This window comes from Nannobrachium achirus (assembly GCF_963921795.1).
Source record: "Nannobrachium achirus genome assembly, chromosome: 12".
Taxonomy (NCBI): Eukaryota; Metazoa; Chordata; class Actinopteri; order Myctophiformes; family Myctophidae; genus Nannobrachium; species Nannobrachium achirus.
This window is the reverse complement of record NC_137832.1, coordinates 5,735,317-5,807,405: the sequence shown is the minus strand read 5'-3', so window position 1 is coordinate 5,807,405 and position 72,089 is coordinate 5,735,317. Positions and strand designations below refer to the sequence as shown.

General features: G+C 42.7%; 2 protein-coding genes across 3 annotated transcripts in view; both read right to left on the bottom strand.

Moving 5' to 3' along the window:
* Nucleotides 1–20,628: 20,628 nt before the first annotated feature.
* Nucleotides 20,629–46,040, bottom strand: LOC308295970 (coagulation factor VII-like). Of its 2 annotated transcripts, none has more exons than XM_080739073.1 (10): nucleotides 45,914–46,040; nucleotides 41,870–42,033; nucleotides 40,784–40,808; nucleotides 40,414–40,527; nucleotides 39,114–39,251; nucleotides 38,268–38,416; nucleotides 37,237–37,357; nucleotides 34,768–34,985; nucleotides 24,843–25,000; nucleotides 20,629–21,610 (listed from the first exon to the last, which is right to left on the bottom strand). In XM_080739073.1, the coding sequence occupies exons 1-10, from the start codon at nucleotides 45,969–45,971 to the stop codon at nucleotides 21,373–21,375; spliced, it is 1,383 nt and encodes a 460-aa protein (XP_080595199.1). In that variant the 5' UTR covers nucleotides 45,972–46,040; the 3' UTR covers nucleotides 20,629–21,372. The 2 variants fall into 2 exon arrangements, with proteins under 2 accessions (XP_080595199.1, XP_080595200.1); XM_080739074.1 differs by having other exon boundaries at nucleotides 38,307–38,416; nucleotides 45,914–46,038.
* Nucleotides 46,041–65,093: 19,053 nt separating this feature from the next.
* Nucleotides 65,094–72,089, bottom strand: part of LOC308296055 (H-2 class II histocompatibility antigen, E-S beta chain-like) — a 10,084-nt gene continuing 3,088 nt past the window's right edge. Inside the window, exons 4-6 of the mRNA XM_080739172.1 lie at nucleotides 71,825–71,892; nucleotides 70,876–70,989; nucleotides 65,094–65,454 (exon numbers count right to left, since the gene is read on the bottom strand). Of these exons, the coding sequence (XP_080595298.1) occupies nucleotides 65,417–65,454; nucleotides 70,876–70,989; nucleotides 71,825–71,892 (220 nt within the window). The 3' untranslated portion in view covers nucleotides 65,094–65,416. The remainder of the gene's footprint in view (nucleotides 65,455–70,875; nucleotides 70,990–71,824; nucleotides 71,893–72,089) is intronic.

Below are 72,089 nucleotides of genomic sequence, written 5' to 3'. Positions count from 1 at the left end.
CTGGTTTCTAAGTTTCTTGCATTGAGCAGTAAGATGCTCAATGTGGGTTTTGAGGCCGTGGTTGAATTTCTTACTGAGCTTTTTGCAGCACTTTCGTTTTTCATCGTATTTTTTGTCTCTGAGTTTAGCTGATTCTGCAATATCTGAGTTATACCATGGCTCTTGGCGGGCTTTAACCCTGGTGGTATTCAAGGGGGCCACGTCGTCTAGAGCATTGGTCAATTTGGTTTTAAAACCACACCATGCTTCTTCGACATCTGTACACTGCAGCTCTGGGGAAAAGTCTACACCCGCTAGTTTGAGATTAAAAGCCTCACTGGAGTAGTTCTTCAGGCTTCTAGCAACGACAGTTCTGTGGCCACTAGCCTTGGGTTTGTGTATTTTTCGGGTAGAGTAGATCATATAATGTAGATCATATAATGATCACTAGTTTGATCAACTTATAATGATCAACTGGTTTGATCACATTGTTAGAGATAATCAAATCAAATCAAATCAAATCACATTTATTTATAAAGCACGTTTAAAAACAACTTCCACTGTACCAAAGTGCTATACAGGCATTTCATCATCACAGCAACAATAATACGATAATAATAATAATAACACAACAATAACACAACACTAATAAACATCTAGAGGCCCAGAAAACAGTTCAATTACAGTTGGATTAATATTTGTGAATTGTGTCTAATTAATTAAACTGAACAGTCAAAGCACTTTTTAAAAAGCGCTTCACACAGCACTAAATGACAACATAGAAATTATCCTAGAAAAACTAGAATGACAAAAGAGAATATCATAAAAGAAAACAATAATCCCCATGCATTTGTATTTAATATTTCTGCAAATAATTTAAAATTGATGAGGATTGCAGGGAAGTTGTCCTAGGCTGTACTTTTGATTTTAGCCTGGGGGAAGCCTTCCTCACTAAGCAGCTGAAGTAGAAGCCATTAATTAATCAGATGGGTAACTGTCAGCTTGTGTGTGTGTGTGTGTGTGTGTGTGTGTGTGTGTGTGTGTGTGTGTGTGTGTGTGTGTGTGTGTGTGCGTGCGTGCGTGCGTGCGTGCGTGCGTGCGTGTGTGGCTGAACCACTGAAGCTTCTGACAGGAAACCTGAATTTCACTTCCTGATTCACTCAGCAGTCAATCAGAATTATTCTTCAGAGAGAAAGAGACATTATTTTAACACTTGCATTGTTTTCACAATTTCTAAGACGTATTTATTGAAATCTCTTCAAGCTACAATACATCCACAAAACCCCAGCTTCAACAGCCAATCAGAGTTATTCTTGTATTAAACATCACCAGTTACCTGGGAGAAATGTTGATTAACCTGACAGACTGTACATTTCTTTTTTTCTTTTTACTTTTTTTGTAAGCATGTTTATCATGACAATAAGACACCTTTACTGATTTCAATGTCTAGATCAGAGGTTTTTAGCGTTTTTTTTTAGACCAAGGGCCTTCAGCTGAGAGAGATGAAGCAGGAACCCCTTAGCTGAGAGAAAGAGATGAAGCTGGGACCCCACTACATATTGTACAATGATGTCATGTTGCAGATTTCATAGATAGATTCATAGACTTGTTTGACAGCAACTGTCATCAGTGTTTTGTCAATGAATGATTTTAATTTGTGTGATGGATTCATGTTCAGACATTAAATGTCTGAATGGTGTACTTGTAGATGTACAAGCTCACGCTGTTCAGCGTCGCTGATAAAATGCTGTTCATGTTCATTAAACATCAATCCAAGCCTCATTACATCTGACTGCTGAAACCATCATGTCTTTAAAACACTCTGGTCATGTGAGATGTGTGAGATGTGTGTGTGTGTGTGTGTGTGTGTGTGTGTGTGTGTGTGTGTGTGTGTGTGTGTGTGTGTGTGTGTGTGTGTGTGTGTGTGTGTGTGTGGTTGAAGCTTCTTACTGGAAAGTCCCCAAACTTTAATTTCACTTCCTTTATTAGTTTACTTTTATTATCACATTGTTATAAAAAAATAGAACAATATATATCAAGGAAACACAATACTGTGCAAGGAGAGGAAGAAGCCATCAAGCTTATTTGGAATCCTTTCCTTAGTGGAAGAGGTCATTAATTAAACTGATTAAAAGTTCAATAAGAACAATACAATAATACAAGTTATCTAGCAATAAAAACAGAAACTGCACAAAAGAGATACAAAAACACATTAGGTGATTGGTTTAGCCCTTTTTATTTCTCTTTCTAATGGCTTATTTGTAAAGCCTCTATTTGTTTTCTTGTTTAAATGTGTTTTCTTAGTTTGTTTCTTTGTTTTAACCCTTACAGCACTTTGGTCGACCTTTGGCTCGTTGTAATGTGCTTTATAAATAAAGTTTGAGTTGAGCTGAGACTTAAACCACCCTCTGGTATAAAAGGTAGACTCTTACTGCCACCTACTGGACTCCTTCATTTAATTGTGGGCTCGCCTGGAAGGCGAGCACACGTATGTTATCTTCATTATTTATATACTATACTAGTCAGTATCTCCTCAAAACTTTGGCGCGATTCATCTCTTAAACGCTTACACCTTTCAACACCATTCAAATTTTTATGTGTTCAGCTTACTGAGGACACGTGTGCTTGTATTCTTGGTTTTGAAATGTTTTGTAGTATAAATATAAAAAAATAAAAATGTTTAACTTTAAGCACCCAATGCATTTCCAATGGGTTTAGTGAGTGGGGACAGAGTGGAGAGACGGATAATAGACCCATGTTTATGTTAAGGCGCTGTGGCTGCAGTGTTCACACTTCAGATATGCTATCTATATCATTGCGTTCACACAGGTCTGCTCTCTGATTTGATCCAAATATCTAAGCTTTGTGATGTATATATTCTGAGTTAAAACTACAAATATCTATAAATGTCCCTCTCCACTCTACTGATTGAGACAGCTGTGATTAAAGGCCTGTCTGTCATTGGCTGTTCTGTGGTGCTGCAAAGTAACCAAGTACATTTACTCAAGTATATACAAGTACTTGCACCTACAGTACAATTTTGAGGTACTTTTACTCTACTTTCCATTTTTGTTACATATACTCTACTATAAATACAGCATTTGACAGCCTCAGTTACTTGTTACTTTGCAGATTTTATTATTAATAAAAAACATAGATGGACCACTTAATACTGCTATGAAGTTGATCTACAATGTGCACACGCACGCACGCACGCACGCTCACACACACACACACACACACACACACACACACACACACACACACACACACACACACACACACACACACACCAACTGTTACTGTGTTACTGTGGAGACGTTTGCTTGTATTTGTCTTTGAGACATGTTTTGTAGTGTTTTAGAAATGTATTTAAAAAGAATAAGGTTTTAGGATCCCGGGCAATGGGATTTACAGTATATATCCTTGAACCCGCAGGGACAATCAGCCGTATTAGTGGTTGTTGTTGGTTTTCAGGGAGATATCACAACCAATGCATTTTCAAATCAGATCCACAAACACAATAAAAGTCATGCTCCACTCCTCAGTCTGGAGTGGCCACATAGAAGAACGCCTTGGTTATAGACATAGTGGAGGACAGATGTGATCTGGGATTGTTAACCTACAGTATATGCACTCAATATACACCTCTAGAACACATAGAATTTGTACAGTAAGGTTCAGTAGAGTACAGTAAAGGTACAGTAAGGTTCAGTAGAGTACAGTAAAGGTACAGTAAGGTTCAGTAGAGTACAGTAAAGTACAGTAAGGTACAGTAAAGTACAATAAAGTACAGTAAAGTACAATAAAGTACAGTAAGGTACAGTGGAGTACAGTAAAGTACAGTAGAGTACAGTAAAGTACAGTATAGTAAGGTACTGTAGAGTACAGTACAGTAAGGTAAGGTACAGCATGGTACAGTAGAGTACAGTATAGTATAGTACAGTAAGGTACATTACAGTAAGGTACAGTAGAGTACAGTAAAGTACAGTACAGTAAGGTACAGTACAGTAAGGTACAGTAGAGTACAGTAAAGTACAGTAAGGTACAGTACAGTAGAGTACAGTAAAGTACAGTAAGTTACAGTAGAGTACAGTAAAGTACAGTAAGGTACAGTAAAGTACAAAACAATACAGTAAGGTACAGTAGAGTACAGTAAAGTACAGTAGAGTACAGTAAAGTACAGTAGAGTACAGTAAAGTACAATAAAGTACAGTAAAGTAGAATAAAGTACAGTACGGTACAGTGGAGTACATTAAAGTACAGTAGAGTACAGTAAAGTACAGTAGAGTACAGTAAAGTACAGTACAGTAGAGTACAGTACAGTAAGGTACAGTACGGTACAGTAGAGTACAGTACAGTATAGTACAGTAAGGTACAGTACAGTACAGTAAGGTACAGTACAGTAAGGTACAGTAAAGTACAGTAAAGTACAGTAAGTTACAGTAGAGTACAGTAAAGTACAGTAAGGTACAGTAAGGTTCAGTAGAGTACAGTAAAGGTACAGTAAGGTTCAGTAGAGTACAGTAAAGGTACAGTAAGGTTCAGTAGAGTACAGTAAAGTACAGTAAGGTACAGTAAAGTACAATAAAGTACAGTAAAGTACAATAAAGTACAGTAAGGTACAGTGGAGTACAGTAAAGTACAGTAGAGTACAGTAAAGTACAGTATAGTAAGGTACTGTAGAGTACAGTACAGTAAGGTAAGGTACAGTATGGCACAGTAGAGTACAGTATAGTATAGTACAGTAAGGTACATTACAGTAAGGTACAGTAGAGTACAGTAAAGTACAGTACAGTAAGGTACAGTACAGTAAGGTACAGTAGAGTACAGTAAAGTACAGTAAGGTACAGTACAGTAGAGTACAGTAAAGTACAGTAAGTTACAGTAGAGTACAGTAAAGTACAGTAAGGTACAGTAAAGTACAAAACAATACAGTAAGGTACAGTAGAGTACAGTAAAGTACAGTAGAGTACAGTAAAGTACAGTAGAGTACAGTAAAGTACAATAAAGTACAGTAAAGTAGAATAAAGTACAGTACGGTACAGTGGAGTACATTAAAGTACAGTAGAGTACAGTAAAGTACAGTAGAGTACAGTAAAGTACAGTACAGTAGAGTACAGTACAGTAAGGTACAGTACGGTACAGTAGAGTACAGTACAGTATAGTACAGTAAGGTACAGTACAGTACAGTAAGGTACAGTACAGTAAGGTACAGTAAAGTACAGTAAAGTACAGTAAGTTACAGTAGAGTACAGTAAAGTACAGTAAGGTACAGTACAGTAGAGTACAGTAAAGTACAGTAAGTTACAGTACAGTACAGTACAGTACAGTACAGTACAGTATAGTTGATAAAAGTTTAACTGTTTAACCTTACAGTACCTTAAAGTATCCTATTTGTTGGGTTGGAAGCGAGCCCACACTGTTTCGAAGGAACAGTATTTCCAGTGTCAATTTAAAAACGTAAATAATAATAATAATAATCTGAGATAAGTGTAAATACAGCAGTACTGACTCCACTGTGAGGGTCCATGTCTCATACAACAGTACTGACTCCACTTTGAGGGTCCAGTACACCCTGAGGAAGTACAGGTCTACATTCTTTGAGGTTAGACATTCCTTAGTAATTAACTTCACAACACAATAGTACACACACACACACGCACGCACACACACACACACACACACACACACACACACACACACACACACACACACACACACACACACACACAAATGTGCCACATACACACACACACACACACGTGCGCGCACATGCATGCACGTGTCATGTAGCAGACTGCAGAGTGCTTCAGCCTGATATGGCCTCAATAGTCTAGTATCTCCCTCGGTCCATAGGGATGTCCCTTTGGATCAATGGATAAGATATTGGACTTGCACATGGGAGACCTGGGTTAAAATCCCGGGCGTTATACACCATCATATGTCCATCACATTGTGACTTGTTGTGAACTTGTAGATCTGCTATTTTCCCAGTATATTTGAAACAGTGATTAACTGGTTAATTTATGATGTACTCTTTTCCTTTGGTAGAAGTAAAGTATGTATTATAGTAAAGTATAAAGTAAAGAATTTATTAAGTAAAGTATGTATTGTAGTAAAGTATAAAGTAAAGTATTTATGTTAGTAAAGTATAAAGTAAATTAAAGTATTTATTATAGTAAAGTATAAAATAAAGTATTTATTGTAGTAAAGTATAAAGTAAAGTATTTATTGTAGTAAAGTATAAAGTAAAGTATTTATTGTAGTAAAGTATAAAGTAGAGTATTTATTGTAAAGTATAAAGTAAAGTATTTATTGTAAAGTATAAAGTTAAGTATGTATTGTAGTAAAGTATAAAGTAAAGTATTTATTATAGTAAAGTATAAAATAAAGTATTTATGGTAGGAAAGTATAAAGAAAAGTATTTCTGTATGAATGTACTTCAGTGCACTTCAGTACTCAGGTAAAAGTACTTTACTTACAGACAGTGAACCAGGCATTGTGTTGATGTCATTGTTTTTTTTGTTTTTTCTTTCCTCTGGTGGTCAGTCTAGACATTGCATCATGTTCTCCATCACAGCTCTGTTATGCTGAGATCAAATACAATAAAATAAACTGCATTTAAAATGGTGAGAAGATCACAACTGTTGATTCTCATCTGGGACATCTAGAAAGGGTTTTCTTTTATCTAGAAAGGTTTTTCTTTTATCTAGAAAGGTTTTTTCTTTTATCTAGAACGGTTTTTATTTTATCTAGAAGGGTACATTTTTCTTAAAAGACAAAGATATTTTAGATAGCCATAGAGCACAGAAAAGATGAGTGTTAAAATGTTTTCATTTAATACTTCTTTCTAATGTTTTAGTGATTTTAACGATTTTGATGGGCATGCATGAATGCAAGTGGCTAAATATGTATTTGTAGACAGAATAAGCCCATTCCCAAGATGCACCGCCAGGGGCGTCACACCAAATTCTGGGCCCTGGGTACAGGGATTCACTGCGGGCCCCCCATGAATGTTAACTATTGAAAAATAGCAGATATACAAGCTCACAGCGCGCTGCAAGCTTGTAGATCTGCTATTTTTGAAAAATCGTGAAAATGTGTGCCAAGAAACCTATGTTTCCATGTCAGTGATGCTCAAACTTTTTCATGTGAAGGACCCCCCCACCCCCCCCCCCCCCCCCCCCCCCCCCCCCCCCCCCCCCCCCCCCCCCCCCCCACACCCCCCCCCCCCCCCCCCCATCTCAAAATATTTAGTTCCAGGGACCCCCCAGAAGCAAATTTTGAGTTACAAATGTTCACTTAAAAAAAAAATACATATATTCAAAGATTTGCGCACATTTTCACGACTATTTTTCAATAGATAAAGTATAGGGCCCCTCCACCTTGGGCCCTGGTAACTCACTCCCACTTTCCTACCCCTTGTGACGCCCCTGTGCACCGCCATCGTTCATGGGCAGATGTGACTCATGGTGGCTGGTAGTGTCACTGTAAATAGTAACACAGAAATTGCTGGCTTATTGTGTCTAACGCTGACACTATCCTCCTTTTAAAAACGCTGATCTACAAGTTCACAGCGCATCGCTCGTAGAACGTAGATCGACTATTTGTGCTCTAAAAAAGAAATAAAAACATGATAGAAATGGGTCGGCGACCTTCGGGGTCACCACAGCGGCCAAATCAAGTTGGGCTCCCATCAACTCTCTAAAGCTAAATCATTAGAGCAAGCCCCGGGCTACATCTGTGCAACATTTGGTGCTTTTAGACTGATTAGTCACGAAAAAACCCCAAGGCCTCCGACTATGAAATAGGACCCCAAGGCCTCCGACTATGAAATACCCCAAGGCCTCCGACTGGAGGACGATCTGCCAAAGGTTTTGACTTGAGGTTTGACTTCTCCCTGAGACAGATGAGATGTATTTTTATACTTGTGATGATATTAAATGTTTGTGATGCTACTTCATGTGTTGATGAATTGAATACCAAGAACCCCAAAGGAAACAATGGGGGCCAATTTACTAAAATACATTTTTTTTGTTGTAGGAATGCGACGAATACAAAATAGTACAACATGGAGACTCAAGTCTCCATGGCGTAAACAAATGTAATCAACCAACAAACTCGTTTCCTACAGAGGATCGCCGCAATGGTCAATTTCAACACACTGAAGACCATAGCTGGTGCAATAATCCAGCCCCTCTTTGACTACGGAGTCCACGTATGGTATCGTGACGCCCCACAAGCCCTAAAAACTAAACTCCAAACAGCTTAACCTTCCCTATCAGACTCACCTCACCGCTACTCACCAGTTAAGAGTGGGGTGGCTCAGAGTAGATGACAGAGTACAGCAACTTGCAATGGGCCTGTGGCCAGTTGCACCACCAGAACGTAAGTTCTGCCCTAAGTTAGGGAGTAAAGTCCTTACTAGAGGCTTAGTAACTACTAGTTAGTTTGTAACTAAGTGAGTTACTAACAGGTGTTGCACCACAACTTCTTAAGGCATAACGTAACTAGTAATGCGTAGACTGTTCCTAAAGTAATGTCGCATAAAATGACGTCATAGCTCCCGAATCCAATGAAAGCGAACTGTTTCTAGTAAGGAAATAAAGCTTGTATCGTCTTTTGTCAACAGAGACCTCCGTCTCTCCACTGGCATGTGCAGTACAGTACACAAGTCACTGATATGCGCGCACAGGGCGAGCGCATCCCTGCGCAGCGCACTGCCCTGCAAACGGATTGTATCCCCCGCTGTGAAGTAACAGAGCAACGCATATTTGGAGACACAGGGGAAGAGAGCGCACCGTTCAATTCGCTGTTGTGCTGTATGCAGTGGTTGAAAAGTACTCAAATGAATTAAAAAAGTATCAATCCTGCAATATAGAAATACTCTATTAACCCTTAAGTTCTGTTCGGGTCATTTTGACCCGGTTTACATTTTCATTTGGAAAAAAAAGGTAGAAGTTTATTTTTGTTCCACCTGAAACTCACTGGCCTTAAAGATTCTTCTGAGATGAACATGTAAAAAAAATATTTTTGCACTACACCCATGCTACACCCCCCTCATATTTTTTGAACCTTAAGTGCTGTTCGGGTCATTTTGACCCGGAAGCACAGATATACACAGTATTAATCCAAAACACAGACACACAGTCACCCCCACGTCTAACACCCCCCTTCCGAAGCCCCATTCTGATTTTATTTTTTTCCTATAAGCATGAGCAATATTGCCCAGTATTAAATAAAGTAGTTTTTTTTTACATGAATTTTAGCTAAATCAGTAAAAAACGCCTAGCTCTTTCAGTGTTTAATGTGATATAGCAAAGCAGAAATGCAAACATTTACCATATATATCATATGAATTGTTTGGTATTGAGTCAAAGTCAATGTATCATGATGATTTGTTAAGTTAAAATTTATATTAGTGTTGTTTTTTTTAAACCAAATATCCCCCGGGTCAAAATGACCCGAACAGAACGAAGGTGTAGTGAATCTGAACAGAACTTAAGGGTTAAAGGGATATTCCACTTTCAACAGGGAAACAGTGGTAACAGTGGAAGGGTTCCTCTCCCCACACACACCCATTGTAACTACAAACTTCATTTTAACCATGATAGATTCATTAAAAACACCCATTATTTTTTATGGTGACTCATGATACCACCCTAATACGTGAGCAGGCCGTGTTTTATCCATAACTGTTTTCATGTATTTTTAATAATTATTTGGGAAAATGGAAAAAATGAAATACCGAAAATAATTATTAAAAATAAATGAAAAAAGTTATTGAAAAAACACGGCCTGCTCACATATTAGGAGGGTAGTATGAGTCACCAGATAAAATAATGGGTGTTTTTAACTCTCCTACTGCCAGATTATTTATTTATTTATTGGATCTGGCGCCATCAAAAAGCGGCTTACCTTTGCGACGTTATAGTAGATAGACAGACAGACATTTATTTATTTATTTTTATTTTTTTTGGTTGTGCAATAGTGCACTTTGGTCTGCCAGGCAGCAGAGGGCGGCGTCATGCGAGAATGAATGTGAATTGTCCTGCTATGTGTTGCCGTACATTCAGAGCAGTCACTGGCTACAGCAGCAAGAGCCGTTGGCCGCCGCGTCCACGTCCATGGACGCGGCCGTGGACGCGTCCATGGACGCGGACGCGAAAAAAACGTCCGTGGACGCGAGGCCGCGTCCACGGACGCAAACGGCCGGCCGTCCCGGCCGTGGACGCGGCCGTGGACGAGGCCGTGGACGCAGACGGCCGGGGACGCGGCCGTGGACGAGGCCGCGGACGTGGACGCAAACGGCCGGCCGTGGACGAGTCCATGGACGAGGCCGCGGAAAAAAGGCAGCGAAAAAAAAAAAAAAAGTGTCTATTGTATGTATTTTTTGATGGAGAATTCAAATATGACCTTCTTTTTTGCATAGGACAACTCTAACCTGCATCAATTGGTATTTTATAATTGCCAATTGTACCCTATCCATCTGAAAAACAAATTGGATGTCTATTGTATGTATTTTTTGATGGAGAATTCAAATATTACCTTCTTTTTGGGATAGGACAACTCTAACCTGCATCAATTGGTATTTTATAATTGCCAATTGTACCCTATCCATCTCAAAAACAAATTGGATGTCTATTGTATGTATTTTTTGATGGGGAATTCAAATGTTACCTTCTTTTTTAGATAGGACAACTCTAACCTGCATCAATTGGTGCATCAACCTACTATCTATCTATCTATCTATCTATCTATCCATCTATCCATCTATCCATCTATCCATCTATCTATCCATCTATTTATTTATACTTCACCTTTAGTCCAGAAGAGAGTTCAGCATCAGGAACTTGCACACATGTAACTGTGTCATGACTGTGTCATGGAGCTAAAACAGGGCTATGTTAAATACTCAAAATGACTCTGATGGACCAATCAGGGTGGTGGTGGGGGGAGGGATCAACAATAGACAGAAACTGGATAATGCTTTGTTAACTGTCCCACCTAAGTCCCTGCTAGTCTGAACAAACATCACCTTCCCTCTCATAACACTACTACTACTACATTTATATAAAGCTGCTCTTGCATTTGAATTCAAGTCTGACACAAGTTAAGGTTAACTTAGGTAGTATTTCATTTTGCTGGCTTTTAGGGTCTGTGTGTGAGTGTGTAGGCTCACAAATTATTATAATTGTCATTAAGTGACTCTATCTATCTATCTATCTATCTATCTATCTATCTATCTATCTATCTATCTATCTATCTATCCATCTATCTATCTATCCATCTATCCATCTATTTATTTATACTTACTGTTTACATTTTCTATAAATATTTATTTCTATATAAAACTCAGTTGTGTGGAGTTATTGTGTGCCTTTTCTTGTAGCTAAAGAGTCCATTTGTTCACTAGACATTAAGTCAAGGTTACTATTTTGAGTTGAAGCTAAGTGTTTTATTGCTTTGTGGTTTAACATGATTTAAAAGGCAAATTCATTGTTATGGTTACTTTAGAAGACTGCTTTTGCATTCATGAGTTAAAAAGAGAGCCAAGCTAATTCAAAGAGTTAAGTTAAAGGAACACAAAACATGACCTAACTCGCTGCCATTGGACAGACAGTTACAACATAGGCCTACCCTTATCTTTCACAGAACAGACAATTATCATTTGTTTTATCTATTTGAGACTATGTAGCTGCTCTATGGGAAATAGAGCATTATATCAGCCTATTCAATTGATAATGACCAATGGGTGCCAGTTTCTAAGTAGTTAACCATATTAACATAACAATATATGTGGCCTAGACATGGATATTGCCCAATCAACTCGTAATCTACAGAAATGTCCACCACATCACACAGTATAAAACTTAGTAGGCTCAGTGGATTCACCTATGTTAAATCATGTCAGGTTAGTTTGGTTCAACGTTCAAGTATAATAATTTATGAGACAAAAATGTAAACAGCACAAATGTACAATCACATCTCGGCTAGAATGATAACATAAAGTCCTGACTACTCCTTGTTATTGTGGTCCTAAATACTACAATGATTAGTTTGGATGCATTGCTTCTATCATGTCCAATTAAAAATAAATACATTACATACATACAGAAATCTGCCTTCTCCTGTATTGTATTAGTGACATTCATTATAAATAGTAAAATAACAGGACAGAGCAAAAAAGGCCTCTGTTGTGTCTTTATGTGTTGCTTTATCTGATCACATGCAATCATACACTCACACTGCACAGCAATATATAAACTTTATTACAGGCTCAAGGCCCACAGGGTAAGAAGACAATACATTACAAAGATAATAATTTAAAAAAAAAACAACAGAGAGTACATTCACAAAGCCCCACCGGAGCTAAAGAGGCACTCATGCCAGTGTCCTCTAACGGTAGACGTGTACCTGACAGAGCTTTCCCCACATTGGTTACAGATATAAGGTTTCTCTCCGGTGTGAATTTGTTGGTGTATTTTGATATGTTCCAGTCTAGGAAAGCTCTTTCCACACTGGTCACAGCAATAAGGTTTCTTTCCAGTGTGATTTTCTGGTGTGCTTTGAGATGATGCATATCACTGAACCTTTTCTCACACTGGACACAGCAGTATATGGCTTCTCACCAGTGTGGATTTTCAGGTGTCTTTTCAGAGCCGTCTTCAGAGTGAACCTTTTCCCACATTGGTGACAGCAGTAAGGTCTCTCTCAAGTGTGAATCTTCTTGTGTTGTACGAGGCTAGATTTTACAGTGAAACGTTTGCCACAGTGTTCACAGCAGTAAGGCTTTTCTTCGGTGTGAAATCTCTGGTGTACTTTCAGAGCAGCCATTAAACTGAACTTTTCCCCACATTGGACACAGCTGTATGGTTTCTCTCCTGTGTGAATTCGTTCATGTATTTTGAGATAAGACAATCGAGTAAAGCTTTTCCCACACTGGTCACAGCAATAGGGCTTCTCTCTAGTGTGAATTCTCTGGTGTTCTTTTAAAATCCCCTTTTGAACAAATCTTTTCCCACACTGGTCACAACAATAAGGTTTCTCTCCAGTATGTGAACGCTTATGATCTTTTAATTGTCCAGACCGAGCAAAATACTTCCCACATTGTTCACAGCTGAATGGCTTCACTCCGGTATGAATTCTCTGGTCTACTTTGAGATAATAAATTGAGCTGAAGGCTTTTTCCACATTGGTCACAACAGCACTGTCTTGGTTTAACTGAGGACAGCACAGGACAGGGAGAGAAAACACACACCTGATAAGAGCCAGATTCACACATTGATCAGCATTTAAGTAACATCATCATTATTATTATTGAGTCTGAAAAGAACAATACAATGTGATAGATCTTTACACATCTGACCCATAACATTATTAGCAATTCACATGGTTACTATAATAGGTGAGTCTTCTAGCTTTTTAAAAATGTAATATTTCATTAATTCTTTCTCTTACTAAGTGGAACATCCCACTTCTTAATTGTATATTATTTGGAAAGGGTTAGCAAAATGTTTGCCATAAATTCAATGCTGAGTTGCATTTGTTTTCCTACATTTTCCCCTTCAATGTATTATTACAATGTATTTACTATTTCTTACTTAGGTCTACTTAACTTTGTATTTTTACATTATTATATTGATCAACATTAACACATAGTGTGTGTTAGGTTAGGTTAGTTGCAGAGTGTCCACAACTGTCCAGAATACACTGTACATAATAGACTCCAGACTTCAAGTGAAGATGAAATCTCTAGACGGCACCAGCGGCAATTCTGATGAACGGGTGGAACCCAAAGACCATCAAGATCTCTGTAAGTCACAGACTGAGTAAGTCTCCAGATAAACTCACACACATCAAAGTGTTTAAACATTACTTTTATCATTCATGACATAATATCATGTTACTGTTACCTACATGCCTTTATATGGGGAGAACCAAGCAACTTTGACCCAGTTATGATTTTGCTTTTAATAGAAAGGAATCCCTTACATTGTTGTATGTTAAATTACTTTCTGATCTGTTTGTGTTCATTATAACAGCCACAGGAAAGATACATTGTTTCAGATTGTTCCAGAGACTGATGACAGACCCTGGATGTAGCTCTGTCAGGTACACGTCTACCATTAGTGGACACTGGCATGAGTGGCATGAGTGCCTCTTTAGCTCCGGTGGGGCTTTGTGAATGTACTCTCTGTTGTTGTTTTTTTAAATTATTATCTTTGTAATGTATTGTCTTCTTACCCTGTGGGCCTTGAGCCTGTAATAAAGTTTATATATTGCTGTGCAGTGTGAGTGTCTGATTGCATGTGATCAGATAAAGACACAACAGAGGCCTTTTTTGCTCTGTCCTGTTATTTTACTATTTATAATGAATGTCACCAAAAAAAAAAATACATACAATAGACATCCAATTTGTTTTTCAGATGGATAGGGTACAATGGATAGGGTACAATTGGCAATTATAAAATACCAATTGATGCAGGCCGGCCGTTTGCGTCCGTGGACGCGGCCTCGCGTCCACGGACGTTTTTTTCGCGTCCGCGTCCATGGACGCGTCCACGGCCGCGTCCATGGACGTGGACGCGGCGGCCAGCGGCTGTCTCTCGGCTACAGAGCCTCCGGGCCAGAGGAAATCAACAAGGAAGTGAATCGTTCTCCGTTGATCTAACGCATAATGGATTTTTTACACCATCACAGCGGAAAATGTGTTTACAGTAAACGGCCGCGCGACCCCTCATCAGCTTACAGTCATCAGACGAACGAACCGAACGAGCGCCGTATTGGCATCGAGGTTCTGTAAAAAATGGGGCGAGCGTTATCGTTCAAAGCGTGGGGAGAGTTAATGAATCTATCATGGTTAAAATGAAGTTTGAAGTTACAATGTGTGTGTGTGGGGAGAGGCCTTGGGCCTGGAGGGCCTGGTAACATTTACATCAAATATCTAAATATTGAATCAAGCAAATTAAAAAATGTTCAGGGTGTTCATAAAAGCCTGATTAGACGATACAATGACCAAAAGTTTTTTGAAAGTGAAATATCCCTTTAATAGCAGACACATCGTGAGCTTGTAGATCGGCTATTTTCAAATGGCCGAAATATAGACCTATATAGGGCTTAATATATGTTTTAAACAGATGGGTCGTTTGACTCGTTTCATTGTTGAATTAATTAAATAGCCGATATAATGCTGTCTGCCACGTTAGTAGTGAAGTTGCTCTACTCCCATAGAGATAGGTTACTTAGTAAAGACTTAGTGCTGCCAAGGGGTGGTGTAAATATTTAGTTGTTACTTAGAGATACGTAAGAACTAATTTGTGTGGTGCAACACCTGACATTTTAGTAATGCGTAAGTCTTGACTTAGAAGCCATTTACGTTACAACTAGGCTACGTTATAACTTAGTAACAGCTGGTGCAACCCCGCCCTGGTGTACAAGATACACTACACCACTATGATACCCAAGTACCTGTCAAAATACTTTATAAACGTTAAGGATGTCCATAATTACAACACCAGAGGCAGCACCACAGATCACTTTCAACCCAGAGTCAAAACCAACAAAGGGTCAAACTCTTTTTTCTGCTATACCACCAAAATGTGGAAAGCCTTACCGAAGGCCATAAAGGAGTGTGGATCACTAGCATCCTTTAAAATTGCCCTGAAAAACCACTTACAGGCAGCAGCCGTTCGCAACTGCATGGTAAAAATAAACTAACCTACCCCAACCATAGACATAGAAAGGTAGACGCCTCCTTCGGCTAGGGGGCGTATGCATTGAGCAACTAAGGGAATCTTCGTCGCTTCCGTGTTCATTGCTTCCGCGTGCGTCACACATACGGAAGTCGGTAAGCCAATCAGAGGCAGGTGGGGGCTGGTCTTTACTTATGCAGCCTATAAGAACAGCTGAGCAGCGCAACATCAGAACTGGCTCTGTTGAATTGAATTGTGGTCCTTGGATGAGTCACGGAAAATACACGCTGTGATTGGCCAGTTGTCACTTTGACTGACAGCGTTCCCTTAGTTTTATCAGGAAGTCCGGACTATAACTTTTGCACATTGCTCCAATTAACTGCAGAGGCGAACGAGGCATCTAGCTCTTTATATCTGTGACCCCAACCCTACCCTCCCCTGCCCCTTCTTTGTATATACTTACTGTTTGTTTAGACTTACTGATTTCCTTTTTTTTTTGTTCTCTCATTTTATTTTTCTTTACATATCTACTGCATAGTACTGTGTTCTATTTGTCTGTCATTCAATGTTATATGAGATACTTTAATGGTTTCCTGTGGAATAAGCTTAGTCTTTTCATGTAACTCCTTTTAGTAGACCTTGCACCAGTGAACTGTACCGTCATGAAACTGTACCTTTTCCTATGCAAACTTCTAATAAAGTCTTCAATCAATCAATCAATCCATCAATACCTTCTTTGTATTTACCTACTGTATGTTTTTATACTTTTTTTTATTTCCCCCTTTTTTTCCTGACTATATCTACTGCATAGTACTGTGTTCTATTCGTCTGTCATTCAATGTTATATGAGATACTTCAGTGGTTTCCTATGGAATTAAGCTTAGTCTTTTCTAGGATCTCCTTTTAGTAGACCTTGTACCAGTGAACTGTACCTTTTCCTATGCAAACTGACAATAAAGTCTTCAATCTTCAATCAATCAAAGCTAGACCAGAATGCCCTGCGTGAATCTCTACTTCTGTGCCATACCAGCCCCTGGACAAGCGCAATGTAGGGGTAAATGAGGTATAAAGCCTATTTGATATCACTATAAGCCCTATTCATGGCCCGCCCACTCAGCAAATTTCTCAGCAACTTCCTGGTGCTGACGTCAGTTTAGAAGGGTAAAATACCACAGAAATAGCTGGACTTAAAGCCAACAAATCATTATTTCGAACGGCAAAGTAAATTATAACGCTTTGTTACCTGTTATTTTATACTGTACTATTCAGAAATTGCATTAAATTTGTGATTTCTTTGTTAACTCTATGGGCTTTAGCAGGGTTTTACCCTTCAAAGCGTGACTTCAGCACCGGGGGGATGCTGAGTGGGCGGGCCGTGAATAGGGCTTATATCAAACTTCATGGAAATGACCTGTAGAGTTGTAGTTGCAAGTTGTTGCCACCGGAGGCTGCAAAACACTCTATAGCTGAATTCCAATCGAAGGGTTCGCACTTTGAAGTGCGCATTTGAAGGGCTATGACGTCACTGGGCCACGCCTAGTGCTGTCCCATTTAGTAGACCGCGTTAACCTAGGGTAACCTTCCCTTGGAATGTGCACTACTCCACAATGCAACACGCCTCCACGATTCAACCCGGATCAAAACAAAAACAACAGTGTCTGCTGTCCATCGCATTAAACTTTTATCCACAAAAGAGCTCTCTAACTTCTTGTTTGGTGCCACAGAGTTTAATTGTAAGGTGTTTTAGGTATAGTATTTAGTTGTATAAACTTCATAATTAATCATGACAGAGCCTATTTAAAAATATGATCGGCGTTGTCGGAAGGTTCTGAGAACCGCAGTGTCTCGTCTCGGGGCGGGCAGCTCTACGCATCGAATCCCTCTGAAGGCAACTTGTTCTCGGCTCCACGGCTCTGGAACATGACTGACAGATTTGTTGTTGTGGCTTAATTAACAGGCAATCCATCAAATTGTTTTCTTAATATGATTAGATATGAAAGAAACTGCCTCTGTATAATGCTTGTTTGAATGTTTTGTTTTCAATGTTTTCAAGTAACATGACGAACTCATGTTATATAGTTTATACCATTCATTGCATATTCTACTGAGCATACCGTTATTAATTCAGATTGTCCAGTGTATTGTATATGTGCGTTATGTTATTTCCAATTAAATAAACAATCTAACTACCACTGAGTTCCCGTGGCAAAGAACTTCGAGCATCAGTTACAGTGTGAATTGTAATAGAGCGTGTTAATAAACTGTTATTTGATTTCATGATCTTGTGCTTCAGAACAATCTCATCATACAGTTATGTGACTGGCAGACCTCAGACCTTTAATTATGACAAAACCAAAAACAGAAGTTTCTTTAATATCTAATCAACAGAAAACTATTTGAAACGGGTTGTCTGAAAGTTGTAGCCACAATAAATCATATCACAATCATTTATAGGTCTATAGCCAGTGTTTCCCAAACTTTTTAGCCTGTACGTGACCCAAAAAAGAAATGAGTTTGCCCTGGATCCAAACTAGTGAAAACAGCAGATCTACAAGCTCACAACGCGTCGCTTTGCACCGCGTTGTGAGCTTGTAGAGCAGGTAAGCAACAGGACATGCAACGCTCATCCCAAGCCGAAGATCGAATGCCTTGGACGGATGACATGACTCTCACTGCCCGCCTCGGTTCGAGTGATGCTGGTTCTCAATTCTCCTCGAACGTCAAAATAGCTGTGAATTATTAGGTGACCCCCCAAAAAGTTCAAAATATCCTAAAATGTCTTAAAAGTTAATTCCGCCTCACAAAAAAATAAGTTTGGACGTTTAAGAAGGTAAAATACGTAGTTTAAAAGCACCGCGGAGGAAAAAATGGCGGAGGAATGATTTTTGCAACCGGAAGTTCTCGGCTATGGACTTGGTAGTGCTGTCCCATTCCACAGGCACTGTGGAGTGCACTTCACAGGACAAGCCCTACACATGGCACGGCCAAGTGACGTCATAGCCCTTCAAATGCGCACTTCAAAGTGCGAACCCTTCGGATTGGAATTCAGCTATTATATTCAGAAAATACTTCCTGTTCTGTAAGCTTCACCTCCACTTCCGGGTTGGTTTGGATGCTGACAGACACAAGCAGGTATGAAAACACAACACATACTGGAATGCAGAACAATCATTTATTGTTGATTATTTCCATAATACATACTTGTTATTGTCCTGACCAAAGAGAATGCAGTCAAGTGTAGTCTTGTGAATCCACTATAGGCCCAAACCAAGTCTGTTGCTAATGCTAACCATGACATAACATAACATAGGCTACTTGTGGCAGTAAATGGCATAATATTGTGCTTTACTGATGCTTCAGCTGGGGTTCCCAAACCTTTAGGCTGGATTTAGACTGCAGTCAAATTCAGCCTAAATCTGGTTTCTCAAATCTGATCTTTTGGCCCGACTTTTCACACTGCATTTGCAAGGTTCCAGATCTGATCTGTGTGTTCAGAGTGATTTTAACAACTTCAACCCAAAGCCACCCTGCGTCGACATATCTGCGTTGGTTACCGTGGTAACGACGAAAGCGCCATGACTTTTCCCTCTTTATGTGTATCTCAATTTTTAAATGTTCCTCTGACAGCTGATTGGACCGTAAGCTTGTCAACCCATTTTCTGCCATGCTGTGAGATGTCTTCATATAATGCCTTACTTGTTCCTGTACATTCCCCCAAAGTGAATTTCTCTGTCTGACCACTGAATGCTGCTCACCATTTCGCACTGATCTTTAGGTTGTGTTGGTAGTTTCTGAGTATTTTGCTTTGTTTAACAATGATAGTGAGATACTTATTGCACTAACTAGCATTGACCGCTATGGTCTCTTTGGACTCTGGATCTCCGTGGACACTGTACTATTTTGATAGTTGTGCCCTAAGACACTTTATGTATAGATATATTTATATATTATTTGCCCCCCCTCTCTTGATGCACCTTCTCTTTACTGTTACAGTACTGTTCTTGTTTCTTCCTACCTTTTCCTACTTCTCTGTAACTTTGTAAATAACTGTATACTGCTGTGCTACCAATGGGCAACTGAGTTTCCCCCTTGGGATAATAACGGTATCTATCTATCAGTAGTGTAAAACCTATGCAGGAATGTTTTATTTTCATTACACCTGCTGTGCGCTCCTGTAAATCAAAATGCAACGCACGCTCTCTGTAATGACATCAGTGGCTCTCAGCTGGTTGCGCTGCCAGCAAGTGATGTTTTGGACAGTTTGATGTGACTTGACTCGGTGCGTTCAGACTGAGACACATCTTTAGAAATCAGATCTGAAACCACCTCTGGATGTGGTTTGTAAAAATGGGATTTCATGTGACCTGCATGTGACCTTTCTGCATTTAGACTCATTTAAGCAAATCGGATTCCAGTCTTGATGTGACACAGATCTGATTCAGTCTGGATTTGGCTGGCAGTGTAAATCAGGCCTTCTTGTTGCTTCTAGATCAGTGCTTCTAGAGCAGTGTTAAGTGCTTCTAGAGCAGTGGTTCCCAAAGCCTGAGACCAAAAAGAGAAACTAGAGGTTTTCCTGGGACTCAAACTAGTGACAATAGTCGTCTATTTTCACTGCATCCCACTGGCATGGCAGAGCAGGTCTGGGGATCTTTAGTATAATGTGATAGATTGGTAGCCTCAAATATTATGTGTCATTTTGGGGGTTTGAGAACCACAGCACAAATCACACTAAGAATATTGTGTTGTCTGATAGGTATTTTGTTATGGTTCATATCATCTTTTTATCAATACATATTGATGACCACCGGACCCTAAGGCACAGCCCGTGACTGTGCCATGTCATGTACAGCATTTACAAGGCCAGACTTCTGTCTGGTAGAACTGAGGCCTTATCTACTGCCATGGAGCCTGTAACTAAAACAATAAGAATTGTTTTGGTATTCTAAGGGACAACATGCAAACGTTGACCAACATAACATTATTCAACCCATTATTCTACATTGTGTAGTTGTGTAGACTTCTTGTAAATGAATTAATGCAGATTTAATTTAACTAGTAAGACGCCTCAGGGCGACAAGCACACAGTGATGTGGACATCAGGGATCTCCATATATGGGCATAAAAGGGATTTGTTCCCCCTGGCATCACAGGGATCTCTCTAACAGGGCATCATTAATATTGATGTCATCAGGGAACTCCATATATGGGCGTAAAAGGGATTCTGTTAGTGTGACATCACAGTGACATCAGAGCATGATGTCAGAGCAGCAATGTATAGTGGTTCCCCTGACATCACAGTGACATCAGAGCATGATGTCAGAGTGACAAACCCATAGAACTGTAAACATGTGTACACGTCTACACGGACAAGCTGTGACGGTTCTCATAGTAAAATAATAATTGAACTCACGAGAGCGTAACGATTTAAGAGAGTTAAAGATCTATAAGCCTTAAGGGACCCCCTCAAGGACCCCTGGTGGTCCCTGGACCACTGTTTGAAAACCACTGAATTAACCAATCAAAAATAAATGTTTCCACCTCGTTGGCGGCGCATTGGGCAGGGCTTTCATGGTAACTTTCAGCCAATCGATGAGGTACGTCATGTTACACACATGAGCCAATCAGACCAAATTAACCAACACGCAAACAAATTAACCTTATTTTTGATCATTTTTTTTTTACAGATGCTGCCATCCTATTGGTTAAGCGTGGCATTTGTCATGATGGCCGCCACCCAGTGTGTGAAGTGCTCCATGTTGGCGTAGACGCCGTAGTAGCCGGGCTGCGCGCAGCCCCGCCCCCAGCCCACCACACCCATCAGGAAGTGGGTGGAGCCATACAGGGTGACCAATGGGCTTCCGTCGTCTCCGCGGCACGACTCCTGCTCGCCCTCCAGGTAGCCGGCGCACAGCATGCTGTCTGAGACGTTAAACCTGTAAAATATATATAAATATATATATATATAAATATATACATTATGTACACAACATGCTGTCTGACACGTTAAACCTGTAAAATATAACAATATATATATAAATATATATATCCCCAAGTTTCCCCGGGAGTTTACTGGAGACTATCAGGACCAAACTTCCGGGTTTAACAGTAGACATACAAGCTCACTTCGCGTCGCAGATGCAACCCGTTGTGAGCTTGTAAATCGGCGGCAGAAGCTCGGTGCAGACGTCTGCGCAATGCACTATGGGGCGTTGGAAACTCGTGGATAAATATAAACATTATGTACACAGCATGCTGTCTGAGACGTTAAAACTGTAAATATATATAAATATATATATATATACAAATATATATAAAAATATAAACATTATGTACACAACAAGATGTCTGACACGTTAAACCTGTAAAATATAACAATATATATACAAATATAAACATTATGTACACAACAAGCTGTCTGAGACGTTAAACCTGTACATATATGTAAATATATATATATATAAATAATAAATATATATACAAATATAAACATTATGTACACAACATGCTGTGTAAACAATCGTCCTGATCGTGGCGCTAGATGGGACAGATGCGTTTTGATTACATGACTAGAGATACTGTGCGATTTGCGTGATTTTAGGGCAAAATCTATAGGAGCAGTGTCCAAAAATGTGTTTTAAAAAATCCGCCTGAAGGTGGCGCTAAATGGGACAGATCCATGTTGATGAGATGAGTGTAGACGTACTGTGTACCGATTTGCGTGATTTTAGGGCAAAATCTGTAGGAGCAGTGTCCAAAAATGTGTTTGAAAAAATCGGCCTAATGGTGGCGCTATATGGGACAGATCCATGTTGATGACATGAGTGTAGACATACTGGCCCTCATTTATCAATGGAGTGTAAAAAGATTTTTCAACCAAATTTTGCGTAGGGCAACGTGTGCACGGCATTTATCAATGCTTCCTAAACAGACACACCTGGCGTACATTTGATCCCAGCGTTGATAAATGCGCAGGCTGAAATTTAAATAACACGCCCTTAAATATTCTCGAAACGCCCCCATTTTACGACCAGAACAACCCGAATACGACCTAACAACCAAAGAAAAGCCATGTCCGCGTCCCACACAGACCACGCACACATGCACGCACGCACACACCTACACACGCAACTAGGCTACTTGGAACAGCAGCATTTTGGTTTACACAGCAGTCTTTGACAGTGGAAACGTGGGATTAACCAACGGTACAATCTTTGACAAGGAGGCTATAGCACCGCAGCCGACATGAATGACACAAGTCACTGGTCACTGCCATGAATACTTTTGGATATTAATTTAAACCATTGCCTACCCGTGCCGTGCGTGCGCAGACAGAGCGCGTTCATTTGGTTACAAGCAATCATATTCCCCATGGCCATGATCTCAAGGCTCGCCACGTCGGGTTTCATCATTAACTCCAGCATAGTGTACAGTATCTACTGTATAAATTGAGAGACTCCACGGTTACGTTTTGGATATTAATTTAACCCAATTTCGGTGACGAGCGCAATGCACTTTTGAGTGCTTGAACTAGCTATCATGTACCGTTCCTGCGCGGGCTGGTCTTCTCCCAGGTGGGCCGTGGACCCCCAAATAAATCATCCGCAGCGTGCGTGCGCGGGGCTGGGCACAGCCAGGTTTGGAGCTTCGGGTTTTATCCATATTTAAAAGGACTCGCGTCACTGTATAAATTGGAGGCTCACGCCTCACGGTAGATCACAGCGGCGCCGCGCTGGTCCCGAAAATGCTCTCGCATGCGTTCGTAGGCTATAATGTCCTTGTTCTGAGCCAGGTCTGCAATCTTAAAATATAGACTGTTAAAGCACTTAACAGTAGATTGCTTCCATGTTGCTAGATTTTGATTGCTTGTCATTGTAACTTGGAAATAAAATCGGCGTGCATGTCCATGATGTAGCTGGCTATAATATACTTTTATAAAATGTTATATTTTCACAGGATTATTTATTATTGTGTTGGATATAAATTTTCGAGTGGATACATGTGTCCATTGCCTGTCAAATAGTTACACAATGCTGCTCCGCACGTCTACAATGGAACAAAGTGGTGTAGGATGAATCCTACACCACCTCTGGACTTGACGTGAGATTTGATCCTACCCTACGCCAACGTCAAAGTCAAGTTGAAATGATAAATGTCGAGACTTCCCTAAATTTCGGTGTAACCCCAAATTTTGATCTGCACCACGTTGATAAATGAGGGCCACTGTGTAGCGATTTGCTTGATTTTAGGGCAAAATCTGTAGGAGCAGTGTCCAAAAATATGTTTTAAAAAATCGGCCTGAAGGTGGCGCTATATGGGACAGATCCATGTTGATGAGATGAGTGTAGACATACTGTGTAGCGATTTGCGTGATTTTAGGGCAAAAATTGTAGGAGCAGTGTCCAAAAATGTGTTTTGCAAGAATCGGCCTCATGGTGGCGCTAGAAGAGGGCCATGTGAGAAATGAGGGGTGGGGTTTCTGCGCCGCCGAGGTGGACGAATAGGTACCGGCCCCGGCTCTCCCGGTCGCTCCTAGCCCGAGTTACCGCATTTTATGTGCGCTGCAGCGGGGGTTCTCCACTGGGGGCGCCACCACTTTTGCATCCGTTCTGGAGCACCAGGAGTCAGTGGTCCCCGGGAATTCCCCATGAGCAGCCCCGTTGGGGTGGTCATTTGGTCATTTTTGCACATTTGGTCCTTTTTTACACCTGGGGGTCCCTGGAGCTCCGGGGGTCCTTGGAGGTTGTAGTTTGGCAGGCAAGGAGTTTGTGTGGAAATTCTGGCATGGATCGGGGCAACGGTTGCGGAGATATGAGCAGGGCAAAAGTGTGACGTGTGACTGACAGACTGACTGACGGACTGACGGAGGGAGGGAGGGACGGACGGACAGCCGATGGAGGTTTGGATAGTATAGGAGTGCAAGTAACTGCGACCTAACGGTCGCAATTATCTGTGAAGTTAAACCTGTTAAACATGTAAAATATTAATGCAGTGCTTGGTGTTTAAATGTTGAATTATTTTATATTTTATATAAATATGATATCAAATATTAATGCAGTGCATATGGTGTTTAATTGTGGAATTATTTTATATTTTATATAAATATGACATCAAATATTAATGCAGTGCTTGGTATTTAAATGTTGAATTATTTTATCCTTGACGAACCCGCTGGCCCGAGAGCAGTCCTGATTGGTCAGGATGGGGACGGAGAGCCGACGCATCAGTGGCGATGTTGGCGGGGCGGAGCCTGAGGTGGGCGGGGCGGAGCCTGAGGTGGGCGGAGCGCGGTTTCCCCCGGTGGTGCGACGGCCCCACCCACTGACCTGCGGTATGATGGAAAACATGGAATGGATTAATACTTTAACCATGACCTACAGTATGATGGAAAACATGGAATGGATTAATACTTTAACCATGACCTACAGTATGATGGAAAACATGGTATGGAGGATTATTACTTTAACCATGACCTACAGTGTGATGGAAAACATGGGATGGATTATTACTTTAACCATGACCTACAGTGTGATGGAAAACATGGGATGGATTAATACTTTAACCATGGTGGTGCAGTGAGAGGATTGCCAACCGTATTTTAAGGTTGGGTGATAAATATGAATGACGGGATGATTTAATTGAGAAATGACAGCGATTCTGCCTGTCAGTGAGCTTCCACTCTGCTCTCCTCCACAGAATAGATACTAAATATGTTTGTGTCCAAATAAATTCCAAATATTATCAAATTATCTCGCGGCACCCCTGGACTGCCGTCACGGCACCCCAGGGTTCTCCGTCCCCCACTTTGAAAACCCCTGGAATATGGCATGTGTTCGAGGACCACTGCTGTAGACATGTTATGGCATGTGTTCGAGGACCACTGCTGTAGACATGTTGTACTGACACCGGGTAGGACAGAGTGTGGTACTCTAAACTGGTAAATGAAAACCCTCACCTTTCTATTGTAAATACCATTTAGGGTTCATTGAGTTTCACAACTGTTTTTCTCATGAGATCTCCTGCTTAGTACTGTTGTATCTGTCTGTCATTCTTATGAGTTTAACATGGATCTCCATTTAAACAGGGGTGTTTATCCTTTTAGTTGACCTTGTACCAGTAAACTGTACTGTCATGAAAGTGTAGGCTACCTTTTTCCTATGGAAAATTAATCAATCAATCAATCAATCAATCAATCAATCAATCAATCAATCAATCAATCAATCAATCAATCAATCAATCAATCATGCTGACACAGGGTAGGAGTAAATATCCGTCAGATGTTACCATCAACAGCTGCAGTCACGTTAGAACCAGTAAGACTCCCTAATCGGGAGATAAGCGACCGCCAGGTCGCAACGTGATTTTAGGCCAAAATGTGTAGGAGCAGTTTCCAAAAATGTGTTTGTAAAAATCGGCCTGATGGTGGCGCTATATGGGACAGATGCATGTTGATGAGATGAGTGTAGCCATACTGTGTACGGATTTGCGGGATTTTAGGCCAAGATCTGTAGGAACAGTGTCCAAAAATGTGTTTGGAAAAATCGGCCTGATGGTGGCGCTATATGGGACAGATGCATTTTGATGACATGAGTGTAGACATGCTGTGTAGCGATTTGCGTGATTTTAGGGCAAAATCTGTAGGAGTAGTGTCGAAAAATGTGTTTTAAAAAATTGGCCTGAAGGTGGCGCTAAATGGGACAGATCCATGTTGATGACATCAGTGTAGAGCAAGTGTGTACCGATTTGCGTGATTTTAGGGCAAGATTTGTAGGAACGGTGTCCAAAAATGTGTTAGAAAAAATCGGCCAGATAGTGGCGCTATATGGGACAGATCCATGTTGATGACATGAGTGTAGACACACTGTGTAGCAATTTGCATGATTTTAGGGGCCAATCTGTAGGAGTAATGTCCAAAAATGTGTAAAAGAAAATTGGAATGGATCGGGGCAACGGTTGCGGAGATATGAGCAGGGCAAAAGTGTGACGTGTGACGGACAGACGGACGGACGGACGGACAGACGGACAGACAGCCGGTGGAGGTTTTGGTAGTAAGTGCGACCTGATGGTCGCAATGATGAGTTACATTGACGGATGTGAACAGTGTCTGACTAGATTGACAAATACACAATAACTCATACAGTCCATATATATCGACAATCTAAAAATATTTCTACCACAGACTGTGTGGAGTTAATACACAATAATACATATATTTAAGATGTGGTGCCGTAGTTTTGTATGTCTTCTGTTTTGTATGTGTCTATGTCTATGGAGTTAACATTACTCTTATTGCTGACTCAGCCTCTGGCTAGGGTGGCTCAAGGTAAGGTGGTCGTCACCATAGGTGTTTGTAAGAACACGCAGAGAAAGTCTTTGGCCTTTAGCCAGATTTAATGAAGATTAGGGTGGGGGTAGACATGTGGTCTAAAAGGGAACAAGCACAAGATAGCAAAAATAACATGAGTGCTTGATACACAAATCCACAATCAATTAAAGAGCAACATACAGAAATACTGTTAACTAATAGGTCTATTACTATGTAGGCTGCTGGCAACATTTTGTGTAAACATGCTCCTAGCATCATTTCTGAGAATAGGGGCTGTCATATTGTGGAGCACAATGTAAGCTAATAAGAACTCACACTGAATTATACAACATGTGGATAACTTCAAAGAACATCAATATATCAAATCTCTTCTTGTATTAACTGGTGAACACATTCCAGAAAGGGAAATTCACTTAGTTAATAGCTAAGGCATATACATCACTATAGCTTATACATTCTCAACTGAACAACATAGAATGCACTTACTTTTAGTTCAGTAACGCACACAAGTACCCCACTCAGATAGAAACTGGAACAAACTAAATAATCAAGAACAAAAGGCAGTATTTCTAACAAAAGGACAGGAGGTCTTTATTTACTGGGTGAGGAACGTTTTGTCAGTCTCTTCCTGTTTCCTGTGAATTCGCGGGATCTCGCGGTAACATCTCGCGAGATCGCGGCATCAGGCGGGATCTTGGCGAAGGTTCATAGACTATTTTACAGCCGCCCCTACTTTCGCTATGTGAAAGTACATCTTGTAGAGGCTATGGACATTTGGTAGGGGGTGCGGAGTCATGGTCGCTCTCAGGGATCGCTTGGAGCTTGATCAGGCGGGCCACTGCTCGGTGGTAGACTTTGTCTTTGACTTGGACGTCTGCTGAACGAATGTGACCATCGATGCTGATGTGGACGTCTTTCACCTTGCCTACTAGCCAGCAAGCTCTGGGAAGTTGATGGTCGATGATCATGATCAGCATCACATTGCCACTTCTGGCGAGGCTGAAGAGTGGGGAGGTACCTCTTTATGAAGTGGCTCCAAAACTGGTCCGCCAGTACTTGGCTATGTTGCCATCTTCTTCGGCTCAGGATTTCTGACTCAGGATAGACCACCTGAGGCAGTGATGAGTCAGGCCGCCCCATCAGAAGGTAGTTGGGGGCCATCTTGGGCAGAGCCGTTTTTGGGCCCACGGGGGCCCTAAGCGTGATTCTACCATGGGGCCTTCCTGCGGGCGCGAGCGTAGCGAGTAATAATAATAATATTTTTTATTGTTTTTTAATCAATTTTATAATGGGTTTAATTCTGTTTTTTTTTATATAAATATGCCAAATTGCAGAATTGTCATGCAATGTAGCATCAAGTAGCCTAACATAACAAAGGACTGGACAAATATCCCAAAATGAGCATAGATGTAGGCTATGCCAAGGCGATGATCTGAAACATTTTATAGTAGGCTATATAATTTGTAAATTTACATATAGCACTAAATCCTCTGCCCCCCCAAAACATAAATAGGGCTAAAGGGGTTTATGTATGATTTATAATACCATAATGATAAAAATATCATCATAATGAATAGTAAAGTTACTAAGGTTTTCAAATGAATTTGAGGTTGAGTAAAAGTACAATATTTAGATCTGAGATGTAGTGGAGTAGAAGTAAAAGCAGCAACAAATAACTCAAGTTGTACTTAAGTAGCCTTGTACTTAAGTAAATGTACTTAGTTACTTTATACCACTGCACACACCTCACAACAACAAGTCAAGAACCCACTGCAGCTAGTTAGCAACAACAAACAAACAGAACCAAAAACCAACCAAAAGCAGAAACAAATCACAGACAATGGTCACAGAGAAAGTCAAAGAGCGCACTGAAGACTATAGCGACTGTCAGCGACAGACAGCGAGGGAGGAGAGATTACAAAACAGCACCAGTGTCCAGCCGTGACACGCAAGGCAGCAGGCTAACACGCAAGATCAAAGCCCTTGCATATCGCCACTAAAGCAGCAATGTGGCTCCATCGCACAACACAAGTTACAACTGACAGTGCAAGAATGTTTATTTACCTGTTTGCTGTTGCCGCAGTTCCGTTTGACGCTTTTTCTTTTTCTTTCTCTCATATCCAGAGAAAGATAAACGTGCATTGTCAAAGCGAAAGTAAACAAACACTAGTCTCTGAAAGAGGGGCGGGGCGGAAACTCCCAAAGAGTTCCACAGTCAAGAAATGTTGGCTCCTTTTTCTTTTTGGCCAATGGGACAACGGCATAGAGCCGGGACAGCCAATCAGGGACATGAGTAAGTCTGGCTATGCGAGGTTTATCAGAGATGTCTCATTCAGGCTAAGATGGAAGTAGCGCTGGTGTAAAAAGTCAGTACGGTACGTTCTTTTCTGCAGAGGAGGGGGCGGTGGGGGGCCTCTTTGGTCGGCGGGGCCCTACGCAGAGTGCGTAGTCTGCGTATAGGGGGCAGCGGCGCTGATCTTGGGCACCTTAGGTTTGGCTCTCCACTTCTGGCACTCTGGGCACAGCCGCTGGTGTTTACGTACTGCTTCCCGGCCCCTCAGGATCCAGAAGCGTCATCGGATCTCAGCAAAGACCCTCTCTGGGCCGGGGTGACACAGCTTGACATCAGACTGCTTTACTAGAAGTGGTGTAACTGGATGCTTAAAGTCCAGGACTATAGAGTGCTCTACTTCATTGCTGAGGCCTTCCGCACAACGAAGTCGACCCCCAACATGGATGAGTCCTGTGCTGGGGTCATACTCTGGAGACAGCATAATTAGGCGACTGCTTGGGGAGATGGACTTGCCTGCCTTGAGGGCCTGGTACTCCTCCTCAAAACTGTCCATCTGTGCTTGTTGCAGTATGTTGGTTTCTGCTTTCTGGTAGTCCAAGGCTGTGAGATTGGCTGTTTGGACGGCCGCCCCGTCTCCAGATCTGCAGGTGGCTTCCACCAAGGACTCAAAGATTGAGTGCTGAGTGACGTCGACCATGAGGGGAACTGCTTTGGTCAGTCCACAGAACTTAGGCTTTCGGAGCTCAGCTAGGTCTTCCGGTGTTTCTGTGATAGGCAGCACAGGCCATGCTTCTGGGCCTGAGAATAGGGACTGTGGGCCCTGACCCCATCTCCAGGTTTGGCCATCTGTGAGTTCCTGGATCTCTGCTACCTGTGTCCCCTTCTCCAGACGGCGCTCTGTGCTCCGAAGATAGGCCATCACTGCCTTTTGGGGGGGCTGTAACTTAGGCAGGGTGTCCAGCTGCCTGAGCTTTTCCACATGGCGATACAGATCCGTAGCTGTGGAACTAGCCGAGGTGAATAGGCATTGGGAGGCTGGAAGTTGATCTTGAAGGTCTTTGGATGGGCCTTGAATAGTCCAACCAAGTCGGGTCTTTACTGCTGCAGGACCTCCGGGTGGGCCCAGGCGCACAGGCTCAATCGGAACTATGAGGTCTAGGTGGTCTGACCCGATGAGTAGCATGGGGCATGCCTTGTGGAGAGGTGGTAGTGGTAGTCCTTGGAGGTGGCTATGTTTATCTTGCAGTGCTGACACAGGGTAAGTGTATTCAGCCAAACCCAACTGGTCACCAGTGAAGGCGCCTTGGATAGGAAACATTTGGTGTGGCTGACTCACTGAGGATATAGCAAAGGATACTGAGGCGCCACGCAGTGTCTTAATCTCCTGATGTAGAGTCCGCAGTTTCAGGTCCTCTGACTTTCCATGCAGTCCTAGGTGCTGGGCGGCAGGGGTGAGCAGGATGGTTCGCTCTGAACCATCATCTAGGATTGCGTGGGTCTCAAAAGTCCTCTCCTTGTAGTGAAGGATGACTTGAACGATTTTCAGGAACACTCTGCCACCACAATGAGGTTGATCTAGATATAGCGTCTCTGAGTTGGCGTTGTATACTGCGGTGTCTTCCTGTTGTTTCTCGTCGGTGCTGTCTTCTTGTCTTTCATCACTTGTCTCCTTACTCCGATCGTTGACATCATGTAGTGGTGAAAGGTGCTTCCCATTACAGATACGGCATGGGTTCTTTAGGTCACAGTCCTTTGCCAAGTGTTCTCTGGCACACCTCCAGCACCGTTTGTTTGTTTTGATCCAGCTAACGGCCTGGTCTTTGTTGAGGGATGTAAAGTCTGTGCACTGGCTGAGGTAATGAGCGGTGCTATTGCAGTATGGACAGAACACCCTTCCTTTACTCCGTCCCTTTGGTGAGTCAGGTGGTGATGTTGGGGGGGCCTGCACCGCTCCATGCATGATGGTAGTCGCTCTGCTTTGGAAAGAACGTGCTGCTTTATGATCGTGTCTCTGGTCTTTTGAATAAAGAGGGTCTGTTGGGTCAAACTCCATGCATTCGGATTCAGATTGTAACCAGTCTGCAAGCTCTATGAGTGATGTCTTGCCTGACGTAGGATCATTCTGGTTGTGATGTCTTCTGAATTGTTGCTCTTGGTCTCGGGGTAACCTGCTCAGTAGGCGCTTAACGTTTGAGCCACTGTACAGCTCTTCTTTACCATCAGCTTTGAGGGCTTTCAACATGACTACTAGGGCCTGCACTCGGAGGGAGAATTCATCAAAGGCACGTTCGTCTCCTGCATGGATTGGGGGGAGGTTCTCCAGTACCTCAATTTCCTTTAGGACGAATTGGTAGGGTCGCCCATACCTTTTGTCCAGTGCCTGTAGAGCGTTGGTGTAGGGCTGGGATGACTCAGCATAAGCAAGGACGGGTCTGTGGGCATTAGGGGCTTTCAGGAGGAGGAGAGAATACTTGTACTGTTCGGACTGCTCTTCATGGAGGAGATTATTCGGTGACATTCGGAGCTCCACATACTGTGCTCGGTCTTCCTTTGTGAAGTCGGGGAATGTCGGGCCTTCGACATTGTGGTAAGCATGGAAGGGGGCAAAGGCAAAACCTGGAGCATCAGGTCGAAGCGTGGACCTTGGGAGAGGGTTGTGCTTGGAGTGTGAGGGAGGGTCAGATATTGGTAGTTGGGAATGATGGATCTGGGCTTGTGTCGCCTGGTAATGGGCTTGCAAGTCTCTTTCTCCGTGTGTACTTGCTGTGTGACAGGTTGCATGGGGAGACAGACATTGGTTGGTGTTCTGTAGAAGTGGTCTCAGCTGCATGAAGCGGGTGGGCATGTTGGTTTGGGGTGGAGTATCACTGAGCATCGAGTAATCATGCAGGGACACGATGCTCGGCTCACTGGTGGAGGTGAGCGAAGGACTGCGGGGTTTTGAGCGTTTGACTGAGAGCAAGGTAGCTCAGCCATGACTGGAGAGGAGGGGTTCTCCGTTGGTCTCTCAGTAGCTCTGAAATGGAACGCCTTATGGTGTACTTCGGGGCTCGGCTGTACCCTCCCCACTGATTTCAGGGAAGGGGCCCGAGGCGAAGAGTGTCGGGATGATGCTCTGGAGGAGGCCATGGAGGCCGGGGCTGAGGACCTTAACAGGACTTGCTCGAGAAGCTCTGTCTGGCATCTTGCTGTCTCACTCTGCAGTCTAGCTGTCTCAACTATTTGCAGCATGAGGCTACTGGGTGGACTTGACTGATCTTGATAGTGTGTCGTTGATGCATGGCTGCTTGATGGACTTACATCACGTCTGGGTGAAGGTGGAGATGATTTGGTTCCATAATCGACGACAAAGTCTTTGAAATGGGCAGGCCTTTGGGTTGCTCTGCGACTGGGAGTCCTTGGGGGATGGGTGGTTGGGTCTGCTGGGCCGGTAGGACTGTTCTCTGTATTTTCCATGGCAACGACTCTATCCCGGCGCTCGAAGGACCATTTATTGCTGACTCAGCCTCTGGCTAGCGTGGCTCAAGGTAAGGTGGTCGTCACCATAGGTGTTTGTAAGAACACGCAGAGAAAGTCTTTGGCCTTTAGCCAGATTTAATGAAGATTAGGGTGGGGGTAGACATGTGGTCTAAAAGGGAACAAGCACAAGATAGCAAAAATAACATGAGTGCTTGATATACAAATCCACAATCAATTAAAGAGCAACATACAGAAATACTGTTAACTAATAGGTCTATTACTATGTAGGCTGCTGGCAACATATTGTGTAAACATGCTCCTAGCATCATTTCTGAGAATAGGGGCTGTCATATTGTGGAGCACAATGTAAGCTAATAAGAACTCACACTGAATTATACAACATGTGGATAACTTCAAAGAACATCAATATATCAAATCTCTTCTTGTATTAACTGGTGAACACATTCCAGAAAGGGAAATTCACTTAGTTAATAGCTAAGGCATATACATCACTATAGCTTATACATTCTCAACTGAACAACATAGAATGCACTTACTTTTAGTTCAGTAACTCACACAAGTACCCCACTCAGATAGAAACTGGAACAAACTAAATAATCAAGAACAAAAGGCAGTATTTCTAACAAAAGGACAGGAGGTCTGTATTTACTGGGTGAGGAACGTTTTGTCAGTCTCTTCCTGTTTCCCGTGAATTCGCGGGATCTCGCGGTAACATCTCGTGAGATCGCGGCATCTCGCGGGATCTTGGCGAAGGTTCATATACTCTATTTTACAACTCTAATAGACCCCCAGCTGTGGTCATGATCTGCAATTTTGTCTTCCCTGAGTATTTCTGGTTTCTTCCTGAAAGCTGAAAGGACCGATTGAAAAACACAGATTTAATGACATCATAAAATCATCCCCACCCCTAGCTTTTACCATTCACCCAACACTGTGGGTGTGGCTAACTTCAGCTGGGTCACCACCCACCATGACAACCAGGCATACTTAATGAACTGGTGGGTGTGGCCACATAAAAACTACATTTTAAAACTTTTATGAAAAACCCTAACCCTAGTATAATCATAATACCTGATCATCATGTTTTAGGGGGAACAATATGGCACCCCATCTTTAAAGGACAACTTTTTTACAACATATTTTAGATTGTAATTAGAGAAAATAAAAGATGAGTGTTAAAATGTTTTCATTTACTCCTTTCTATCGTTTTAGCGATTAACAATGTTGATTCCAGTGGGTGGGGGCATGCGTACAAGTGGCTAAATATGCCTTTTTAGACACAATAAGCCCATTCCCAAGATGTACTGCAATCTTTCATGGTCAGATGTGACCTAGTAGTGTTACTGTAAATAGTATTAAAGAAATCGCCATCTTATTGTGTCTAAAAAATACTTATTTAGCCACTTGTACGCATGCCCCCACCCACTGAAATCAAAATCGCTAAAATGGCAGTAAATGAAAACATCTTTTCTTTTCTCTAATTACAATCTAAAATATGAACCCTTGTTGTAAAAAAACAAAGTTGTCCTTTAAAACCCATTTAGAATGGGTACACATTATTGTGTATCATTATCTTATGCTTTAACTATTGAAAAATAGCAGATATACAAGCCGCGCTGCGAGCTTGTAGATCTGCTATTTTTGAAAAATCTTGAAAATTTGAATTTTGACCCGATTCTATACGTGTCTTTTGAATCCTTCTAAGGTGTTTTGAAAAACCTATGTTTCTATGTCAGCAATCTGGCCAGCCATCGTCAAAGAAAAGGTCCTTTTCACTTGAACTGGAGCTCAGTTAGTCTGTTCTTGAGAGACTACTATGTCAGTGGTCCTTTTCATGTGAAGGACCCCCAAAATGATATGTAATTGGCCACGGACCCCCATCTCAAAACATTTAGTTCCAGGGACCCCCCAGAAGCAAGATTTGAGTTACAAACGTTCACTTTAACTGGTTAAAGCATTCAATAATTCAGTCCATAGATATTCCTAGTACAGACCGTGTGGAATCGAACCGGCGCCAGCTCGCGGTGGACAAAGGTGGCGTCGGCGGGCAGGCAGACGGGCACGGCGTGGCGGCCCAGCGCCACCGGGGGCGCCAGACGCAGCACGGCCACGTCGGCCTCGCCCGTCTCATCCGAGTAGAGGGGGTGGGGCGTCGCCGTTACCACGGCAACCGTCTGCTCTGTGCCCTCCTCGACGTCCAGGTCATGTTCCCCTGGAAACCATGCATACACAGGAAGAGGAAGTTAAGTGACCACACAGGAAGAGGATGTGACCAAACAGGAAGAGGATGTAGTCTCACGTAGCCAGACAACTATTCCACAATCTCTGAATGCTATGGAGTCATTTCTATTCCGGTTTGCCAGACTGTATGCCGGGAGCATTTGACCAAATCGCGGAGGCAACAGTCTGGCCTCACATAGTCTCGCGTGGCCAGACTGTTGCCTCCGCGATTTGGTCAAATGCTCCCAGCATACTGTCTGGCAGACGGAAATAGAAACGATGAGTGCGAGATGAAGCGGAAGTGAAGCCCCCACGTCACTTCCGCTTCAGTCTCACATCACACATATTTATCATTATATAAATAAAAATCATATAAGCATGTTTAGCTTGCTGCTTAGCAGAAATGACATTTTAAAATATATTTTTTTGAACGGTAATGCCCGTTTCCATTACTCGCCGTTAGGAAACTGCTGTTCCAGACTCTATATAGCATTCAGAGATTGTGGTATAGTTGTCTGGCTACGCGAGACTAGGCCTCACAAGACTAAAGAGGATGTGACCAAACAGGAAGAGGATGTGACCAAACAGGAAGAGGATGTTAATGTCTGCCTGGGCGTGCGGCGTCAAACCGCCACACAGACTAATTCGTCCCACCTGGTTTCCACCGCTGCAAGCATTGTGACCGGTGCGGTGCGCTCTGCTCTCACCGACGTGGTAGGTTATTTAATGTAATCTCTCTGCTTAGGCTCTGAACTTAAACGTTAATGACTGAATAGTAGTTTAACACAGCCGCCTGTCCTCCAGGGCCAGTGGCACATCCTGCTGCTTTGCTGGGGTTGTTCAACCTACCGATCGACCACAACTCCTCCACAAACTCCCCATCTATCCCTGGCCAGTGTGAACTGGATTTCCCCCGGCAGCTGGTTCACAGGGGTCGTTATTATTGTTGCCCATCTTAAATTCGAATCATTATTTGCATCATAGTCTGTAACCGGGCACATAGGCCGACATGTCCATATTACTCCTGACAAGTTGGACTGAAGAAATGGTTTACTTATATTTCCCTGTGAGGTACTGATTCAGCCTACTGTTCTTATTGCTGGGAGAACAATGCTGGGATCTGGTGATGGCCGCCAGTGGTAGTGGTAACCCTCTTTTCTGTTGCTTTTGTTGGTTTGTTTATTTTGAGTTTGCTACTTTTGTTTGCTGTGAATTAGGCTGCCATTACTCTGTGTCGGGCAGCCAGCCCAGCTCTCCTTTTCCCCCAGTGCCGGCCTGTATAGTAAATGTTGTACATTGATTCTCGTGACTGTCATTGACTTTTAATCCTGTGGATTCCTTTTTATTGCCATTGTTACAACGATCACCTTGATGATACTACGAAGTTTTATTAATAAAAAGCGTTTTGTACTTTTGTAACCACGTTTCTGCCCATCTTAATATTGTGAAAAGAACCTGTGTGTGGAGTAACTATTGTGCAAGGGTTGATAGTTAAATTAGGTCTTTATATAAATATTTCCTGGGGTGCAATTCCCCAGGTGGCGTTGTCTGGCTATTGTTTAATTAAATCGCCCTGTCACATTAACCTAGTCTCGAGTGGCCAGACCGTTGCCTCCGCGATTTGCAAATGCTCCCGTCAACAGTCTGGGGCACGGAAATAGAAACGATGAGTGCGAGATAAAGCGGATGTGACGCAACCGCTCCCTTGGTGCAGTAGCGATAACAAGTCCTACTGGAAGCGTTATGTCTCCTTTCAATATTTCTGGGGGCGTTATTTTGTCTTTCTCTGGTGTTATTGGTGTTAACTCCAGAATGTTTTCAAACGTTTTCTTAAACTATACACCCATAACAAGAATAGGCCGCTCGAATTACTTTGTCTGAGCTATTGTGTTTCTGTTATGTTTCCAATGGGACTACAGTTCAGTGCAGCACCGGCTACTTCCGATACTCGCCGTTCGGGAGCTGCCGTTCCAGACTCTATATAGCATTCGGAGATTGTGGAATAGTTGTCTGGCTACGCAAGACTACTTTTAAGGTGAACACAAAAGAACGCATGCAGAACCGAGCTACGGTTCTCCAGTCAGTCGCAGTAGTGTTAACAATGGAGCTATACAGTTCTCCAGTCAGTAGTGTTTACAATGGAAGAAAACACTAAGAAACAGAGCTATAGAGAAACGGTTCGGTACGACTAACAAACTGGCATTGTTTTATAACCACAAGTGATGTTGTCATGGATACAGTACCTGCTACCACAGTGATGTTGTCATGGTGGTTACCATGGATACAGTGAGCAGCGGTGATCACCCACTCTGAACCCACCAGAACTCCCCCACAATGCACTTCTCCGTTCAGCTTCAGCAGAACCTGGGACAGTTAGTTCAGTTTAGTCTAGTTCTTTATGAGGTTTTTCAAGGTTCAAGGTTGTACTTTATTGTTATGTCTTTTGTTCAGGTACATAAGAGTAAAACTTATTCTTTTTCAGCATCCTTACAGACAATGCAGTGGTATATATATACAATAAAGCAGAACAACAGAACACAACACATCTAAAGATAAAATAATAAGTAATAATGACTTAGGAAGAAAGAGTGCAAAAGCAAAAGAGCTAAGAGAATGATAAAAGCATCCTCAGCTGTGCATGTGCATAAGGTTTGGTGTATTTTATACACCAGTGGCATTATTTTCCCATAGTAGCTACTGTACTTTAACTATGTATGATGCATAATGATACTAGATACCTTGTAGTTTAGTCTAGTTCTTTATGTTCATAATGATACTAGATACCGTGTAGTTTAGTCTAGTTCTTTATGTTCATAATGATACCTTGAAGTTTAGTCCAGTTCTTTATGTTCATAATGATACTTTAGTCCAGTTCTTTATGTTCATAATGATACTAGCTTGTATCATAAATTGTAAGAGTCCAGATGTCTTCACTAGGAATGAAAAGCTGTTGTTTTGGTAACAACAGCACACACACACACGCACGCACGCACGCACGCACGCACGCACGCACGCACGCACGCGCGCGCGCACACACACACACACACACACACACACACACACACACACACACACACACACACACACACACACACACAGACACACACTACCACAATATCACAAAACAATGTAATCAATGAATGGCCGGATGGATGAATGGATGGATGGATTAATGGATGGACCTGTCAGGGACATTGAACTTTGACCTTTAGGACACTGAGGTCGTACCTGCTAGGGACATTGACCTTTGACCTTTAGGACAGTGAGGTCGTACCTGCCAGGGACATTGACCTTTAGGACACTGAGGTCGTACCTGCCAGGGACATTGACCTTTAGGACAGTGTCGTCCTCCCACCAGCCTGGTGTTGGTCTGGACCGTCTGGCTCTGATCGTCAGGAGGGATCTGACCACACGGGAACTGGACTGCAGGGGACCATAAAACATGACACGGATCAATGAACTGGACTGCAGGGGACCATAAAACATGACACGGATCAATGAACTGGACTGCAGTGGACCATAAAACATGACACGGATCAATGAACTGGACTGCAGGGGACCATAAAACATGACACGGATCAATGAACTGGACTGCAGGGGACCATAAAACATGACACGGATCAATGAACTGGACTGCAGTGGACCATAAAACATGACACGGATCAATGAACTGGACTGCAGGGGACCATAAAACATGACACGGATCAATGAACTGGACTGCAGTGGACCACAAAACATGACATGGATCATAAATTAACATACTGTAAACTCATGAATAATTAGAACTGCACTCAGTCGAGGTGCCAACTTGCTTCTTGTGTAAGTAGGACATGTATGTTCTACTTGTGTGCCAACAGAGCGCACCATGAGGTGCGCACACCAGTGACATCACCACTGGTGATGCCAGTGACATCACCGTCATTGGCTGTTAATGATGACGTTGCCAGAGATGCTGGTCCCTGATTGGGCAACAGGCTTAAACCAAGAAGGACACCGAGTACTTGAGCTCTCTGCTGGCGCAAATACGGGTCATGCTGTTTTACAGAGAGACGATGATCGCATCTGATTAAATCAGATCAAACATCACATCAGATCAGATCAGATCAGACGTTCGTCTCACCCTGTGCGACACACTCTCGTCCGTCGTCTCCCAGGGCGAAGCCTTCGGCACACGAGCACTTCCTGCGAGCTCCGGATCCGTCGCAGAAGTGCTGACATCCTCCGTTCAGGTAGAGACACTTCAGAGTGTCCTCGAACACTGGAATGATATGAGTATATCTGCTTTAATGCATTGTACTGTAATGATATGATATGATATGATAGACCACATTACTGCATTGTACTGTAATGATATGATATGATATGATAGACCACATTACTGCATTGTACTGTAATGATATGATATGATATGATATGATATGATATGATATGATATGATATGATATGATATGATAGACTGCATTACTGCATTGTACTGTAATGATATGATATGATATGATATGATATGATAGACTGCATTGTACTGTACTGTACTGTAATGATATGATATGATAGACTGCATTGTACTGTACTGTAATGATATGATATGATATGATATGATATGATATGATATAAATGGTAAATGGTGCATTTATATAGCGCTTTTTATCCAAAGCGCTTTACAGAGATTGTGCATTACATTCACCCATTCACGCACACATTCATACACCGGTGGCGGAGGAAACCATGCAAGGCACCAACCTGCTCACCGGGAGCAATGTGGGCTTCAGAGTCTTGCCCAAGGACCCTTCGACATTAACTCAGGGGGAGCCCGGATTCGAACTGGGAACCCTTCGGGAACCCTTCGTGCTCTAATAACGGTTTCTCTACCCCTGAGCTATGCCGCCCCACTATGATATGATAGACTGCATTACTGCATTGTACTGTACTGTAATGACATGACATGACATGACATGACATGACATGACATGATATGATATGATATGATATGATATGATATGATATGATAGACTGCATTACTGCATTGTACTGTACTGTAATGATATGATCTACTGCATAGCACTGTGTTCTATCCGTCTGTCATTCAATGTTATATGAGCTGCTTGAGTGGTTTCCTGTGTAAATAAGCCAAGTGCTTTCTAGGATCTCCTTTTAGTTGATCTTGTACCAGTGAACTGTACGGTCATGAAACTGTACCTTTTTCTATGCAAACGTCTAATAAAGTCTTCAATCAATCAATCAATCAATCAATCAATCAATCAATCAATCAATCAATCAATCAATCAAACGTTCAGAATAGTCTGTCTGGAACCACCTTCACGCTGAAACAGCAAAACACCTGTGTGTGTGTGTGTGTGTGTGTGTGTGTGTGTGTGTGTGTGTGTGTGTGTGTGTGTGTGTGTGTGTGTGTGTGTGTGTACCAGTTTGACAGTGCTTCCCCTCAAAGCCCTCCAGACATTGACAGATGAAACTCCTGTCTGTTTGGATGCAGCCTCCATTGTTTAGGCAGGGATTCACCAGGCAGGGCTCACGAGCTGCAGGTGGAAAAGTACAGAGTGAAAGGTCAAGTTTACTAAGTATCCAAGATTTAAGTGGTTAAGGGTCAAACAAGTCTATCTATCTATGAAATCCATGAAAATCTCCATCACACATTTATACAATATGTAGAGGGGGTCCCTGCTTCATCTCTCTCTCAACTAAGGGGTCCCTGATTCATCTCTCTCTCTCTCTGCTAAGGCACCCCAGCTATAGGGGAATTTCTTATTAATAATAAATAATGAAATCTCTCACCATGGTACGTCTTCCAAAACTGCAACTGTAAAACAAAGTTTAGTTTGAGTTTTTACACAAATGTAATATTCTACATAAATTATGTCAAATATATGTCACAGATTTGTTTGAAAACCATGTCCCTTAAAACAGCGGTTCTCAACCTTTGTGACCCCCAGATAATCATATATTAACTCTTATACTGCTTTGGACGTTCCTGTTCGCCCCAATTCTAGAGAGTGAGGCGCGCCAATACGGCCGTTCGTTCGTTTACCTTGTTGATGTCCTTAAGCTGATGAGGGGTCGCGCCGCCGTGTACTGTAATCACATCGCGAGCAGTGATGGTCATAAAAATCCATTATGCGTTAACATCAACGGAGACCAATTCTCTTCCGTGTTGATTTTCTCTGGTCCTAAGGCTCTCTGGCCAGTGACTGCTCTCAATGTAAGGGAAGCGAGACCGGCCAAATTCACATTAATGGCATGACGCCGCCCTCTGCTGCCTGGTCTGCGAAAGTGCAGACCAGGCACTTAAAAAAAAAAGAAAAAAAAGAAAAAAGAAAAAAAGAATGTCTATCTATCTACTATAACGTCGCAAAGGTAAGCCACTTTTTGATGGCACCAGACCCAATAAATAAATAAATAATCTGGCAGGGAAAAAGTTAAGTGGGGACCCCCCACTCTGACGAGCACTAAGAGTTGAGACATTTCATTTTGTATAACATGGTTCCACTGTGAAAATGCTCACAACGCCTCGCGTAGATCTGCTCTTTTCACAATTTCTGCCTCTAATATTTGACAATTTGGCCAATGTTCAATTTGTCATTTAGAGGTATTAAAAAGTGCTTAAATTGTCACTTTAGAAATGTGCAGATACCCTCTATAGTCTATACACTTAAACGTTATGTTGGTTTGTTTACTGTTGAGAGAGAAATCAATGTTGCACATTAAGTTAATCATCTGGGGACACCCCAAAATAATGTGGGGTCCTGACTCACAGGTTGAGAACCACTGCCCTAAAATAGCCAGACATTATTTTTAAATATATTGTTTCAATAATACATGTATAAGGGTAATAATAATAAAAATAATAATAAAAATAATAACTGTTTTGTCGTCGTTTTCGAACACTTCTCGAGCCTCTTCGTAAACACAGATCTCCTCGATGCATTCCCTCTCCAGGTTGCCAGGTTTCAACTCCTCCAGGAAGCCTGTGTTAGCACGTCTGTTACGTTGTAGCATTCTGTTAGCATCGTCCTTCTGTAAGAACACTGGAACCAATACACACTGTGTTAGCACGTCTGCTACGTTGTAGCATTCTGTTAGCATCGTCCTTCTGTAAGAACACTGGAACCAATACACACTGTGTTAGTATCACTGTGTTAGCACGTCTGCTACGTTGTAGCATTCTGTTAGCATCGTCCTTCTGTAAGAACACTGGAACCAATATACACTGTGTTAGCATCACTGTTAGCATCACTGTTAGCATCACTGTTAGCACGTCTGCTACGCTGTAGCATTCTGTTAGCATCGTCCTTCTGTAAGAACACTGGAACCAATACACACTGTGTTGGCATCACTGTGTTTGCACGTCTGCTACACTGTAGCATTCTGTTAGCATCATCCTTCTGTAAGAACACTGGAACCAATATACACTGTGTTAGCACGTCTGCTACGTTGTAGCATTCTGTTAGCATCGTCCTTCTGTAAGAACACTGGAACCAATACACACTGTGTTAGCATCACTTTTAGCATCACTGTTAGCACGTCTCCTACGCTGTAGCATTATGTTAGCATCGTCCTTCTGTAAGAACACTGGAACCAATACACACTGTGTTAGCATCACTGTGTTAGCACGTCATTCGGATCACCAAGTTAGCATTCACCAGTTAGTTTTACTGAGGTTAGGGTTAGTTTTAGGTTTAGGTGGTCAGAATAGCGATGTTTAAGAGTGTAGATGTGTAAGCGCTCCTGTGTAGTATCATGTTGGCCCCCTTGGACCTACTTTGGGAACCAAAATATAACATCACTTTACTATTAATCTCCCAACATCAGATTAACAAAAATGTAATTTAAGTTGAAACATTTGTAATTCTATAGGTGTAGCGTAGGTGATATTTCTCTGTTGACATAACTGTTAATTAGCTCTATAGAGTGATAGGTCTGTTTAGAGCGGTGGTTCTCAACCTGTGGTACATGGCCACTGGTGGTACATGGACCCCCCTCTGCTGGTACTCAGAGGAGTTTCCCAAAAATAAGAAAAATACACAAGTGGACTGAAATAGTTATATTAGTACAAGCTGTCCTTCTGACAAGCAATGGGAAATATACTTGTCCAGATGACACTGTGCCTCAAAAAGTTAATGTCAAGCCCTGCTAGCTAGTATATATCCCCCGACCCTCTCAAAATGGCTGCCAGGGGAGGGGCATCCCAGTATGACACCAGCTTTTCAAGCTCTATTGGCTCTCCAGCCGTGCTGAAATGAACATGACAGCACACCTAGATGGTAGAGGATGTGAGAACGGATTCATCACATCAGAAACATCACCAGTTTGCACAGGAAGTTCACACATGTATTCGCTAAATCTGTCCGATGACCCGTTCAATTATTGTCATAGAAATGCAACAAAAAACTAAAACATCTCCATGTTTTCAATGAATAAATTGGCCTCCTGTGTGTAGTTGAATAGGATGGGTCTACACACCTGTTATCGTGGTGCTACTTGGAGATCTGATATTTTAACATCAGTTATTATGGTGCTACTTGGAGATCTGATATTTTAACATCAGTTATCATGGTGCTACTTGGAGATCTGATATTTTAACATCAGTTATTATGGTGCTACTTGGAGATCAGATATTTTAACATCAGTTATCATGGTGCTACTTGGAGATCTGATATTCTAACATCAGTTATTATGGTGCTACTTGGAGATCTGATATTTTAACATCAGTTATCATGGTGCTACTTGGAGATCTGATATTCTCTGAGGTGGTTCTTGTCATAAAAAGGTTGAAACCCCCTGGTTTAGAGGGATCTCCCTGACTCTCCAGCTCTCAAATAATAATAATAATAATTAAAAAAAGAATACATAAAAACAATAAGGCAACAAAAGAAGCAACATAAAACATCCTTTAAAACATCATAAAACATCATTTAAGGCAAAGAAAAGGCAGTCAATCAGTCCAAACAGTGAGGACACGAACAACAGCACAGAGATTAGAAAAACCAGTAAGACTCCCTAATCGGGAGATAAGCGACCGTCAGGTCGCAGCGTGATTTTAGGGCAAAATGTGTAGAAGCAGTGTCCAAAAATATGTTTGAAAAAATCGGCCTGATGGTGGCGCTATTTGGGACAGATCCATATTGATGACATGAGTGTAGACATACTGTGTACCGATTTGCGTGATTTTAGGGCAAGAATTGTAGGAGCAGTGTCCAAAAATGTGTTTTGCAAGAATTGGCCTCATGGTGGTGCTAGAAGAGGGTCATGTGAGAATTGGTGGAGGTTGTGGTTTGGCAGGCAAGGAGTGTGTGTGCAAAATTTGGCATGGATTGGGGCAACAGTTGCGGGGATATGAGCAGGGCAAAAGTGTGACGTGTGACGTGTGACTGACAGCTGGTCGAGGTTTTGATAGTAACTGCGACCTGACGGTCGCAACAACTACAGTCAACTGAAGACATTACAATGTCTGAGCTGTGCTTTAAATCAGCAGTTCAACCCCAACATGGTTTTCTATTGATTACTCTCACACGCACGCACACACACACACACACACACACACACACACACACACACACACACACACACACACACACACACTGTTTAGGATTTGCAACAACACAGTGTGAGTTTGTAGATCGGCTATTTTCCGGTGCGTGACATCAGTGCACAACCGATTGTAAATCAGGTATTATTGATCCATAAACCCTATAGCAGCTGAATGTCTAATGCTTAAATAACCCACATGCATTTGGGTCTCCATCCGGAATCAATGGGGGTACATTTGTTGCAATCAAATTATTGTTTTAGGAATAAAAATTATTGAACTCAAGTCTCCGTGGCAACAGTAATCAATAGGAGAGAAATAGTCATTCTGGAGGTGAACTACTCCTTTAAACCATTTAGGGTAGATCTACAAGCACCGAGCTTGTAGATCTGCTATTTTTTATTTAAAACAAATTTGAGTCTTTGAATATCTTTGTCTATAAAGTCTATAAATGGTTCTCAAACCTTTTCATGTCAAGGACCCGCAAAATTACATGTATTTGGCCGCGGACCCCCATCTCAAAACATGTTGTTCCAGGGACCCCCCCAGAGGCAAATATTTGAGTTACAAATGTTCGCTTTTAAAAAGATATATAAGACTTGCACAAAAGAATCACAATTTTTCAGAAATAGCAGATCTACAAGCTCGCAGCATGGCGGTAGTTAAAGCATTAAATCATTCTAGGCCTAGAGCTGAATCCACAGAGGCAGGGGTTCCCAAACCCTTTTGTCTCAGGTCACCCCATAAATATTGTTTTAATCCGAGGCACCCCTACATTATAATTTTCACTCCCAGCACCTTATATTTATATCGTCGTTGTCGGGTGGAAACCTTGTATGTCCAAAACCGTTCGTTTTGTATTTATGATCTATAAAATGTACTAAACTAGTGAAAACAGCAGATCTACAAGCACACTTGTGTGCTTGTAGATTGGCTGTTTTCGCTAGTTTTGTGCGACAGTCTTGTATGATGAAGCAGGGCTTTGCTTTACCAAAAGACGTACACATTTGACACTTGGAGATACGAGGTTTCTGCCCGACAGTGATGATATTTTAGTGATTATGCTGCGAGGAAAATGTTGAAATAATATCCATTTTGGTTAGAACTGAGATACTTAATATTTATAAGTGTCCATATATAAATTCCAAAATAAATATTATCAAATGATCTCGCGGCACCCCTGGACTGCCGTCGCGGCACCCCAGGGTGCCCCGTCACCACCCCAGGGGGCCCGTCACCACCCCAGGGTGCCCCGTCACCACCCCAGGGTGCCCCGTCACCACCCCAGGGTGCCCCGTCACCACCCCAGGGTGCCCCGTCACCCCAGGGTTTCAAATTCACCCACTTTGAAAAGCCCTGTTCTGAAGATCATTTTGTACCTTCTGCAGAAACCAGAGGGATGAAGATCCAGAGAAGGAAGGCAGGTTTCAGCAACATGTTGAACTCTCTGTAGGCTGGAGCTGAACGTGATAACAAACTACTGGTCTGTAGAATGAAGCTAAACGTTACAACACTGCTATGCTATAACGGTATACCTACGACTACTGGTCTGGTCCGTTGGTTGAAGGCACATCTGAGACTCCAGCAGCTCTGTTTGACTGCCCTGTGGACTGAAGGGTCAAAGATCAAGCCAGAACACTGTTTGACCTCTGTGTGCTGACAGCAGCCACGTGCACACATAGACATCAAAGGGGGGCTTGAGCCCTGACAGCAGCCACGTGCACACATAGACATCAAAGGGGGGCTTGAGCCCCTGCCCTTTGATCCATCTGTATAAAGTGCCCTCTCTCCAGAACATGAATGCGGTTGTTACTATGGTGAAAGAAATGCAAAGGCTCTCTTTCCATGCCATACCTGAAGGCAGCATTCACGAGAACTGCCTTGTCCAAACTCTGCATCTTATGCTGAAAGAAGTGCCCTCTCTGTGTAGAAAGCTCAGGTATTTAAAGAAGTTCCTCTTTGTGGAGAAAGCTCAGGTATTTAAAGGGCCACTTCACCTCTGGGACAACTAGATCTTATTTTATTGTTGTTTGGGACACAATCAACACAATCCTGAGTTATTTTTTGTATTCAATCTGTGTTTTGAGATATTTTAGTATTTCAGCTGTGCTAGTGATGCATTTTGCATCATATGATGCATTTTGCATCATCATGCTGCATCATATGCAAAACGCATCACTAGCACAGCTGAAATACTAAAATATCTCAAAACACAGATTGAACACAAAGAATAACTCAGGATTGTTTTGATTGTGTCCCAAACAACAATAACATAAGCTCTGGTTGTACCAGAGGTGAAGTAGCCCTTTAAAGAAGTTCCTCTCTGTGTAGAAAGCTCTGGTATTTAAAGAAGTTCCTCTCTGTGTAGAAAGCTCTGTGTAGAAAGCTCAGGTATTTAAAGAAGTTCCTCTCTGTGTAGAAAGCTCAGGTATTTAAAGAAGTTCCTCTCTGTGGAGAAAGCTCAGGTATTTAAAGAAGTTCCTCTCTGTGGAGAAAGCTCAGGTATTTAAAGAAGTTCCTCTCTGTGGAGAAAGCTCAGGTATTTAAAGAAGTTCCCTCTCTGTGGAGAAAGCTCAGGTATTTAAAGAAGTTCCTCTCTGTGTAGAAAGCTCAGGTATTTTCCTGATTATGCTTAGTTCAGCACCGACAATAGCCGAGCTTGGAGGTCTGCTATTGTGGATATTTTCAGCAAAAGGTCCTTTTAGAAATGTCAGCCCCTGCCTCTCTAACATCCTGTGCACGTCCCTGGGAGGTAGCATGTTGTTGTTGGGGAACCAGCTGAACTTTGTCATCGACTGCATTGATTCTGCACACATGATGAACACACACATGATGTGAACACACACATGATGTGAACACACACACATGATGTGAACACACACACACATGATGTGAACACACACCAAGGTTATTATAGTAAACGAAAACTAACTAAAAAACGAAAACTAGAATGGAAAAACATTTTAGTTAACTGAAATAAAAATAAAAACTAAGCTTTTTAAAAAAACGAAAACTAACTGAAACGGTATTGTGAGTTTACAAAACTAACTAAAATAAACTAAAATTATAGAGAAAATCTCCTTAGTTTTAGTCTTTTGTCTTTTGTGGAAATAAAAAATAAAAAACACCAGTTGGTGAGGTCAAAGAGAGAACTTGTATGTCTCAACATTCCTGCCACTCTCAAAAATATGATGTTTTATTGATTTTCTTTATTAGACAATACTTTTTCCGGAGCTTTTTTAATCTCACCCCTGACAAATACCCCATATTACGTAAAAGACTAAAACTAACACTAAAACTAATAAAAACTAAACTAAAACTAAGCATTTTCAAAAAATAAAAACGAAACGAAACTAGCAACCTCACTTTAAAAACGAATTAAAACTAAACTGTAATTGAAAACAAAACCTCAAAACTAATAAAAATAAAAACTAAGGGAAAAATCCAAAACTATTATAACCTTGACACACACACACACACACACACACACACACACACACACACACACACACACACACACACACACACACACACACACATGATGTGAACACACACACATGATGTGAACACACACATGATGTGAACACACACATGATGTGAACACACACACATGATGTGAACACACACACATGATGTGAACACTCTTTTTTGTTTCTCCTACATTTTTACCCCACGATTTTCACCCAATGCCAACTGCCTAAGCCAGGGTTCCCCAATAGGCGGCCCGCAGGCCATTTGCGGCCCGCGGGGAGCTACTGTCAGGCCCCCACCAACCCCAGTAATAATGGTGGTATAAGAGCAGCAACAACACTAGTATATCGTCGTTGTCGGGTGGAAACCTCGTATCTCCAAATTTGTACGTTCTTTCGCAAAGCAAAGCCCTGCTTCATCATAAAAGGCTGCCGCACAAAAGTAGTGAAAACAGCAGATCTACAAGCACGCTTGTAGATCGGCTGTTTTCATTCGTTTATCATCATTTTTAAAATGATAAATGCAAAACAAACGGTTTTGGACTACCCGACAACGACGATATCTGAACTGTCGCTGGAGTAGCGGGAAGGCCACCGTCGCCCCCTGCAATGTTGTGGCCCTCGGCTTGGTACCCCAGACATAATTCAATGTTGTGGCCCTCGGCTTGGTACCCTAGACATAATTCAATGTTATGGTCCTCGGCTTGGTACCCTAGACATAATTCAATGCTGTGGCCCTCGGCTTGGTACCCTAGACATGATTCAATGTTGTGGCCCTCGGCTTGGTACCCTAGACATGATTCAATGTTGTGGCCCTCGGCTTGGTACCCTAGACATGATTCAATGTTGTGGTCCTCGGCTTGGTACCCTAGACATAATTCAATGCTGTGGCCCTCGGCTTGGTACCCTAGACATGATTCAATGTTGTGGCCCTCGGCTTGGTACCCTAGACATGATTCAATGTTGTGGCCCTCGGCTTGGTACCCTAGACATGATTCAATGTTGTGGCCCTCGGCTTGGTACCCTAGACATGATTCAATGTTGTGGCCCTCGGCTTGGTACCCTAGACATAATTCAATGTTGTGGCCCTCTAGCCTGATAAATCAGTCCGCACATCACCACCCCCTGTTGGTGGGTGGTGTGTAGTGTGGACTGAACCCGGAGATATTTTATTTTATTTCAAGCTCGTCCGAGGAGCGGGCGGCTTGAATGGGCCAATCAGGGTTGTATGCTTGGGGCACGTGGTTTGGCTGCTCCGGTCCCAGCCCCCTCCAAACAGAGCTCTTCTGCCCACGTCAGAGCAGTGTAGGCCCACGTGAGATTCACTAGTGGACTCTGATTGGTGTCCTCTGCCCACGTGAGAGTCTAGTGGACTCTGATTGGTCCGTGAAAACTGTCATGGCGGAGTCAGACTCGACTCGAATTATTTTAATAAACTATACAATAGTGCCGTTTCATTACGTTTTAATACCATTTGCAGTCATATAATATGTTATGAGAAATAACGTATTTTTGCAATGTCACGCCACGTCGCCGTCGGCGACACACGGGGCTGTGTGTGTGTATGTGTGTGTGTGTGTGTGTGTGTGACGTCAATAGGCTTTACCCCGCCCCCGCTGAAGTAGAATCTCCGTCCCCAGGCTCAGACTCAATCCCAAAACGAAGTGTGTGATTGAGTCTGACGCTTGCAGTCAGGCTAGTGGCCCTCAGCTTGGTACCCTAGACATGATTCAATGTTGTGGCCCTCGGCTTGGTACCCTAGACATAATTCAGGGGGGAAACTAATTGGGGAACCCTGGTCTAAGCTGTAATCCTGGGCTCTGCTCTTCCTCTGCCAACCTGCCAGAGCCCTGAACTGAACTAAAAAAAAAAAAAAAAACGTTCTATCACCACTGCTTCTCAAACTCAAGGACCCCCAAAATTACATGTATTTGGCCGCAGACCCCCATTAAAGGAGTACTGCTCCTTTAAATGTGTGTGTGTCTACCGTGTAGGCAGAGGTTGTGGTTCAGCTTCCTGCCGTCAAGAACGCTGAGTCTTTCCAGTTAAACCACCTGATGATCAGATAAGGATACCGTGATGCTAGAATGATGATCAGATAAGGATACCGTGATGCCAGAATGATGATCAGATAAGAAGGATTCAAAGAAAAGTAACACACATCCTCCGTTCTTCGGTGCCGAGCTAAAACTGCCAACGCAGTAATAGTAGGATTTTTGAAAATAGCTTGCACTCACTTTTTTGGTCGCTCCAGACATTTATTGACAAGCAAAAATAGACGTTTCGACCTGTTAGGGTCTTCTTCAGTATAACCGGATATAGGAAACAATGTCTTTATATACATTTATGACACTGGTGATGATTAGCCCCACCTGGTGAGCTGGAGCGAATATCAGTGTTAGATTATAGACATGATTCAACAGGTGCAAGACATGGCCAAGACACGGTGCGACCTCGCCCTTTACAGTAGGCCGAGGTTGCTTGTCGCCCTTAGGCGTCTTACTAGTATGTCTACTACAGGTAGGTTATTCAGCACGTAGTCTTGCGTAGCCAGACTACTATTCTACAATCTCCCAATGCTATATAGAGTCTGGAACTACACCTCCTGAATGCTATATAGAGTCTGGAACTACACCTCCTGAATGCTATAGAGTCTGGAACTACAGTACACCTCCTGAATGCTATAGAGTCTGGAACGACAGCTCCCGAACGGCGAGTATCGGAAGTAGCCACTGCTGCACTGAACTGTAGTCCCATTGGAAACATAACAGAAACACACTCGCACAGACAGAGTCATTCTAATGAACTGTAGTCCCATTTGAAACATAACAGAAGCACACTAGCACAGACAGAGTCATTCTAATGAACTGTAGTCCCATTGGAAACATAACAGAAACACACTCGCACAGACAGTCATTCGAGCGGCATATTGTATGCCTACAACTGTCAGTAAAGCCACCTAAACCCTCTTCACTCTCCTTTCTGTGTCCTGAGCAGTGGCGTCTGTTCAGAAAAAGCTAAGGTATGGCAACATGACTGGTGTCTTGCACGCGAGTGACCAGTCATGTTGCCATACCTTAGCAGCATGATACATTTATTTTAACACATCGGGTGCTCCTGGATTGCCCCATTTATCCCCTCTCGCTGCCCAGGCCCACCACCATTGTATTGAATCCGGCCCTGCTGCGTCAATGCATGCGTCATGACGTCACTTGGTCACATGAGCGCAGACAGGATGTTATTGTGTAACTTACTGTATGGGCCAGTGTTGATCATAGCTGTTCATTGCCGATCAAAATTTGGACATTTTGCCGCACCACGCCACAGTTTTAGCCATAAAACAAACATCAGAGATAAAGGGCGTTAAAGATGGGGAAATGCATTGGAGTATACGGAGAAAAACGGCCGCGCGATGCTCTCAGCGTCGACCCGAAGCGACTAGCGGCTAATGGGCTACATCCATGCGTAGCCCCAACCTAACGGTGAGATTTAAAGTTAATACTGTAAATACAGTAAACACGTCAACGCGTCGTGGGCCTCCAGAGACATCAAAGAGATTGGCGTGTAGACACCTCGTGGGCATCCCATGAGTTAAGAAGTACATTTAATTTTTTCCCCCGTTTCTACGGTTTCTTCTTGGGTTGGATATGGCAGCCTTGAATGGTTGTTCAAGTGCAGCTAAACTTGGCATGTTAGTAAACGTACCACAATTAACAATAATGAATTGCACCTGTGCAGCTGACCTGCGGAACTTGGGAATATACCATTCTGTCAAGACGAGAAGAATAAAAGTTGTTAAAGTGACAATTTTGTTAAATTTAGCATTTGTAGTTATTTTACTGTAATTTAACAACATAATCACCAGCACAGATAGACAAAGAGACATTCATGGATTTATATAAAAGTAACTTTTATGTCCCCCCCCCTGGACGGAGGGTATGGCAGCTGCACACCTCTGCCATACCCAATTGACGCCCCTGGTCCTGAGCGACGCCCCGGGGGGAGCGAAGCCATGACCTGCATGGGCAATGTGCGGCCCGGGGGCCGTATGCGGCCCTTTGGTTCACTCTGACCGGCCTGTGTATAGGGTTAATGGCAAATAAATTACAAAAGTAAGAGTAAAGATGCATTTCTTTTATTTTGAAATGTTTTATTCGTGTACATATGGACGCAATGCGTACATCAGCACGTGTGTCTGTGTGTGATCATTGGATCGTTGTCTCAATAACAAGCAGGTGGTCAGACTGGTCACACGTCAAGACCACCTGCCTTACCTTACCCATCAAAAATGGCTAAAGTGGCTAAAAAAAGAAAGTCGATGCCGAATGCCGGGTTTACAGCAAAAACTGGACTGCTAAGTATTTATTTAGTGAAGTCGGAGGTAAAGCTGTGTGTTTAGTTTGTGGGGAGCACATCTTGCAGGGAGCACTGCCTTTTGGCCCAGCGGCCCTCAGCAATATGTTCTGTTGTTCATGTGGCCCCATGGAAAACATAACTGCCCAACCCTTCCCTACACCAGTGTTTCTCAACCACTGGTCCTGGGGACCTTTCGTGGCCCCTGAGAAGGGTCAAGTGTGCCCCTTGAAACTGCTTGAAAGCCAGTATTGTATTTATCATTTTGAAAATGATTTAAACTAGTGCGGTGCGAGGTGTTGTGTGCTTGTAGATCTGTTGTTTTCACTACTGTTGTACGACAGCTTTGCTTTGCGGGACTGGTTCAATGTTTATTGAACGGCAAACAAGTAATTTTACTTCAAAAATCAAAAATGTGTCCCTTAATAGCAACATAAATGCAAAAATTTCACTTTATGCATTGAAAACTGAAAATAGTCAAATGAGAAAGTAAATCATTGGACATCCATGTACTCTGCCTCCCACCTGACTTGAAAACCCCCTGTTTTCACCTTTCATTTAGACATCTTTGGGGAGAGTTAAGCCGTATCAGAGTGTACGGTGGAGAGCTATCCACCGCAAATTTGAGGTGGAAAGCTTTCCACCTCAAGTCAGAAAATAAGTGCAGGACATCATAGTCACGGCCCACGGCGAAGTCCTTCACCCCGTCTAGACCGGTTCAGGTCGACCAATCAGTGAACGGGGTGTAGAGCCTGTCTGTCTGATAGTAAAAACAGAGAGATGTGTTGGGACTCATGGTGGAAAGCTCTCCACCGTGAGGAATGATGTAACGTTGTAGTTTCATGACTCAAAAAGACTCGAAAAGACTACACCGCGGTGTAAAGCCTTCCACCGCCGAGCCGACTATGATGCCGGCTTTAGGGTTAGGGTTAGGAGAGGGGAGCTGAAAGTTGACCACAGGCGCTTCCACTGCTAATAATGAATATGAACAGGCCTTCGATACTTGCCAATGCACTCGCAGTGCATTGTGGGACTTGTAGTATTATGGTGGTGCATGCAATATACACCAGAGGGCCAGTTCTAATAGTGATTAAATATCATCCTGCGGGCCAAAGATAATTCATTGGCGGGCCTGATTTGGACCCCGGGCCTTGAGTTTGACACATATGATTCAGAACGTACGCAGGGCAGGTGTTGTGGTTCAGCTTCCTGTCATCAAGAACGCTCAGTCTTTCCAGTGAAACCACCATCAGATAAGGAGGATGCAAGAATGACAGAATGACACATTTATATCGACGTCACCACCAACGAGCTAGTGTGACCTGATATGAACCTCTCTCTCTCTCTCTCTCTCTCTCTCTCTCTCTCTCTCTCTCTCTCTCTCTCTCTCCCCCTCTCTCTCTCTCCCTCCCTCCCTCTCTCTCTCTCTCTCTCTCTATCTCCCTCTCTCTCTCTCTCTCTCTCTCTCTCTCTCTCTCTCTCTCTCTCTCTCTCTTCTCTCTCTCTAGGTCATACATGGGCAACTGGCGGCCCGGGGGCCACACGCGGCCCCCATATATCAGTATTCCGGTATCAGGTTAATACCGGAATACTGATATATTATTAATTTCAGCTGTTACAATTCCAAACATGACTTTAATTCCGTCCGTCTATATTAGTAGCTTAATGACTAGTATAGTAGTATTAAAATGTATTATGTTATGTCCAACGTATTTGTATTTAGGTTCATAAAGTTAACATGAACTAAATGCGTTTGAAATCAAGTCAAAATTTTACATTTCTGGATTCCAATTCAAAAGAAGCAACAATAGCAGATCTACAGCTAGCTAGCGTCCAGTCATTCTGGTTCTCCATCCATCCTGCCAGCTCCTTGGTGCTTTGTGCTCCTGCGTCTTTCTTGATTTCATCCACGTATGTTAGTGTGGGACGTCCTGGTAAGCGGTGCCCATGTGTTGGTTCCCACAGCACCAGTTTACTGGCTGGCAGCTCCTGGTGTCTTTAGCAGTGTCCTGCTAGTCTCATTCTCCTGGTGTCTTTAGCAGTGTCCTGCTAGTCTCATTCTCCTGGTGTCTTTAGCAGTGTCCTGCTAGTATCATTCTCCTGGTGTCTTTAGCAGTGTCCTGCTAGTCTCATTCTCCTGGTGTCTTTAGCATGAAGCAGGGACTCCTTAGCTGAGAGAGAGAGAGGTGTTGCAGGGACCCCTTAGCTGAGAGAGAGGGAGATGAAGCAGGGACCCCTTATCTGAGAGAGAGATGAAGCAGGGAACCCTTAGCTGAGAGAGAGAGATGAAGCAGGGACCCCTTAGCTGAGAGAGATGAAGCAGGGACCCCTTAGCTGAGAGAGAGAGAGATGAAGCAGGGACCCCTTAGCTGAGAGAGAGAGAGAGAGAGAGAGAGAGAGAGAGAGAGAGAGAGAGAGAGAGAGACTTTTTGACTTTTAAAAATCCCTTTTATTTAAACCATATTGTCCAAATACTGTTCATGTTATTCTCACATCAGCACAGCGATGACAATAAAAAAAAAAGGCTCCAGGCACTTTTTCTTGAGCAAAATCAAAATGACAATTTCCTTTAAATTATTCCAGTTTTTCCAGTCACACAATACATCCTCCCATGTTCTAGCCTATGTATATTACACAAAGAATCAATTGATACAAAACGTTAATCCAATTGTTTGATGCGGTCACCTCTAAGCTCCCTCTCTGCACCGAGTCCCCCTCCACACCCAGCCCGCCCTCGCGGACACAACACTCGTGCAGCAGTTTGCCGTCCACAGAACAGTACAAGTCATTTTCAATGTCAATGCTTTGACACTGCCACTTGGCTATCCACTTGGCGTTTGGACTAGCCATTTGGGTCAGTTTACAGTTCCAGCTCACCCGAGCTCCTTTCAAGCCACATGCCCTCCATAGACAGTCTTTCATGCCATGTCTCAAACACCAATCTTCACAGCAAACTGATCTCAGCGCCCCCGACAGACCAGCTGCTGACTCATTGTCCAGTGGTCTCCTTACAACATGCACCCCAGTAACCCTTGGCACACAGTCTGTGAGTGGCTTCTTGGACTGCATTACAGGCCCATCCTGGCCCCACCAACCAGCGGTTATTCCATGCATCAGTAGTCTATGGGTATGCAGCATTCTCCAACATTGTCCAGTCCAACAGACCCGACAGAAAATCTTCATGTCCATTAAAAGCAAAGCAAGGCGAAAAGGAGGGCTCGGTACAGAGAGGGAACCCCAAAACAGCACCAAACAAAACTTGTACAGGACTAAAAAAACTAGGATGAAAAAGGACCATAAACATGACTAGAGAAAAATTAAGCTGTCTGTTTATCAGTGTCATCGTTCAATTCTTGATTAACCTTTGTAATCATTTTTTCCAACCTGCAAATCTCTTGGTCAGTGAGAGCCCCCCGTCCTTTTTTCTTTAATTTGGCTGATCTCACAAACTTTTTTGGAAAATTTTCAAAAATCTCCCATTTTTTGTTTTCTGCAGAAATTGTTTCATTTCCAACAGCTCATAACAACCTGCATCATCATTTTCCCAGCCATCTGAATCAGAGTAATTTTGTTTTTCTTCAGCTGTCACCTTTTTGGCTTGTGACCCATCTGAGCTGTTTGCCTTTCATTTTTGTCTCCCCAACTTTAAGTTCTCCTCCTCCCCTCCCATATCAACATCAACTAGCTGTCCCTCTACTCCAGCCTCCTCCACTTGGCTGTCACTAGGACCACTGTTCTCTTGAGTGTTCAACAACTCATGTTCTATGTTAACAGTAGGCTGATCAGCTTCAGGTTCACCACCCTCCACCTCCTCTCCTACCACTCCACTGTTCTCTTGTTGCCCATTTACACCATTCCCCCCTTCAGCTTCATCCTCCCGTACGACAACCTCGCCACCTGCAGCAGCAGGGCGCCCCCATGGCGCACCCCTCCTCCCCCCTCTCCCCCTCGCCCCTGCACTGGCCGCAGTTGGCGGCCGCTCTGGGCACGATCTAATCAAATGAGTCTCTTCGCCACAGCCAAAACATTTCATGTTGTCTGTAATGGCATAAAGAGTGTAATCAAAGCCATCTACAGTTAACTTAAAAGTTATATTCATTTCCTGTGTCCTGTCATTTAAGATCATGAAAAGCATTCTCCTGTGTGACACCACATGCTTCAATTCAGGCGCTTTACACCCTGAAGCCAACTTTCTGACTGGCGACACAACTTTACCAAACCTGGCCAGCTCTTTAACAATAAGCTGATCGCTTATGAACGGCGGGATGTTTGACAGTAAAACTTTAGTCGCAGGTGTAGCGAGAGGCGTTACAGACACGAAGGTGTCTTTTATAACCACGCCGTTTGCAACAACTGTGTTTGCCTTCTCCACCTCATCGACAAAAATCACCACACCACCATTCATCCGGGCAGCGGACTTTACGCTTGCTGCTCCGACCACCTTTGCAACGGCTACGCTGCATTCCTCCACAGAGCAAGGAAACAACGGTGAGACTTTAAAACCATGTTTCCTCGTCAACGTTTCAAACTCCATGCCGCCGCCGACAAACAGCGGCCGCCTCCGCGACGCACTGCGCCGTGCAAAGCACGGGGGTTTAAAACTAAACAAAGAATGAAACACTCTTTATACAGTAACCCAGCAAAGCATGAGAAAAGATAGAAAAACAAGCTCACTCGCTCCGTAGAACCTCACACTCCACACCACTCCGTGATGTCATCCGTGATTTGTCAATGAATGATTTTAATTTGTGTGATGGATCCATGTTCAGACATTAAATGTCTGAATGGTTTAAGTCAGGGGTGCCCAAACTTTTTTGAACCAAGATCTTTAAAAATGTGCCACCTAGCTGAGGTCTACCAGCCCAAAATGTACCGTAACACCCATTCAATACACACGTGAAAAACAGAAAATATTAATAGGGATTATAACAGTGTACTCACTGTACTGTACTGTACTCATACTGTATAGTAGGAATTGTAATTGAATGGAACGATTGCAACTTCTCACATTGGGCATACAGACAGCATGACCATTTATTGCACACTCTGCATACACACTGACAACAGAACACACTCACACAAAACATGTGGATTATGTCAAACAAAAGTCACTGATAGTTCTCTTTTCTTTTTTTCTTTTTTTTCTTTTTTTTTTATAGTTTTTTTTTTTTTTCCTTTATTCCATGTCAGTCTCTACCTTAGTGGGAAACCTGGCACTGGGAAGAGGAGGCTAGCTTGTCAAAGTCAGGGTTGTATGAGCTGGTTGCAAGCTTTAGGCAGGCCACAAGGTGCTCATCTGTCATTGTAGCTCTGTACTTTGACTTGATGAACTTCATGTGAGAAAAAGCAGACTCACACAGGTAGGTTGATCCAAAAAGAAGCAGTTATGATCATGGCACATCTCCTGAGGTTAGGATACTTTTCAGGCATCAATAGCTCCCAGAACTCTCCCTTAGTCCCTAGCTGTGTTGCCCTGGATTTAATTTCGATGTCATTTTGAAGTTTGATGATCTCGTCCTCCACAGCAGAGCTGTCCAGGTTACACGTTACACAGTGAGGCCACTTTGGATGTGATGTCATCCACATCCACATTTCCAAATGGAAAACACATGTAGCTTGCAACAGGTTCTATAGCTGCCCAAAGTCTGTGAAGCGCCTATCAAACTCTGATATGATGCTTTCAACTTGCTCCGCATAACGTGTGCAATCAGGCCGTGCTTTGTCCCCAGCCTGACGTTGAACTTCAGCTTGCATGTGAGGAAAGTTGCGCAGGTCACTGCGCCGCAGCCGTCTTGCCCACATTTCTATTCTGCTTTTAAACCCGTTCACTGAGCTGATCATGTTTATCACACATTTATTCTTTCCCTGCAATTCTAAATTCAGGTAATTTAGCCCGCCAGTGAGATCGGTTAAAAATGCCAAATCCAAAAGCCATGTGTTGTCCTCTAGCTGTGTATATTCCACATGTTTACCAAGCTTGAGAAACTCTTTAATTTCAGGCAGCAACTCGCTGAATCTGTCAAGAAATTTACCTCTGCTCAGCCACCTTACATCCGTGTGCAGCAGCAGGTCTGTGTGCTCTGCCTCTGTCTCCTCCATGTGAGCATGGAACAGCCTCCTCTGTAAGCCCCGTGCCCTCACAGAGCACACAATCTTCATAGCGATCTCCATCACTTCCTTCATGTTTAGAATTTTACCACACAGCGCTTGTAGGTGTATTATGCAATGGTAATTATGGAAGTCCGGGAAAGCATCGCTTTTTTTGCACAGTGAAATGAAACCGTTATTACGGCCAACCATAGAAGGGGCCCCATCTGTTGTAATGGAGATGAGTTTATGAAGGGGCAATTGGCTCTCATTAGCGAACTTCGTGAAGGTGTTAAAGATATCCTCACCTCTGGTGGTTCCTTTGAGAGGCAGGATGGTGAGCAGCTCTTCTTTTGCACTTATGTCTTCAAAGACCATTCTAATGAAAATGCATAGCTGTGCCACATCAATCATATCAGTAGATTCATCGAACTGAAGGGAAAAACACTCACAACTGTTGACGTCCTTCTTGAGTTGTGAATGAAGATCTTCGGACATGTCCTCACAGCGCCGGGTGACAGTATTCCGTGACAGTTGCATGTCTTTGACGGCATTCATAATCTCACGTTTATTCTCGAAACCAGCGAAGAGTGACTCGGCAGCCACAGTAAACGCCTCTTTTACAAATTCACCGTCTATGAAGGATTTTTTCTTTTTAGCGAGAACGTGGCTGACACGATAAGATGCGACTGTAGCAGCTTGTGCCTTGGTGGTGGGCCTCGTAAAAGTCGCCTGTTGCTCTCCTAATCCATCCTTCAGCTTCTGTAATTGTGTCTTTCGTAGGGCTGTTTTGGGGGGGAAATTTTCCTCGTACTTCAAGTTCTTGTGCGTCGCATAGTGTCGCTCCAAATTGCCTTTTTTCGGCGGGGCCACGCTTGCCTTGCAGATCAGACAGATTGTTTTTTCTTTGAAATAAACAAAAAAGTAATCCTCCTCCCATTCTTTGTGGAAATGGTACGTTTTGGGTCTCTTGGCTTGCGCTTGTGCCATTTTTGTGTTTCTCAAAAACAGCTGTCTTCCTTATCGCTCGCCACACAACAACTACTTCCCACAACAAAAAGCACCGGGCCGGTGACCTGTGAGTGAACCTGTGATCGACCAATGATGGCTCCCAATTCTTAATTCATTCACGTGCAGTAGCCCCCCCCTCCCTCCCCGATGTACAAGCAAACAACATGGTGGAATCAATGCATAGTGAACTTGTAGAGAGCTTGTAGATCTGCTATTTTCGGTACAGTACAGACACACTACTACACGTTGAGTTGGGTTCAGTCAAAATCATCCACTCGCTCGGAGTCGTTTCACTGGAACGCCCGATATATGTCCTCCCCCCGAATTAATAAATGATTTATTTGAAATCATCTCGCGGCCCACTAGTAACCAGCCCGCGATCTACCGGTCGACCGCGATCGACTGGTTGGGCCCCCCTGGTTTAAGTGGTTGCATTTTAACCACTTAAACCATCAATACTTAGTAAACGTGACCTTAATTGGCTCTGACCTTGGTTCACTCTTTTCTTTCCTCTACACAAAACCTCTTCTCAGGAAAATAGCAGATCTACAAACTATAGATCTAAAAGCTCAAGCTGTTTGGCGTCGCTGGTAGAATGCTGTTCATGTTCATTAAACATCAATCCAAGCCTCATTACATCTGACTGCTGAAACCATCATGTCTTTAAAACACTCTGGTCATGTGATCTAAGTGGCACATGAGGTGTGTGTGTGTGTGTGTGTGTGTGTGTGTGTGTGTGTGTGTGTGTGTGTGTGTGTGTGCGTGCGTGCGTGCGTGCATGCGTGCGTGCATGAAGCTTCGCCACACTTTAATTACACTTCCTTTAGTTTAGTTCAGTTTTATTACATTGTTATGAAAAATAGAACAATATACATATTGGAAACACAATACTGTGCAAGGAGAGGAAGAAGACATCAGGCTGGAATACCTTCCTTAGTGGAAGCGGTCATCTATCTATAAATGCGACAAATCTCTGTGAGTATGTATGTATGTATGTATGTGCCCCGCGTACATACATACATACATACATACCGGCTTCAGATTTGGCACGCGCGCTCCACGCCACGGCGCGGAGTGCAGTGCCGGGCCTCGACCCGACCCGATGCGCGGTTTTCCGAAACCGGCGCAAATCGTTCGGAATCTCCTTATGCAGAGCTGATTGTTGACATCAGGCTGTTCCGGAGGAAATCGGCGCAAGTGCTGACTCATTGTGACATCACTTCATAAAAGGCTCTGACATCACGTACGCCACATGAGTCAACAAAAAATCTCTGTGAATGTGTATGTATGTAATCCGCGTATCTCGAAACCGTTTTTCCCACCGGCACACGTGTTCTCCATATATGGGCATAAAATGAATGCCCATATGCGGAACTGATGTCTGACATCAGAGTTTTCCGCAAACCGGTACTGTGTGTGCAGAGATCTCCATATATGGGCATAAGGGGAAAAAAAGGCAAACAGATGGTCAAAACGGGTCCTATGACAACAGGTATATAGGGGTTTGCATTAAAGGGTGTGGGCATTCATTCCCTATTTCAAATTCGGCACGCACGTTCCCCACCGCAGCAGGTAGTGCAGTGCTCGGCCTCGACCCGACCCGATACACGATTTTCTGGAACCAGCATGAAAGGTTCGGATTCTGATGTCTGACATCAGGATTTTCCGGAACTGGCACTGTGTCTGCATAGATCTCCATATATGGGCATTAAATGAATGCAGACAGACAGATACAGATATCTACATATATGGGCATAAATGGACACAGGCAAACAGATGGTCAAAGATCTCCATATATGGGCATAAAGTGGACGCAGACAGACAGATACAGATATCTCCATATATGGGCATAAATGGACACAGGCAAACAGATGGTCAAAACGGGTCCTATCTGAAGGGACACTATCTGCGGCATAAAATGGACGCAGAGACAGATATCTCCATATATGGGCATAAAATGGACCCAGAACTATATCTGCAGTGATCTCCATATATGGACATAAAATGGACGCCGACAGACAGACAGCTACAGATATCTCCATATATGGGCATAAATGGACACAGGCAAACAGTTGGTCAAAACGGGTCCTATGACAACAGGTATAATGGGGTTTGCATTAAAGGGCGGGGCATTCATTCCCTATTTACATCGTTCCCGAGTTGGCCAGGTCGCCGACTAGACGCTCAGCTTCTAGTTATATTAAAAGTTCAATAAGAACAATACAAAAAAATACAAGTTTTCTGTGCAATACAGAAATAAAAACACATTAGGTAATTAGGTTAGCCCTTTTTATTTCTCTTTCTAATGACTTATTTGTAAAGCCTGTATTTGTTTTCTTGTCTAAATGTCTTGTCTTGTTTCTTAGTTTTAACCCTTACAGCACTTTGGTCGACCTTTGGCTCGTTGTAATTTGCTTTATAAATAAAGTTTGAGTTGAGCTGAGACTTAAACCACCCTCTGGCATAAAAGGTAGACTCATACTGCCACCTACTGGACTGATGGGCACAGGGTTAGAGGGTTAGAGGGTCCATGTCTCATACAGCAGTACTGACTCCACTGTGAGGGTCCATGTCTCATACAGCAGTACTGACTCCACTGTGAGGGTCCATGTCTCAAACAGCAGTACTGACTCTACTGTGAGGGTCCATGTGTCTCATACTGCAGTACTGACTCCACTGTGAGGGTCCATGTCTCATACAGCAGTACTGACTCTACTGTGAGGGTCCATGTCTCATACTGCAGTACTGACTCCACTGTGATGGTCCATGTATCTTAAAGCAGTACTGACTCCACTGTGAACAGCCTCCTCTCCAATGTCTGATTTCCATACTCTCCTTATCCAGTGCATTTATTATGGACAGTGGTGGAAAACGTACTCAAACGTTTTACTTTAGTAAAAGTATCTTTTACACTTGCTGCTGTTAAGGGTGTCATGATATTTCCCGCCTACAATGACCAGGTATTAAGAATGATATATATATATTATGACTCATGTCATGTTTGTATGTGAGCCTGAGGGCACAAAGTAGCAGCGGGGAACGAGAGCAGCAATGGTGAAAGAAAGAAAGAAAGAAAGAAAGAAAGAAAGAAAGAAAGAAAGAAAGAAAGAAAGAGGATGATAATGTTCTCACCTTGAAGACATCTCCGTACTCCCTCCTCATGCGGGTCAGACAGAGGTGGATCTGGGGTCCCATCTGCAGCAGGTTGCCCACCAGGGGCCAGGGCCTGGGTCCCGGGGGACCAGGGGGTTTGTAGGGGTCCCGGGGGCCCTTACGGCCCCTCAGGGCCACCAGCAGCAGCAGGGTGACGCTGACAAGGCACAGAGCCACGGTGAGAGCAGACAGGGACACACAGGGACCGTCCTGGATGGGCAGAATCCTGAAGGTCATTCTCATCATCATCATCATCATCATCATCATCATCTTCACCGTGCTGGACCGCTGTGGAGGCTGATCACTGACAGAGAGAGAGAGAGAGAGAGAGATGAGAGAGAGAGAGAGAGAGAGAGAGAGAGAGAGAGAGAGAGAGAGAGAGAGAGAGAGAGAGAGAGAGAGAGAGAGGGTGGGTGGGTGGGTGGGACACAAAGAACGAGAGAGACAAAGTGAAAAATAGTAATAAAGTAGTAAATGAAGACGGACTAGACTAGACAGTGGTAAAACAGAGTTTGGAAAGCTGCAATCTAAAATGATGATGACATATCGATGTATTCTGTATAAGAGCAAGAACATTTCTTTTACATTTTACAGATACATTGTGGGAGGAAAAAGATAATTCTGGAAGAAAAACTAAATCTTTGCATCAAAGCAAGAGGAGATTTCACGCTATAAACGTATACAAATTAGTATAGTAAAATATAACGTTTAGAGTTCAGTGAATAGCCTAATAATTTGAAAAAGAGCAGTATGAAACAGAAGAGGTTACTCACCAGAGGCAGGGCTGTGTGTGTCAGTGTAGATGAGCTGTTGAGTTCAGCTCTGACACCTGCAACGATACTGCTAACCTAACATAACCTATCCACTCCCAGACTATGGAACCCAATGGAACAGAACCGGTAGCACCAACTGACTGACTGAGGGAAGATCGGAACTGTTCATTCATTCTCTTCTGTGTCCTGTTCAATCAACTGATTTTGTTTTGTTTCTTTTTCACAAACTCACACACATCCTGTGACATTTTGTCATCGCCCCAAAAACCCCATCCTCTACCGTGTATTGAATCCCATTGGATCCCAGGCCCTCATTCATACCCCAGGGTACAGTAACAGTACACTGGTGCTGACCGCATGGGATTTGTTCAGTACAGCATACAGATACAGTACACTGGTGCTCACTGCTGACTGACTGCATGCTGTTTGTCACTTTCATTGCAATTTCTGACATTTTCACAAGGTGGAGCTGCAATTCTTTTTGGATTTGTCTGTGACCAGTTAAAGGACAACACTTTTGTGTTTTACATTGTAATTAGAGGGAACATAATAGTGTCCCTCTCCATCATCAAAGTTGCCCACCCCTGCTTTATAGCCCCTTATGAATGTACACTGTGTTTGTTAATGTGAATCTTATTCTGTATGACATTATATGGATACATCGCTGCATTAAAGTTTATTTGTATGTAATTGTCCATGTAATCCGAGCCAATCCTGTGTCGCTTTCTGCACTTCACAGACTGTGAAATGCAGTACCTGGTAGTATAGAGATCCAACAACCATTGAGAGCTCAACCCTCTCTCACCTCTTTACAAATATACCGTAACTCCCTAATCGCTGACATTTATGAAGATGCAGCAGCATCCAAATGTCAGTCATTATTTTTGTACTGCATGGTACTGAAATAAAAGCCTATATTAGTCCCAGCTGCTCCAGTGTCTCTCCTCTGCATTCGTAGGTCCCTGTTCCTGTGACGCACCGTATGGGCTGAGGCGTGCTGTAGAACCCCTTTGTACCTTCTTACTAATGCATTGTTAAATACCTATTAATAGATTAACAACTTTCATTATAAGTAAACTAGCTCTGTTAACTCTTTGATATTGACTATCATCATAAACTATAATTAACATACTGTATATGATAATGGAGTTAACACTGATATTATTAACTGTAAGTTAACTCTATGATATGATTTTATCATCATAAACTATCTGTTAACTCGTGTCATGATTTGCAGGATGACTGAACCCAAATGCAGAGCCACAAGCAGGAATAGGTTCAACAATAAAGTTTATTAAGTAGATAGTAAGCTTACAAAAGTAAATGTAGTTGCAAGCAAAATCAGAAAGTTCAAAAGGCTTAACTTCTCAAAAGCAGTTCACTGAGGTCCAAATTAACACAAGACCTTTCAGAGGCACAATGCAAAAAACAAGAAAACTAATACTTTTCAGAAGCACAATACAGTTGGCTAGATCAGGAAGTCCAAACAAGACAAACCTTACAGAGGTGTAAAGTAAGGAACCAGGAAAGTCCAAGGCAACTACAAAGTATGTACTAGCAGTGTGTGTGTGTGTGTGTGTGTGTGTGTGTGTGTGTGTGTGTGTGTGTGTGTGTGTGTGTGTGTGTGTGTGTGTGTGTGTGTGTGTGTGTGTGTGTGTGTGTGTGCAACATTTGAGTTACAAATGTTCACTTAAAAAAATACATAGGCCTGTATTCAAATATTTGCACACATTTTCACAACTTTTCAAAAATTGCAGATCTACAAGCTCGCAGTGTGGCACTCGGTGCCACGCTGTGAGTTTGTATATCTGCTCTTTTTCAATAGCTAAAGCATAAAATAATGAAGGCCCTTCCACCTTGGGCCCTAGTAGTTTATTAGTTGGATGTTCATGAGTTATAGTTATCTACACTACAGTAGAGTTATACAGTATGAGACATTATTATGAAAATGAAAATACCAGTTTCCAGTGAAAGTTTTATAAATGCGAGTTTGTGTCAAACAGGAAGAGTAAGTGAACCTTAATGTGGGAGGAGCCTAAAGATCCTCATTTGTTGTCGGCACCAGAATGCGACCTGGTAGGAGAGAGACGACAGACAACACGCAGAGAGACAGACAGACAGACAGACAGACAGACAGACAGACAGACAGACAGACATTATTTGCACTTTCTTTTTGCACTTTTTGACTAATTTTCCAGACAATGGGTTTTCCTACTAAACTGTCCATTTCCCCCTAAACATTTTTGGTCTATTAGATGATTATACGTCTAAAATACGTCTAATATACATATAGATTTTAATGTTTTTTAGACGTCTAAGCTAAGACTAGACGTCTAATAGGCGTCTATATATAGACAGTCTATATTTTAGACGTCTAATAGACATCTATATCTAGACCGTCTATGTGTAACCGTAGAAATAATGTCCTATCAACGTCTAGTCTTAGCTTAGACGTCTAAAAAACTTTCAAATCTAGAAATATATTTGGCGTATTTTAGCTAGACGTCTAATAGACAACTCTCATCTATTAAATTATCAATGAAAAACACCAGACAGCTCTCTTATACTATTAATGTGAATGGGCTCCTCATAATGTGGGTTTAATACAATTATTTCATTGCATTGTCTTGACTCTTGACTGGAGTGGACTCGTGGGGGAAGAGTCCTGAGTCTCTTAGTCTGAGAAAGAGTCGTGGGCGAGACCGAGACCTGACCGAGTCAATGAAAAATTGGACTTGAGTCCTGAGTCATTGACCTTATTCACATCGCGGCCATCTTGGATCACATGACCACATGGGCTGGCAGCCTGCATTACAAACCATTGTAAACAATGGAGCAATGGTCCCAAAATATGAATTCTGTTCAACCAATTTCTTTTGACGAAATTGACAAATGGGCAGATGATAACATCAACATCCCCAGTTAGGTTGCAATGTTACTCTGTACAAAGACGTGCTACAGTATCTATGCAGACTAGTGCTTGCTCTGCCATCCATCATAATAACTTATTGTATTGTGATTTTTGCATATTAATCAGGAACAATCCAACAACAAATAGTTAACCCTCTAAGGCCCACGGTTGTAATATTACAACGTTTGTATTTTATCCAAAAAAAGGTTTAAATCATTTTATTTTAGCTCCCCCTACCACCTAAACACCACCATTGGATTCTATTGTTTAGTATTACAATGCCATTGGCCACAATATTTGCATATAAATACCCCCCACAGGGGCTGACATTCACACCCGCCACACCCGCTGAAATTCCAGAGTTTTGACAAACAACATCTCACTTTTTCATGGAGGCTATACCTCACAAAAACATAAGTAAAATGCCTGTACTATTTTTTTTGGTGATCATTAGAATGTCTAGAACATGTACATATGTTGTTATTGTGAAAAATATCCCCCATATGTAAATTAGAGCATGATTTATGATTTTTGATTTATGGCTGTAAAATCTTACAAAAACATTTTTTTGAAAAAAAACATTACATTTTCCTCTTAATAGGACTCCTACAACACCATCTGATTTTTTTCAATTTTTTATTTCAAGTATTTCTTAACACTTTGAGTGCCAGCCCCCCCTGCCCCCCGTCCCTTACCAGTGCCACCATTAGGTCCCATTCATTTCTGCCCCAATTCCAGGGAATAAATTGGAAATGATCCGATATTCACATCGGAACAAAAATGGGAGGTTTGGTAAAAGAGGATTTTTTTTTTTACCAAAAAATTTTTGGAGTGATTTCGGTGAGCGGTTTTGGAGATAGGTGCTCGAGAGTGCGCACTGCGCAAACCAGTCAATAACCTCAGAAATCTAGATTCTGAGATATTTGAGTTCAAAGAAAAAAAACTTTAGGAAGCCATAGCAACAAATTGGTAAATGGTAACGGAACACAAGTACCCTTGACAGAAAGAATGACATGCCTACTTTCATTATGTGCAAAAAAAGTTAAAAAAATATTGTACCATCGTCTAGTTTCAAGGGGGCAAAGTGAAAAAGTATGAAATGACTCAGAAGGTAGAAATTGCCTTACATTTTGATAGAACTATGCACTGTGAATTCACTGTGTTTTTACCTGGTCTAGAAGGTCAGGAAGACAAAAAGTCAGAAAAGCGATGTCAACCTTTTATTTTATGGCAACATCGAACCCTAACCCTGGTGAGTACCTCACACATCCAGCATGAACATATTTATGTTCAACAATATTTACAAATATTTCCAAAAAAAAAGAAATCACAAATATGACTTCACAAAAATAAAATATAACTGGATAAAAGTAAAATAAAATAAATGTGCAGCAAGTAAAGAATAAATAAAATAATATAAAAGTCAGTACTGTACTGTACTGTATTCTCAAAAAAAGGCATTCAACAAGCCAACATTCAGGAGTCAAAGGCACCACAAATAAAGGTCAAAGATGGTACTGTTCACCGTGTGTGTGTGTGTGTGTGTGTGTGTGTGTGTGTGTGTGTGTGTGTGTGTGTGTGTGTGTGTGTGTGTGTGTGTGTGTGTGTGTGTGTGTGTTTGTGTGTGTGTGTGTGCGCCTCAGGTACCTCAAAATGGCCTGGTACCTGTTTCTTGCCATTGTTCTGGGAAAGTACGGCATGCAATGACAGGGTTTTTTGACCAGTACATGGCAATCTCCGCCTTGTGAACGATAGCTGTGAGGAAGAGAAGTCCCAGAAAGTTCTTCAGCTCCCCTAGAGTGACATTGGTCCAGGCAGCGAACCTACAGTGTGTATGACCTATGCCTGACTCCTCCGCTCTCGCTATCTCAGCCATCATACTGTCCTCTCCATCCTTCCTCCATCCAGTCAGACTCCACGGGCCCTGTATATGATAGAAATAAATAAAAAATACTAAATGATCGTGCTTCTGTATAATTTGTATGTTCTTTAGCAAAGGCTGTCGCACAAAAGTAGTGAAAACAGCAGATCTACAAGCACATAACGCCTCGCGGTGCGAGGCGTTGTGTGCTTGTAGATTGCACATACAGTATGAAACAGAGCCGATACCTTTATGTAGGAAAATAATGCTGCTATGTGTACCCTGTATATATATAAAATGTCACAATGCGACATAGCTCTGTAAAATGAACAATGCTGTACCCCCTCCAACTGTATATATGTTCCCCATTTTCAACTGGTTTTTATATTGTATTTGTTATACTTGCTTTGGCAATGTAAACATGTTTTCTCATGCCAATAAAGCTCCTTTGAATTGAATTGAATTGTATAATGTGGACCCAAAAAAATGCACAAAAAAAAAAAAAAAACAATAGCAGGTCAGGCTTATTGATTGATTGAAGAATGTATTAGAAAGAGGTGGTAAAAAAAAGAACCTAGCCCCACCCTACCCTCCCCTTCTTTGTATATACTGTTTGTTTAGACTTACTGTCTTTTTTTGTTTTTCTTTACATATCTACTGCATAGTACTGTGTTCTATCTGTCTGTCATTCAATGTTATATGAGATACTTCAATGGTTTCCACTTTCCAGTGGAAATAAGCTTAGTCTTTTCATGGATCTCCTTTTAGTTGACCTTGTACCAGTGAACTGTACCGTCATGAAACTGTACCTTTTCCTATGCAAACTTCTAATAAAGTCTTCAATCAATCAATCAAAGTAGGCTACAGATGCATGGCTCATTTCAACAGGAACCACACTTTATGCAGCTCATACAGTGGTGTGTTCTAGACTCATATTTTATTGTTAGTTACTAGTTAGTGCCTAAAAAGGAGATCGGCTGTTGTTGTAGATCGGCTGTTTTCACTAGTCTAAATAATTTCAAATGATAAATGCAAAACGAGCGGTTTTGGACATAAAAAGTTTTCACTCCCTCCATCACGGAGGTATAGAGGCCGACGCCGAGCGGCGCCATGCCCAGGAGGGTCTCCCAAATCGGGCTTGAGTTGTGGAGGGTGGTCGCTAGTGCTTTGGAGGTTCCAGGGCGAGCGCCCCCACCCCGGGGCTCGCGATCAAACCTTTTGGGAACCACTGTTCTATACTAGGCTGTGATGTGATGTCCTTGGCTCATTATCGCCAAAATAAACAATGTTCTACTTCTAACGTGAGTGGCACGTAGTATGCAGTGAAGAATATAGCCTAAAATCAGCGTTTCTGAATGTCGACTTTACAATGAAATGGATGCTTCTCTCGTTTGGGTCGGGACCCATTTGTGAGTCGCGGAGACAGTTTTATGGTTTATGGGCCATATATTTCATACATTTTGATACATTATACAGCACTTATCTCATATAACATTGAAAATGTCTGAAAGACAGACGTATAACAAAGTGAAACGTAGAGAACAAACATACCGCAGCACAGCTCAGCAGTGCATCCTACAGGGCGCGCGGAGAAACCGTAGCAATCGGTGGTCTGTCCCTGGCAGCATGCATGCCTCGCCGTAGAAGGAGCCCTTCTGGCCGCCAGAACCAAAATCGAGGCCGTGGATGTACCAGCGGAGGTCCTCGCTGATGAACCGATCGCCCGTAGAAGGAGCTCTTCTGGCCGCCAGAACCAAAATCGAGGCCGTGGATGTACCAGCGGAGGTCCTCGCTGATGAACCGATCGCCCGTAGAAGGAGCTCTTCTGGCCGCCAGAACCAAAATCGAGGCCGTGGATGTTCCAGCCGAGGCCTTCGCTGATGAACCGATCGCCCGTAGAAGGAGCTTTTCTGGCCGCCAGAACCAAAATCGAGGCCGTGGCCCGTGGGTGTAGCAGCCGAGTACCTCCGTGATATCTCTATCTCTCTAAATAATACTAAATCTAATGATTTTATAACTAATTCTAGCTCATTCTCTCAATATATCTCTCTCTCCCTCTGATTGCTTTGTGTCCGGTACGGTAAAAGTCACTGAACTCTTTGAGACTCTTGTTTCTGGGGGGAACCGGCCAACCAGCATGCTTGAATTTGGTCACATAAGCGTGTGATGTCATGCAGGGGCGTCAATTGGGTATGGCAGGGGTATGCAGCTGCCATACCTTGACAGGGGGAAATAATAAAAATGTACTTTTCATCGTGCCTGTTGCTAAGGTATGGCAACATGACTGGTGTCTTCACCAGACACCAGTCATGTTGCCATACCTTAGCTTGTTCTGAACTGACGCCACTGAATTGTCATGCATGACGACCGTCCCATCGTCCAAAAGGGCTGTATCTTGGTTACCGCATAGATCCAACACTGTACTACTGTAATATGAAAAAAAAGCATCTGGCGTCATATGACGCCAATATTATTTTCTGGCATCATTGCCAAGGTCGTGTCGGACGTCATATGACGCCCTGGCACTGAAAGTGTTAATGCGGGCCTTAGAGGGTTTTAATATGAAATTGGGACCATCGCTCCATTGTTTACAATGGTTTGTAATGCAGGCTGCCACCTTATGTGGTCATGTGATCCAAGATGGCCACAATGTGAATAAGGTCAATTGACTCGAGTACTACAACTCTAGATAGTACATTAATTAATTTAACATGATAATCACCTCGTTTCTTCCACTGGAAGTAGATGAATCCAGTCAGGATGAAGACCAGACCCAGAACCAGACCTGATGCTCCGATGGCCAGCTTGTTCTTCACTCCATCTGGCATGGAATCATCTGATGATAGAACAACCACACACTTGTATTATGATATAAGACTGTTACAGTAGAGTACAACAATGCAGTCAACACATTACAGTACAGTGCATGAGATTATAGTAGATTCCAGTGTGTGTGTGTTAGAGTTCTCAAATTCTGCCCGAACCCGACCATCAGTGCCGGATCTAGCCTTTAGCACTAGGTGGGGCAGGTAGAAATGATAGGGGGGTCACCTCCAGCCAGGAAAAAAACACCCGAAATGCATAGAAAACTAAGCATTTTGGCACACTTATTATACCTATATAACAGATCTTACATCTCTCTCTAATATCTTATCAGTTTATCTATCCATCTACTTACAGTAGTTGTAGCATAACATTTCAAATAGTTTAATATTTTTGAAATTTTAGATTTTTGGTGGGGCAGACAGGGCATTTAGGGGGCATTGCCCCCCTTTGCCTATGCCTAGATCCGGCCCTGCCGACCATACCCGAATCCGACCAGCATTTAGGGTAGGTTAGGGCCAAAAAAGTATGCTAATTAGTAGGGCCGGGTAGGGCCTTGAGCTCAATGAAAAAATAAAAATACCCGACCCGACGTTTTCGGGCCGGGTAGGGCCTAAAATGTATGCTAACTAGTAGGGCCGGGTAGGGCCTCGGGCCTGCCCAGTTAGGGCCCAGTTATGGCCGGGCCTTAATTTGCAGGCCCGTTGAGAACTCTAGTGTGTGTGTGTGTGTGCGCGTGCGCGTGCGTGCGTGCGTGCGTGCGTGCGTGCGTGCGTGCGTGCGTGCGTGCGTGCGTGTGTGTGAGAGAAAGTGTACATATTACAGTACGGTAGATTACAGTAACTGACCCCAGTCCATCATGATAGGTGCGGTCAGGCTGGGATGTTCAACCATGCATGAGATCTTCTCTCCTGATCTGTAACACACACACACACACACACACATACACGATACACACACACACACACACACACACACACACACACACACACACACACACACACACACACACACACACACACACACACACACACACACTCACACACACACAAAAACACACACACACACACACACACACAGACACACACACACACACACACACACACACTTGAA

What these genes read in the sequence shown, in the direction of transcription:
- LOC308295970 (XM_080739073.1), bottom strand. Translation starts at nt 45,971, where the DNA reads ATGTTGCTGAAACCTGCCTTCCTTCTCTGGATCTTCATCCCTCTGGTT. An exon ending in CCCTCTGGTTTCTGCAGAAG is followed by an intron (nt 42,034 to 45,913) that starts GTACAAAATGAT and finishes TATTGGTTCCAG; the next exon opens with TGTTCTTACAGAAGGACGAT. An exon ending in GGGGAAGCACTGTCAAACTG is followed by an intron (nt 39,252 to 40,413) that starts GTACACACACAC and finishes ATATCATTCCAG; the next exon opens with TGTTCGAGGACACTCTGAAG.